We start from the raw sequence: 72089 nt of genomic DNA on the forward strand, positions 1-72089 counted from the left end.
CCTTTGCTGTATCCCTCCCTCTTTTTCACTTGCTCCTCTGCAAGGATAAGTATGCCCTCTCTTTAACAAGCTTTGCTGCCACCTTTGCTATAGACTTTCTCATAAAATGAGAAAATTCATCTAATCAATCCCTTTTAGTATGTGATCTGTTTCGCCTGACAACTTAAGTCCCTATTGATTAACCATTACTTTGTTGGATAATCTCTTGTCAAGGGGACATTATAAAAATTAGGCCATTTTCAGACCACACATACCTTAGCTAGGGGGATCGATTATTTCTATTTATTTTTTTTATTGTAAGGGATTGGCTTGACTAATCAGATTAGTTTAATATATCATACACACATTCTGGGTATAATATCTCACCCGTGTGTACACTTGGTGTCTGTGTGTGTGTGTGTGTATGTAGACCTGCGGAGGCAAATGAGAACAGAGGCACAAATCATCTCTGCATGGGAATGCCCTCACAGCACAATATGTATGCAAATGGCTGTGTGTGTCTTTGTATGTGGTTGTGTTTTGGTGTGTGTGTGTGTGTGTGTGTGTGTGTGTGTGTGTGTGTGTGTGTGTGTGTGTGTGCATGTTTGTGTAGACTGTATTAATTTGTTGGGCATGTGCTTTATGTACTGGGTCTGTGACTGTATGTGGATATGCATTTGTGAAAATGTGTGTACATGCAGGTATCCATGATCTTGTTGTTTATGTGTGTGTGTGTGTGTATGGTTATATGTCCATGCATCTATGTAAAGAACAGTGTGTGCAGTTGCTTATGACCGTGTCTCTCTACGCATTGCACCTGCACTCGTGACCACTACCCTGACGACAGCCCGCATCTCGCACCGCAACCATCCTGAGGGAAAGTTCCGCTCCCTCAGGCCAGGGATGGAGGCGTCCCCCTTCATCAATCCCCCTCGTTCAAAGAGGTGGGCTGAGGTACTTAATGCACACACACTACCAATCGGCAGCTCTGTAATTGCATTGTTAGGGGCCAGAAAACAAGGGCTGCTCCTCCGAACAGACATCTGGCAAGCAGGCTGAGGAGGAGAGGATGCTCGTGTTGTTAGGAGAGGGAGAGCGAGGCAAGACAAATAAAATTACTGCTTGGCTAGTGGGATCGGTGGGAGCCCGGCCCGCCTAATCTTACCGATGGGAGACCGTGCGGGCTCTTGTAATCCAATTACGGGAGCATAAGCAATTTGTTAGACACTTCGCATAATGTAACAATTTCCCAATAAACTCTGACTGGTAATAAGTAGGGGGGGCGGCCGGGTGGATCCGGGGGAGCTGAGGAGCTATATAAGAGGGGCATGGGGTGGGGGAGGGGTGAAGGGGGGCTGTCTGAGTTTGAGCAGCATCAGCACTTTAGCTCACTTTTAACTGCACACACACCTCTCCTCTTCTAGTCTTCCCCCTCTCTTCTTATCTCTTTTTTTCTCCTGTCTGCTGTGCACCTCCCTTTTTAAGTTCTCCTAGCCCTTGCCCAGGGATGTAGTGGAGGCTAAACGCAAGTAAACGCAGTTTATCCACTAAAATTTCAGAAATAGAGTTTATCTACCTCTTATTAGAGTTTATCCACCTGTCAAAAGAGTTTATTCACTAATTGCAACGTTTAACATTCAAAAATTACACTGTATCCACATTCACAATATGTACACTGAGTGAAAGTGGAATTGAACAGTATGTCCAATATTCCAATATGTGGTTTAATGTTCTGCATTTCTCATTAGTGGGTTACTTTGATAAGTATGATTCTATGTAATGACTGTATGATATCTGTACTGTCCTGTGTATATCTGTGTGTGACTATGTATTTAGATAAGCGGGAATATTATGACTTTGCAGTGTTTCACTGTTCTGCATGGCTGCGTCAGTAGCTATCTGCTCCGGATTGCTAGGTTGCCACTAATCAGAGTCTGATTCAGTGTAGTCCACGTGAGATGGGATGACCAATGCCATCTCCCGTCAGCCTGGAAGGATACTTAAACCCTAACTATTTCCATGTCTAGTTAGAGCAGCTGTTGGATCTTTAGGTCAAGTCATGCTGTCTCTCCCTTGATGTGCATCATTGTAAATAAAACTCTGTTTCTGATTTTTCATACTATTGGTCTGACTGTGTCTCTATTTCATCTGTGGTATCAAAATTACCATCAACACTCAATCAACACTCTATGAACCATTTAATACCATTGGTATTGTTATAGACATTGGACAATAACCTCCACCATCATCAAACATGTTCTGAATGCCTTTTTAAAAAATCTGTTACCTCATGGCGCAGTCCACCTCACCGTGATCACAGAATTCATAGTTTACCCACCTCTTATTTTACCACTACATCCCTGCCATTGCCTGACCTTTTCACTCTTTCCTGTATTCACCTTCTCCTCTTCCCTCATCTTTTCTGTATTCACCCTCTTTTCTTTTCTCGTCTTTTCTCCAATCTCATTCTCTCTTTTCTTCCTCGCCTTTCTCCGCTCCTCTCCCCACCTCCTCCTTTCTTTCCTTTCTTCCTTTCTCTCTACTCCCTGCTCTTCTCTCCAGCTCTTTTTCCTTTCGCTGTCGTGTCCTATCTCCAGCTGTTTTTCTCCTGGTTGATCCAGACAGCTACCACAACATCTCAGGAGAGATGGTAGAAAACAGCCCCGTTACAAATGGGTGGAACATCTCTGGGGTGCGGCAGTGGTGATATGAGATGTGTGCTTCACAAGGAGTTTATGCTGCGCTGCTAATGACACTTGCAGATTATACTGCAACTGTCTTGTTCTTCTGTTTAGTTTTGGGGTGAAATGCATAATTTAACATGTTTAATATTTTAGTATCCAACACGCATGTGTTTGTTTGGACTGTGGACTCGTACAAAATTGCTTTCCCAGAGAAATCCCTGGATGAAACTTTTTAAAATATATGTCCTGAGGCTTACAACACAAGACGCTGTGTTCCGCACAGGCATGAGCTCATGCATTAGCATCTTGACTAAAACGCTGGTGACACATATGTGTAAGGTAATATACACAGCCTGGGCACAAAGACCTTTCTCCCAGACAAGCAGAGTGTGGCCACAGTTTGGGTGGATGACATATGTACTGGCATCCACTCAAATCCCACTGCCAGAGAGAGAGAGAGAGAGAGAGAGAGAGAGAGGGAGAGAGAGAGAGAGAGAGAGAGAGAGAGAGAGAGGAAGAGAGAGGGGAGACAGAAAGGAAAAAAGAATGGACAGGCAGACATAGAGAGAGAGACATAAAAAGATGGAGAGAGAATTAGAGATGGGAGACAAAAAAGGAGCAAAGAGAGAGTGAGACTAGATAGAGAGAAAGAGGGGGAAAGAGTAAAGAGAGAGAAAAGAGAGAGACTAAATAGAAAGAGAAAGAGGGGGAAAGAGTAAAGAGAGAGAAAAGAGAGAGACTAAATAGAAAGAGAAAGAGGGGGAACGAGAGAAGAGAGAGAGCGGGTGAGCTCATTCCCCTGTGAGTGAAGGGAAGCAGTCAAGGTCGGCGGCGGGCAGGATGGGGCTGATGAAACGCTAGCAGCGGGAGCGTGGAGGGGAACTCCGCTGGTAATTTACTAACCCCCCTCCCCCGTAGGGCTGAAGGTTACACCAGGGCCTGCTGGGGAAAGCGCCGTGCAAAGCATGATGGGACGGATCCACTGCTCCGTACTTGGCAGCCCAGGGCCATCCAACACGCACTCTCTGTATTTCTCTCTCTCTGTCCCTCTCTCTCTCTCTCTCACTCTCTCTCTCTCTGTCCCTCTCTCATCCTCTCCGTCTCTGTGTCTCTCTGCTGCCTCCCCTCTCTCTCTCTCTCTCTCTCTCTCTCAAACAAACAAACAAACAAAAAACAAAAACAAACGCTGTATATGCACACAGCATAAAAAATTAGAGGGAGGTAAAATGGAGGAAGGTTATAGTCATTATATTACACTCTTTTCAGCACACAAAAAAACTGTTACAGTTTTCAGCACCCACAAAAAATACTTTTTAATCACACTCAGCACATCTTAAGATTGTATTGGGCCAGATTCAAGGGAAAGCGCAGCATGCCATTCAACATTAACATATTAATTATTACAATACGTCCAACCGCCACTGACGGTGAACACTTTTTGTTAATTCTTGGCATCAATAGTGAAACACTGCCTAACACCCACATTTTAAATGTGCTCTAATATACGCTACCACATGCTGCCTTGTGTTGAGTTTTGACTAGAAGACCTCTCTCTGGAGGGCAGTGCATCTCACATCCTGCCCAGGGCCTGAGCGCGCCCTGCATCTTAACACGGCAGGACGGAGAGGCAAGCAGACGGCGTGGGCTAAGTGATAGCCACAATTAGCTCTCTTTAAATTACTATCCTCATCCCTCGCACTCCTCTCAACTCAGTCGCTGCTGATATGGCTAAAATACAACCCCCACCAAGCAACTGCACCCCCACCCCCACCCACACACACACACACACACACACACACACACACCTCCCCGGCTCAACCCCCCTCACCAGCCTGACGGGGCCATCGTAAAAACAGATCCAAGGCATAATCTCCCACTGATTTGCTCCCACCCCCCTCCCCCAGGACTGACTCATAAAGACGGTACGCCATGGAGGACGACTGTAGGCTGCAGGCGGATGGCCGGCCGGTCGGGTCATTACGGATGCTGTGCTGCGGGCTGGGCGGCGCACGGGTCGTTTGCATGCGCTAAAGGCCCATAACAAGCGGTCAGGAGCGAACCCCTGAGAGCAGGAGAGTGCAAGATAAGCAGGAACAGTCAAGCTGTTGGGCCACATGGGGAGGGCGGGGTTAATTCTGAGACAGGGATGTTATGATGTACACTGAAAATGCTGGTGTGTGTGTTCCACTGGGGTGTGTGTAGGGTACGGTGTGTGTGTGTGTGTGTGTGTGTGTGTGTGTGTGTGTGTGTGTGTGTGTAGGACAAAGGTTTGGATGCCTGTATCTAATGTGTGAGTGTACAGATTTCTGTGTGTATGCTGAGTAAATATACGGTGTGTGTGTGTGTGTGTGTGTGTGTGTGTGTGTGTGTGTGTGTGTGTGTGTGTGTGCGTGTGTGTGTATGTGTTGGGGTGGATTTTAGGGCTAGAATGTGTGTGTGTGTGTGTGCAGAAGGGCGTGTGAGAGCGTTTGTGTAAATTATGTGCGTGGGATGGTGCTGGGGGTCCCATATCACGCATTGTGAAGTATTGACCACTTGTTCTTTTCACACCATAATCTGTGATGAGCACCACTCAGAGAACAAGGGGAGCTCTGTTTGATTTGGGAGCAGCTTTTATGGGGGCTAAAATGGCAAATTAGAAATGGGAGAGGGTAAAAAAAGACATTAAATTAACAGCAAGTATGGCCAAGAATGCTGAGCATAGCTGGATCTGTTATTGTGAGGCATCAGAAATTTCACCAAGTATTACCCAGAACATTTTTACTTGATTGTAATAAAGTAGTTACTTTATAAACTTGTCTGAGCATTAATATTTTAAAGTTTATTTTGCTGCCATTCGAATCAGCATTCGCCCCCTCTGTTCTTTCCTGTGAGAAAGTTCAGCACATTAGTCACAAAGTAAAAACGCGACAGTGACATTAAAATATAAATGGATGTGTACACACTCTCTTCCTCTGTCTCATTCTCTCTCTCTCTTTTTCTCCCTCGCTCTTTCTCTCTCCGTCTCTCTTCCTCGACTCTTTGAAGTGGAGATAATTAGATGCTATATCACCGTGATCGAGGGAGGAAAATCTGATTAAGACGTGTTTGCGTCCAACGTTTCAACTCACTGCAAAACTCATAAAACGCATTTGCTGTCTCCCCCATAACTAATGGCTGCTTTTCATGCCTTTGACAGCCAGCCATGTGTGTTATTTTGTCCGGGTATTATAATAATAATGAGAGCAAATTAGAACAATCAATTTCCATGGGTGGTTCTTGATTGGGGATGATGGGCAATATGGCAGAGGGTAATCCATCTTCCAGGCCCTGTCTCATTAATGGCTGCGTCGCCGCGGCAGCAGCCAATGGTGCGGCGGCGCCACGGAACACATGGGGGCACCATTCCGTGAGTCTCTGTTCAATTAGCAGCAGTGGCGATAAACAGAGTGATGTATGCCGTCTCGCAGATGCGGCAGCCGCCATTTGCACACACACATGCACACACACACACACACAGGCAGAGGCACACGCACACGCACACGCAAACACACACACACACACACACACACACACAAATGTATGCACACGCGCACACACACACACACACACACACACACACACATACATACACACACACACACACACACACATACACACACAGGCTTTTCCCAAGCATCCGTATGTGTTATGCTTGGTTAGGGACAGTCACACTAGATCCTGCCAAAATCTCTCTCTCATCAGCCAAACGCTACCTCCATGAAGCCATAATGCACAAACGTACGAACAAAATTAGGGAAAAATAAGTCTGAAAAAAACCCGTCTGGAAAAAAAATGACGTCTATCAAGCCATTAATGCTCATTAAATGTGGAGTGTACAACAAATCCCCATGGCTTTGTTCTGCTGACTGGAGGTCAGTGGAACAGCCACAAGAGGGCCTCCACGCTCTGGGAACATCACTACATCCCAGACATCATCAGGGCTGTCAGCTCCGACATGCTGTGGCACTGATCCCACTTTTAGCTGGATGCACGGTCTGGAAGAATAGCATTCACCCACTCAGTATTCAGTGCCACTGTTTGCCCAACTCTACGCTGCTTTGTCCATTATTTTCACACACACACACACACACACACACACACACACACACACACACACACAAAATACTGGCACATATTGCAAATAATACAGTTTGAATTAATTGAATGCCTAATACAGTAAAAACATATTTAATGCATGCTTGCCTCTGGCCCCCTGTAAGTGAAGCATCTCATTGTGTGGTTACACAGACACAGACAGTCCCACAGTTCTGACCCACAAAGGAGGACAACACAAGGGGGATCGGCCTCCACCGGCATCCCAGCATTAGGTGTCAGCATCCCTGATTGCATTCACCTGGAAGTCAGCCAGCCGTGGAGTGATGGGCTCCCGAGAGCCGCCATCAATCTCAGTCGCTCCTAACATGATCAGGTCTGCAACGCGCTCCTAACCGACACGCTGGTAATCAACTACACGAGCCACTCAATCTACAGAACACCCTAGAGTCTAGTGCAAAGAGGGAAGGGGGGTAGAGAGAGGATGTGAAATAGAGAAAGACATGTAGTGGGAAACTGAGAGAAAGACGGAATGAAAGAAGAGTGGAGAGATAGAGAGAGTCAAAGGAGGTAAGAAACAACTAGAGAGGGAGGTGCTGTGGCGCAGTAGGCTACAGCGCCTGTACCATATACGGGTCTGGGTGCCCATGGGGACCCAGGTTCGAATCTGACATTTCCCGATCCCACCCCATCTCTCTCTCTCCCACTTGCTTCCTGTCTGTCTTCACTGTCCTGTGCAAAAAAGCCAAAAAAATTTACTTAAAAAAAAAAGAAACAACTAGAGAACAGGAGGGGAATCAGAATGAGGCAAAGAGGAAAGCAAATGATTAAAAGAGCAGATATCAACAACAGAGAGAAAGGGAGGCACTTGACCAGCAACACTCAGTTCAATTAGAGCAACAACTCCACAGGAAAAATGATCCAACATGAGTTCCATTTGCCAATATGATACTGTGCCTTGAAAGATTACAATACAAGGTTGTAAGGTTACGTACAAGGGTATAGCTCAATGTTCATGAAATCTCTCTATCAGTCTCTCAACCAACTGTGTGAGTTCTTTCTCTCCTTTTCTGTCGCTGTAAACACGTGCATGACACTGATCGTGCTTAGGAATGCGCCTGAGAGCGTGTGCCTTATTTAATGTATGCACTGTAGATTTCATAGTGGCTCACAATCCTCCATGTCATATTTCTGATAATCCAATTTGAACCACACCAATGCCTTCAATTACAGAGCGACGATTGGCAGCCAGTGTGGAAGCACAGCACAAGAGATCTCTCAGGTCACATAATGAGCGTCGGGTCCTGTCTGATTTCATTTGTGGTGCATCGTAGTCGCACAGGCGAACGTTGGCTGAGGGCACGATGAGGTCAGAAATGACCGGGTCAGTCACCTCAGCCAAGATATGTCCAAAAACGTTCCCTTTTCCTCTTGTTCCCACAATCAGCTAATTAAAGAGAAGGAGTATGAGGTGAGAAGGTTATCGACTGATGTCTGGTAACGATAACACTTCACTAGAAGGCCCTCAGAGTCTTAACAGATCATCTGTTAACATTCAAGTTCAGTATGTAAAATTGTTTGTGAACAATTACTGAACATCACCATAACCAAATTTAATCCGTAACCTTAACCTTAACCATATATTGTAGTTAACATAGTGTCAACAGATCGTTTTTAGAGCATCTGTAGATAGTCTGAGGGCAGACTATCAAAGTAAAGCGTGACCAGTGATGATATGTTCTAAGTTTATCTCTGTTCAAGGGCCACCTCCTGCAAGCCATAAAAAGACAATTGTCTCCTCAGATTAGATTCCGTCTCACATGGGACCTGCTGGCTGTGTTAGCCCACACCCTGCAAGCATCTGAGGAATATCTACACTTGGACAAAAGGGTCAGTGTCTCTGACGGCTCGATGCGGAGGGCAGGGCGTGTTAGCAGCATGCAGGTAGGAGTCTGCCATCACTGTTTTCAGCTAAAACTCTCGCTTGGAAAGGGAAGAGAAGCTCAGTTGTACTGTACATCTTTGGTTCATCATGGTATGCTAATTATTGCTAGCCTGGCTAGCGCCACCACTTCTCAATGAGACGTGGTCTGGGAACCAAACGTTCATTTTCTCGTATTTGAAAAAAATGCCCAGATCCGTTTATTGGGTGCCACGGATGTCTATCAAATGCGTCTGTGCATAGCTCATCATCGTCTTGCTTTCCCCCCTGTTCTGTGATTGGTTCCCTATCTCAGGCGAAAATTTGCTCCATGGTCTCCAGGCTGCCTTAGCAGCGTGAATCAAATCGCGCGCAAGGCAGCATGGGAACACCCAGGCTAAATTATTGCTAGATGTCATGATAATTGTTTTATGGATTGTTAGTAGATCTGATCATAATTGTTTTATGGACAGATTCATTTCTGAAGAATAATTTGTTAGGATTTCATCAACACTGATGACCATCTTTATGGCTTTGTTTCTATTCATTATATGTACCTCTTCATGACAATTTAAATGTGTGTATTCTGGGGATATGGCAAAAGACTAGCATACTTTTGCCTTGCCATTTGACAAGCATAGATTTTATAGTATAAATTCATAGTACCTTCTATACAGTCATGTCCACAGTCAGGCCTCACAAAGAAATAACCCTCATATCAGTCAAGCACCTGAACAGTAGCTTAGCAATGAAAAGCTATTTAATTCTAGCTCGCAATACTAATATTCTTCCCTCCTCAACCAACTATAGTGTCTTCACAATTTTTATGGAACTGCATGAGTAACGCAGGACTAGAGTTACAACTGTGCCTTACTCAATCTTTTTGCACGTGCACTGAGGTCAGCATCAAAGAGAGTGAGCGACTGGACTCAAGCCACTGAGCTCATTTTCCCAACCGAGGTGCCTGGCTCAAGCTCGAGTCTGAAATAGTCCCAGAACCATTTTCAGCTGTCAATCTCCCAGACCTCATAAATGCCTCAGAGTTAAGGAGAAAAGTCTGACGGGCGCTGCCCCAAGGAAGACAAATGGTAGAGCTCTTTACTGAAAGGATAGATGGATGAAGACTGAGATGAAGAGGTGGATGGAAAGATAAATAAACAGAAGAAAAAACAACAGAGGTGGTTGGATGGTTTAACCTCCCCACCTCCCAAATGCAGAAAAGAGAGTGCTAACAATGTAGATGTCAACATGGTCTCCTCAAGCCCTATATGACGAATAACCAGTGAATCCACTTACCAAAATAAGCAAAGACTGCTTCATCACTGAATGTTTGACTCGGAAGGGACTCACTTCTTGACCTTCCAAGATTCTGGACTTCAGAATCATCACAATCACAACTGCAGCTTTGAATTACAATCCTCAGGTTTACACAAATATCATAAGATATCTATTAATAGTAAACGGACTGCTAAATGGAGTACCCCTCCAAGCACTCAAAGTGCTTTACAGAGTACACTATTCACCCATTCACACACACACACACACACCAATGGCGGATGCTCCCATGCAGGGCACCAATCAGCACATTGGAGGCAGTTTGGGGTTCAGTGTCTTGCTCAAGGACACTTCCGACACTGAACGACTCCTCTACCTCCTGAGCCACCACCGCATCTGTAATATTTTATAGCTTTATTGTGGTCAAATAGGCCCAGACAGATCAGGCTGATATATTACGGGGCAGCCGTGGCCTACTGGTTAGCGCTTCGGACTTGTAACCGGAGGGTTGCCGGTTCGAACCCCGACCAGTAGGCACGGCTTAAGTGCCCTTGAGCAAGGCACCTAACCCCTCACTGCTCCCCGAGCGCCGCTGTTGTTGTAGGCAGCTCACTGCGCCGGGATTAGTGTGTGTTTCACCTCACTGTGTGCTGAGTTTTGTTCACGGATTGGGATAAATGCAGAGACCGAATTCCCCTCACAGGATCAAAAGAGTATATATACTTATACTTATATATATATATACTTATACTTACTTTGTTTTAGACTTAGACCTTTACAGTGTTGTGGTGGCCATAGCAGTGTTGTGTTGTTCACTATGTAGAACCTCCTTTCTTGTCCCCTAAGGAGACAGAGGGTATGACTGCATGCTGGGCTAATGTATGATTAGATTCTCCCCATTCCCTTTGATTGGCTCCATGACTTCATATTAGTAAAAGGGTTATTGCGTATCAAATCATCACATTTTTGGACCGCATTGCCACAGATTTGAATGAAACTTGGAATGCTGATTCGGACATATAAGAAAGCCATGAAACTGAAATCAGTTGGCTCAATATTAAGGGAGATTTGGCCTAATGAAGTTTGAATTATTTAGAAGGGGGACTATGACTTTGACTTACCATATCTCCCTCAATTTCAGAGAAATGGCTTTCATATCGTTTTAAAGCTCTTTTCCAGCTCCTTATTTAATGTAAATACTATGTTTACTGAAATTGAATAACCATGTTAATGATAATGATTATCACGATAATCTGACACAGAATGACCCAAAAGTCAAATCAAGCGTACAAAGGAAAAAACACAGCCCATATCCAAGCAGGAGATGAAGTGGTCAGCTAAACAGGAGCAAGATTAATATACTCGCATTCCAAGTTTTACGTCATTACCACTGATTTCCTCTTTTCAAATTGCTGGCATGTCAACCATTAGGCACACTTGTTCACTTAGTCGGCCGATTAGTTCATCCAGCATGGCAGGGTGGGGTGTGGAGTTAGGGTCTGGTTGATCTCTCGCTTATGCGAAATACTAATTGATTAGTAGCCCACAAGGCAGCATCATACCCAGGAAGGGAATCATATGATGACAGCAGCTGACCTCAGGCTTTCAGTGGGGAGCACGTGGAGTTGACGCTCATGGTCACCTTCGCTTATTATGTACATAATTGAGAGACAACACCCATAATTTGCATTAGTTGAGTGCCTCATGGTTCAGATTACCATGTCAATATTACAGATCTAGATCCAAGCTCCACAAAAAGGAGAAAAAGGTTAAATCATTATTTAAAGTTAATCTATTCTCATACTGAAAATTACTTTGGATAAAAGTGTCTGCTAAATACCATACCCTTCAATGAATGTGACAAATATGTGTAACCAATACATATAATTTAATAACAAATGTCTTTCAATGTAGGGACATCATGCTATCAGTAGAAAACTGGTTTAAATATATTTATACACAGTGCTTATAACACATGTAAGTCTACTTGCATAGTATGCTTTAAATTTTTCCTCAAACTACACTCAATTGAGGCATGGCCCGTCTAACCTACAAGTTAGATCATTTGAAAGTTGTAAGTAAGTGCATTTCCATGGAAAGAAATTAGGCTATGGCCCCTGATCTCAGCACATCATTGCAGAGATAATCGAATGGATTTCATCATGGGGGCCCCTACAGTAGTACCCTATAGGATGGGCCTACTATCTAAACCTGGACCCAAATACATGGACCCAAATACATCCCCAATTTCAGATTATGATTAAACTCATTCAATTGGCAGACTAAGGCGTGCAATGTTTTGATCCAACACGCGTTCGCGTTCAGACTATAAACAGATATCAGCGTTAAGAAATGTAGCCGTGTCGTTATACTGTAGGTAACTCAACTCACAGAGTTTCCATTGGCTCCCGTCGCAGGAACCGCGGTCTTTGTAAATTCACTTAGCTAATTGATTTCAGCAGCCTTTCTCTCAGAATCACGTTGCTCTCCATCACATGATTCTGCTCATTACGCGGGCCACAAGGCCACTGCTACCGAGGAAGAAGACGGGGCAGGATAGACATTGCCATGCTTGGGATGTCAGGACCGACCATCGCTCACTAAATCCTTAATGGGTCCTCCGCCGGCAAATCGAACATGACCACGCCTGCCCTTCCAAAATGAACTTATCTAGTTGTAATGCCGGTAGTCTCAACTGAAAGTAGTCGTAAAGTCAACTTTTTAGGTCAAGTTCTTCTTCGTTTAAGTCTGGGATTTTGCCTTCGTAGATTCAACAGTGTATAAATGGCTGAGGAAGTTTTAATAACGCCACCTGGGAGGATCACATCGGTAAGCATTTTTAATTAAGCAACGTAAACTAGACTGTTAACCAATGTGTTTAACACGTACGTTTAATCAGCTTTTTGTTGATGCTCGCTAATTGGTATTTGGAATATAGACTACTAGGCTATATTCTGCATTCTGATGAGGAGTCTTTAAGCCTGCATCATCTCCCAAATGTAGACCAACTGAGTATAACTGTAGCCTACTTACAGCGTAACCCTAGCCAAATTGATGTTGTGGGCATTGTTAAAATATATGTTGAATTGAATTTTGAACAATTTTGAAAATTAATCTATAGTCACATATCAGAAACGTCAGTTTTGTTTTCGGTCTGATATGACTTGTGTCGTGCATTGAAATCATATAGTGTTCTATTTCTGCGTCAGGCAAGATTAATAATATTGATTAATTTGATACTCAGCTCCATTAATCAAACAACCAGTGAGCACCAGTCATCTTTGTTCTGCGCATCAGATAAGTGGGACATACCGCTGATTAAATGTCACAAGACATTGTCTTAGCATCGGCTCTCACGTGTGTTGTATGCATAAGTAGCCGCATCTGACCACTTACAGCTCCAAATTAAGTTTTCCGCCCATGATCAGAGCTATCCAGCTCCATCTCAGTCAAGTTCCTGTGCGTGATAGCGTCTCTCTCTCCCTCTCTCTCCCTCTCTTTCATCCTCATCTCCCTACAACTGACAACCAGTAGTGTTGGAGTCATGTAATAACAGATTGTGCGAACACAAAGATATTAGGCCTATGATAATAGCCTACACTACATTCTACCAAAGTTCACAGATTGCAAAAAGTTCTTGTGAATATGGGTTACTACAGTGACTGTGTGTGCAGTGTAACAACAACCACAGTGTACAGTGTAACAACTGCCAGTGTGGTACAGAAGCAGGCCAGCTAAGCTGCTCAACAATTTCCAAGCTTTTTTCTCACAGCTTGAGATTCATGCTTTCCCTAATAGGCTTACTTTGTGTCTATTACACCACACTATACTCTTGTAGTAATGCTTACTGGTTAACATTCATTATTGGTATAACCCCTTGTAACCAGGTGAGAGAAAGTGGAATAGAGCATTATGTCCAATATTCTAATATGTGGGTTAATGTTCTGCATTGGGTCCAATATTCCAATATATGGTTTAATGTTCTGCATTTCTCACTAGTGGGTCACTTTGACACTAAAAGTATGATTCTACGTCTGCATCATACACCCTGTATGATATCTGTACTGTTCTTCTAAACATGGATAATGCAAGGTGCCAGGGTTGATAACACTTCTTGATGTCTATTTTGCGTCAATAGCCATAGAGTTTAATATGGAACGAATTATATTGCAGTATTAACTCAGCCCAGGAACACAATGTGACCTCTATATCTCAGAGGTCATAACGGTTGGTCTTATCAGTCTGTCAGTCCTCCTATCTATTTATCTGTTTATTTATTTGTTACTCAGTTATTTTTTTTTCCCCTTTTATGCAGCATCTTACTGGCTCGTTATTGGCGGTTGCATTTCTCACCTCCTTTGGTAGTTCCATGCTCTATGGCTATAACTTGGCTGTGGTCAACTCTCCATCAAAGGTAAGAGTATAAACCTTTTTACATTTTATTTTATTTGATATTTTAAATGTTAATCCATGTGACTTAGAGGGCAGTATAACTGGTGTTTTAGCTTAATTTTTAGTTAAATTTAGTCTCTCAAGTTGAACATTATTGTTACAGTAAATGGCCTCTTATATAGAAGATTATTGTTGTTTAGGACACAATGACTATATACACAGTCATTGGTTGGAATCATACAAATGATGGAGAGTGAACTGAGGCCCTTCCCCATGTAGATCTGGACTATTCTAATAGGCCTATTTGGAAGTGATGACACTCTGGAGCGCCCTGGAACGCATGCCTACGCTTCTCCAAAATGGAGTAGTGTAGAACTATTGTTTACAAACAAACTTCTAAATCTGATTATGTTGCTTACATGTGGGTTGGAAAAGAAATATAAATGTCTCTTTTATTAATACAGTTTCTCTGATAAAGCCCCAGTTAACAGTCGTGTGGACATTTGTACATACTTCAGCATAACAGGTCCAACTTTCTTACATACAAGTGGCATTTTGAAGAAAACGGTATCACCTCCAAATCTTCCCTGGTTAACAGAGAAGCTTTTCAGGCTTTATTTGGTGGGCCACATGTGTCATCAGATCAGGAATGCGGATGGGATGGTCCCAGGATGAGTCTGGCCTCTGTAACCTCAGCGTTGGCTAGGCCGAGGGAATGTGCCTCACACAGATTCCATAGGATTCTTCAGCCCTTTCCTTTGCTGGAGCAAGCCATCGTCAGTGATTACTGTATTCCGGAATCGCAGCACACTGGTGTGCCTGTGACACACAGAACTAGAATGCCGGCCACTGGGCACATTCACAGCTGATACGTGGATTTCCAGTCAATTGTGAACTACACCTTTTGTGAAGCACCTTAAAAAGCGCCCTGATGGACCCAACTATGGACCAGTCTTTGCAGATTGGTACATATTCGATATGGATGTCTATCCCTGTACTCGGTTCCCTCTGGAATGCTCCATGCATAGATAGGAACAACACTGTTGAGAAATGGTGTGCCTTTAACTTTCCATTATTAAGAATACATTTGTTGACACGAGAGTGTATCAAACAGAAGTTCAGAATTCCATTACAGTTAGTTATGCAACACTTAATGAAAGCGTGCTGGTCCTGTGATACACTTATTGAGTTTAAATTGTCTCATGCCCTCTTGGTATGGTTCACAATTATAGTGTCCATCTCTGTCCATCAGCCAGGGACTTGACCCACATTGAACTGCAGTCATATGGTTATTTCAGGATACATAGATATGTTTTCTGACCCTAAAGGCCTTGAAAGCATAACTAGGAAAAGTGTGACTCTGAGACGCTAACACATATAGAGATTGTACAGTAAGTAAATTCTTGCCTCTTGAATGAACAGCAATTTGCGTGAGGAGAATGAGTCTCTGTCAAGTTGCAGGGGAAGAAAAAAGACAATGTGGGAGTCCTGTGGAATTTGATTAGCTGGTCACCTGAAAAGGCAGAGGGCCAGAAGAGACGAGGATGGATAGAGTGCTCGAAAAAAGAAGCGGACGTCACATGAGAGTGTCCACTTGGTCTGGCTCTGTTCCTGCCTCGCTAATTGGACCGCTGGGAAGGAGGATGCCGGCCAAGTGGACGCGCTCTCATTTCAAAGGTCTTTTGGACTGGTCAAGCTGAGGAAAGGCCTTTGTTGATCAGACGTTTGTTTAGCTTTTTTTTTTTTGTTGCTGTTGTTGCTGTTATTGGTTGTGTTGCTCACGGTATAAAATCATTGTGCTCTTATTATGATGCATGCATCATATGCATAGTAGTTAGAAACAGGCACAGGATCTCTTTTACATCTGTTCATCTTTTTTTCTTTCTGTCCATACCACTCACCTTTTCTCTTTCTCTCTCTCTCCTTATTACTGTATGTGTTCAATAATCATGTGAGATGGACAATTGTCTATTAGAGAAGTGTTAAGCCTCTCTCTCTCTCTGTCAGTATATTAAGGACTTCTACAACCGGACGGTGATGAGCCGGAATGGCTCCGGGCTAGACAGGGAAGCGCTGACCCTTATGTACTCTCTCACCGTGTCCGTATTTGCCATCGGGGGGCTCATCGGATCCTTGATGGTGGGCATCCTGGTCACCAAATTTGGAAGGTATGCCACACACACACACACACACACACACACACACACACACACACAAGGGCACCCGCAGTGCTCCATAACATCAGGCCCGTGCCAGCCTCTGTTTAAACCACCAGAGTGTCTCTAGGCTTTGGCCATTACCGTGTGTAGTGATTACCCCAACCCATTCAAATGACCTTGAGTTTTAGTAGCAATGGCATCCTGCGTTCATTAGAACCAAGAGACCAGTTTACTGTGCCTACAGATAACAAACTTCTTTCAGTATAAAGAGTTTATAGCTTCCCGCCTGAGAAGTTAATAGGAAAACAGCAATAAGTGATGAGTTTTTTCGTGGGATTGGTGTTTTTTTTTATTCGTTGTTGGCTTATGAACGCCTGGAATTAGAGTAAAATAGGTATAAAAGTAAGTAATTGCTGTGAATTACTTCATCATTTATGCTCTATGGCAGTTTACATCCACGGTGATGCTGGCTGTTTGGCAGTGCACAGTCAGGCATTAAACCCCCCCAGACAGCCATCTCTTCCCTCCCTTTCAAAGGCGCGGTACGTTCGCTCTGCAGTGAAGTGGACATTTAAATGCAAATGGAAGACAATGATTCACGAGCCTATTTATTGTCCTAATCAATTTCATCGCAGCACAATGGTTTATTGGCATTGTGCATGTGTGTATGTGTATTTATTTGTGTGTGTGTGTGTGTGTGTGTGTGTGTGTGTGTATGGGTATCGGTATGGGGGGTCCTGAATCGCCAAACACGGTGGGGCCCAAACAATAAATCAGGGAGGAAGTTTACCACCTGATAGAACTAATCAAGGAACTGCATTAGCCCGCATAGTTTTACACTCCTCTCTGTGGTCGCGGTCGAGGACCATCAATTGTGTGGTTTGGATAGTTAAACTCCTCTGAGGATGAATATGGGAGATTAGTGTCCTGAGGTAATGGTCAGTAGCTGGTAGGTACACAGGCGTGGGACAGACCACTACATGTTCTTAGCATCATGGGCAGTCTGCTGTGGACCAGTGTGGATTGAGGGGACTCAGAGTTATTTATATATATATATATATTATACAATTTGAATTAATTCATGATTCGGTAACACTTTTTATAACATCATTATATTTTTGTATTAGTATTAATAATAATATATTAATTGATGTGTAATTAATGTGTTAATTATCAATTAATTTATATACCGGTAGATACAAAATATTAATTTGTTGTTACACCAAGCTATGAATTATTACAGCTGTTGTCAGTCACTCTCAGGTCACTTGCGCTTCAGCCTGGTTGAGGCTAACGTTTCGACGCCCATGCCTAACTCTGAAGAAGACGCATTGGCGTCGAAACGTTCAGGTCGAAACGTTAGTCAGTTTGCACTAATAAAAATCACTTTAAGCATTGAGTGCTCGGGTCCTGCTCCTTGGCTCCTTGGATCTCCCTTTTTAAGTTCTGTAGTGGCTTGTGCACATCATAACAGCAATCATCATTTCGGTGGCATGCCTGTGGGTTAAAGCAGTTTTGCATTTCACCCATCTGTGGTTAGTGAACACATACCTACACCAGGAACAGTGAGTAGTGAGCACACGCAAACACCTGCGGGGAGCAGTTTGGGGTTAGGTGCCTTGCTTAAGAGTGGACATGGGAGAGTGCCATTCAATCACTCCCCGACCCACATTTTTCCTACCTCCCAAAATGAAATGCCCGTAATAATTATGATTTGATCATATTTCATGCCATTCAAGACTGTCAAATTGTTTCTCAACATGCTGTGTTTGTTGTTATAACCTATTGTCTGATTGTCTGTCTCAATCACTGTATTACGTGGAGGCATGTTGAATGGAAATTCTCATTTTAACTAGAAAAAGAAAACTAGAAAATAATATCTGGTAGATGGAGACGTGCAAAAATCTGTTACAGCTGTTGATACATTACTGTGAGTGGAAGAGATACAGTGAAAAGCATATTTGGAGATAAATACAGTAGCCTACTCATCCAGGATATCATTTTATATTAATATGGTTGTCTTGGTAACATATTGGTGGTACTGGCATTTTTATTATCATAATGTTTCACTTTTGAGACATAAACTAGACATTATGAGCGAGTTATGGGCAGGTAATCAATTGTGTGGTGCTTGTCTCTCTTCCTCTAACCCTTTTTTCTCTCTCTCTCTCTCTCTCTCTCTCTCTCTCTCTCTCTCTCAGGAAAGGGACTATTGTCAACTCCACCATTCTGGTGTTCATCGCCGGCTCTCTCATGGGCTTCAGCCGAATCTGTGGCTCACCAGAGATGGTCATGTTCGGTCGACTCGTCACCGGGATCCACTCAGGTATTGACCGTTTCAAGAGAGTTCCATTATCAGCATCATAGTTGTTCCCACAAGGCTTCTGTTTTACACATTCCATATGTTATCTTAATAAAGCATTGTTTTGTTTTCTTGTTGAAAGGGTCTATAACATTTAGAGAACTGACCTGTAAAAACTTTACCCTCACGGAAGTAGATTGGGAACAAATATTTATAATATTTGTTATATATATATAATATATATTATATATATATAATATTTATTTTTCAATAGCCAATAATTCATTAAAATGTGTTTGTCAATCATACTTTGGAGCAGGGTTTGCTGTTCCCACATATACTGTTCCACATATTTGCCTGTAATCACTACAGTGTGCACTCTGGTGAATGAAGCTCCTGTTAGTTATGTGTTTCCAGACTGCACTTCTAGTACCAACTCAGTTGAGGTGGAGTCTGGCAGTGCCCATATCAGCACGAGTAATGAGGGTGATGCTGTCTCCACAGGAATCTCTTTGAGTGTGGTGCCCATGTATCTGGGGGAAATCGCTCCCAAAAACCTCAGGGGCTTCCTGGGCCTCATGCCTAGCATCTTCATCTGTGCCGGGGTCTTCACCGCTCAGATCTTGGGCCTCCACGAACTCCTGGGAAAGGTAGAACACTGAACCGCCCCACATATAGTACACAGACACTTTGGACAAAAGCGTCCACTAAGAACAACAAACTGAAACAGGAAATGACTACATATCACAGTGTCTGTTTTGGACTGGGTGGCTTGTTATTTTCCTTTTCCTTCCTTTGTTCTTCACCTGTCTTTCTTTACGTGTGCCCTTACAACCAAGAGAAGAGAGAAACATTGATAAATTGGTAACCATGGTGATGTGCTATGTACTTGATTGACAGGAAGAGCACTGGCCCCTGTTCCTCTCCCTGGTCGTGGTGCCCACTTTTGTCCAGTTAATGATGTTGCCATGGTTTCCAGAGAGTCCTCGTTACCTGCTCATTGAGAAGCACAATGTCCATGCCACCATTACAGGTAAGAATAGCAATATACTAGTGAGGATAGCAGCAATAGTAGCATACTAGCATACTAGCATCCGTGGCACTAGCCTTATCCAATATCAATATTCACCATGACACTCACTCTCTTGAGCACCTTACCATGCACACATAACTAAAGGACTACTGTTGGACTACTTTTTGCACCTTCACCATGACACTCACTCTCTTGAGCACCTCACCATGCACACAGAACTACAGGCCCTGTCACTACAAGCGTCTCATGCTTGATCACCCTCAAGCACACTGGATTTTTTACATTTAATTTATATAGTATATTTAGTATTTAGTTTTGTTAGTTTTTCTTATCTCCTACTGTCTTTATTGTACAGTGGAGTTTGGTTATATGTTTATACTTATATTTACCATTTCTGTCAGTGTGCATGTTGTGTCAAGTGCATGTTGTGTGTGATGTATGCTACTGAGACCCCCTGAATTTCCCCTTGGGGATCAATAAAGTATCTATCTATCTATCTATCTATCTATCTATCTATCTATCTATCTATATATATCTATCTATTTCTATCTATCTATCTATCTATCTATCTATCTATCAGTTAACGCTGCCATCCTCTGCCATGTTATCATGTACTGCCATAGATCTCCAAAGACAGTGGAAGGTCTACTGTTGTTTTATCCCGCGCCATATCCTGTTGCTAGGCTAAAATAAATGGCAGATTATGTGTGTGGATTGCTAAACCATCCCAGTCTGAGGTGAGTGCACGTCTCTGTGTGCATGTCTCCTCAGCTCTGAAGTGGTACAGGGCCAGGTGTAACATCCAGGCGGAGATCGAGGAGATGCAGGAGGAGCAGCGCTCCCTGTCCTCAGTGGACACCGTGTCGGTGTGGGCGCTCCTGTTCGACCGCTCCGTCCGCTGGCAGGTCCTCTCCGTGGTCGTCATCAACATCGGCATGCAGCTGTCCGGCATCGACGCTGTGAGTGACTGCTGACTGACTCCATTGACATCCGTACTTACTTAGACGCTGATTGAGGTGTTAGAAGCAATATAGTCTCACACACAGGCAGATATTTACTAACATGAGTATGTGTGTCTAGCGCCGAGTCATATCTGGTCCCACAAGTGAATAAGAGATTTGACCTTGAGGAGATTTGACCTTGAGGTATGTTCATGTCACACTGTCTATGAAAAGGTAAAGGTAAAATCCTACATAGCATTGCTTTAAATAACAGACCTGATGGAAGCATTCTATACACACAGAGTGTAAGTAGTACATTTACATTTAGCAGACGCTTTTATCCATGCCGACTTACATATGTTAATTATATTACAAGGGCCGTTGAGCAACTCGGGGTTAAGTGCCTTGCTCAAGGGCGCAGCGGTGGAATCTGGGAATTGAACCCACAACTTACCAGGTTACTGCATGCTAGCCCAACTTCTTATCCACTACACTACCACCGCCTTTAGTAAGCTGTTTGCTGCTGTTTTACATGGTCAGTGAGGCTCAGTCCATCTTGTTAGAATTCAAGTGGACATGTATGTATGTTCATGAAACTTTGAGACGAGAAGCCATCTTCAGTCAACCGAGTGTTTTTAAAAACAGTTTGTCCATATTTACCCAGGAGGTGGCATCTCTCTTAAACTCATTAATGACCTAAAACGAATACTGTTGTTTGTCTGTTTTATCGGAGATAAATCGACGATGATTAGCACTAATGAACCAGTGTCAGAGTGCTAAATACGGTGAAATATCACTATATTGCGGTAGACCTATAAACAGGAATAGCTGCACAAAGACCAGTTTTAGCGCAAAAAGCCAGACATGGAGAGTACCAGGGGGTATTGCTGTTATCAGACTGGGCAGAAGTGGGCAAGTCTAGCCCCTGAAGAATGCCGTGTGTGCGTGTGGACGATCCATCAAGGCACTAAACCGCTTCAGACAAAGTCATTAACTCCCTTCGTAGAGAGGAACTAAATCAGGATGGAGTTATTTACCAGTAGCTCGCTCCTGAAAAAAGAGGTGGTGGGGGTGGGTGGGTTGGTGGTGGTTGTGTGGAGGTGGGGGTTGGGGTTAGGGTGGTGGTGCTTGGCAAGCCTCATTTTCAACTAAGAGGAAAACGGGCACTAAAGGGAGAGTTAGTCTCCCCAGGCGTCCTCTCTGGGATGCAAGGATAAACAAAAGCCCTATTTTTATTAAGGTACCCCACCCCTCTCTCTCTCTCTCTCTCACTCTCTCATTCTGTCTACTCATGCACTCTTTTCATCCTTCTTTTTTCACTCTATCGGCCTACTCTCTCTTCCTCTCTCTCTTTTTCCCTCCTTTTCTCTTTCTCCCTCTCAGTCTCTCTCTTTCTCTCTCTCTCCAAATGAGATTATATTAGGTGTATATCCTCCCTGAATTATCCTATTCAGAGTGTGTGTTAATTATTCAAATGATTAACTGGACAGTTGTGCCAAAAAGCACATACTTTACCCAACAGAGCTGAACTAATTAGAATTTCCTTTTCTTCCTTGTGTTTATGGCATCTCATTTGCTCTGCCCAGCCACGGTTATAAATAAGGGCCATTATTCAAGCAAATTAAACACACACACACACACACACACACACACACACACACACACACACACACACACACACACACACAGAGAGAGAGAGAATCCGTGACAGCGGTCACAGCCACAGTTATGTTGATGATTATGACAGTAATGAAGGTGATAATTAGGAAGGTAATGAGGATGATGAAGACTAAGAGGATGATGAAGGGCTTGGCGCTGGTGGCAGTGCATACAGGGGAGATGGGCAAGATGATGAGTGAAGAAATGGACCAGCAGAGGGGAAGAGGGCTAAGAGACAGCTGACCTGCTGGCTTGGTCAGGGCCTTAGGCCTTCAGTCCTTGTCTCTTCTCCGTTCTCCTTTCTCTCTCTCGCTCTCTCTCCCTCTCTCTTTCTCTCCTCCTTCATACTTTTTTGCTTTCACACACACATTTCTGTCTCTGCTTGTGTTTCTGTCTCTGCTTGTGTCTCTCCTGTTCTCATTCCTTCTCCTCTGTTCTCTCACCCTCTCTTTCTCTCTCTTATGACCAGAGGATGAGGTGACAGGTGGCCAGCCTTGGCTCAGTGTGCCTGTAGCAGCCAGAGTGGCTCTGTGTGTGTGTGTGTGTGTGTGTGTGTGTGTGTGTGTGTGTGTGTTGTGTGTGTGTGTGTGTTGTGTGTTGTGTGCTTGTGTGTGAGTGTGTGCGTGTGCAGACTTGTGTGTTTGTGTGTGTTAGAGAAAGAGAGTGTGTGTCAGTAGGAAAGTGTGTGTGTGTGTGTGTTTTAGAGGGGCTGTCCGCTGAGTGCCCGCCGCGTCCCCATCAGCACTAAAGCCGTCTGTGTTCCGTCTGATCGCCCCCCAGCCCGTCCTTAAACCCTCCCCTCCAAACCCAAATTGAATCTGATGTGTTGTACCCCGGCAGCAGCGCGTTCGCCTTGTGCTCTGCCACCTGCGCACAGCCAACAGCAATCAACAAGCTCCCTCCTTCTCTATCTCCCTCTCTCTCTCTCTGCTGCACCCCTTCTGTCTCTTTCCTCTCTTTTCATCTCTTTCTTCTTGCCTCCCCCTCTCTCTCTCTCTCTTCTGTCTCTCTCTCTTTATCTGTCTCCCTGTCTGTCTCTTTGTGTCTCCCCCACTGTCTCTCTCTCTGTGAGGTGCTGTCTGTGTGCGTGTCTTGCTCTCTTTTTCCACTGGGTCATTCTCTTTGTCTTTGTTCCCCCAGATCTGGTTCTACACCAATGACATCTTTCGGAATGCCGACATCCCTGTTGCAGAGATCCAGTATACCACGGTGGGGACGGGCGCCATAGAGATCGTCGCAGGGCTTATTGGGGTAAGCAGACTGCCCTCTCTCTCTCCCTTTCTACTATCTCTCTCTCTCTCTCTCTCTCTCTGTCTCTCTCTCTATCTCTCTCTCTCTCTCTCACCCTCAGGTTTATATTTCCAATTAGGGACATGGCCACCCAGTGAGTGGTAATTATAGGTTGTAATTTAAATGAATAAAAAGCACATTCAGTATTTGGGAGTTGTGCATCACCTCTGCCGTGTGTGAAAGAGAATAGGACAATGTGGTGTCCTTCCCCGTGCAGAAGGCCACATCAAGGGGTAGGATTATTACCTTAGTTTAGCTAATGACTAAATTGACTAAATTATTAGTTGTTGATCATGGGCAATGAAAGTATTATACTTTCATGTAAAAACTCTTTGATTTCATTGTTTTGTTTTGTTTAGTCACCCCAGTCACCACCAGGCCCCAGAATGTCTGCATAAGTGCATACGTGTGCATGTGTGTGTGTGTGTGTGTGTGTGTGTGTGTGTGTGTGTGTGCACCCGTGTGTGTAACTTCTCTCGAGTGGTGTGGTGACTCTCCACTCTTTCATCCACGGCCATCACATCCGTTTTTCTCCTCTCTCCATCTTCAGTGGTGCGGGCCCCGTATTTTTCCACTCTGACACTTGTATAAAACACTGTATTAGAGGAGGACGGGGGGAAGGCATTAGAGAGAGTGATGAGTGTTGTTTTCCGCCAGCTCCCTCCTTGGGTCACATCTCAGAAACATAATCGAAAGCCGGGGCAGCACACACACTCTCTCTCTCTCTCTCTCTCTCTCTCTCTCTCTCTCCCTCTCCCTCGCTCTCTCTGTCTTTCTCTCTCCTCCCTCCCTCCCTCTCTGTCTTTCTCCTTCTCTCCCTCCCTCCCTCTCTCTGTCTTTCTCTCTCTCTCCCTTCCTCCCTCACTCTGTCTGTCTCTCTTTCTCTCTCTCTCTGTCTCTCTCTGTCATGCATTTGCTTTCATACTCTCTCCCCTCACTCCTTTTCTCTCTTTCTCACTATAATTCTTGTTCTCTCTCTTTCTCACTTTCCATTCCCTCTATACTATCTCTCTCTCCCTCTTTTTACCCCCCCCCTTGCTACATTCCTCCCCATCTCCCTTGTTTCTCTCTACCATTCTTTTTTCATCCCTCCTTCTTTTTCATTGCTTTCTCTCTTAACCACTAGTACTCTCCCTCCCTGCATCCCCCCCTTCTCTCTCTCTCTCCCTCCATCAACCTGCTCTCTCTCCCTTGCTCTTTCACTCTCCCAGTCGCATCTCTTAGGCAGGATTTAGTGATGCACCAGGAGCGACTGGCTGTTCCAGAGCCTGCTGTTAGTCACAGGAACTCATTGCTGTCAGTGTCAATTGGCCCTAGCTGGGGAGGCGAATGGCACGCGGGAGGCAGCCCTGAGATTGGTTATAAAATTACAGCGATCCGTTCTGCTGTCAGTCACTCTGCTCCCCTTTAAGTCATGCTGTTGTTTTATTTTTCATTTTTAATGTCATCCTGAAATATCATATTACTCTGCCTGTGTTGTATTTGTGTGTGTGTGTCCCTGCTTATGTGAGTTTGTATTTTTTTGTGTGTGTGTATTTGTGTGTGTGTGTGTGTGTGTGTGTGTGTGTGTGTGTGTGTGTGTGTGTGTGTGTACACATACGTGCAGTACAGTTAAGGTTATGAAGTGCAATGATGTGTCACTAAATTCATCAAATAAAAGGCTCTTTGTGCGAAATGGATGTTGGTGGACAGTAATCATATTTTATTAAAGCACGTTATCATGAGTCATTCTTTCCAGCTAGGCGTTGTTTCATTCTACCCGTGATTCCATGCACGTTTGCAGCAGGGATGACATCACCTGGAGACACTTACACCAAATAAAAACAAACTTGTCCCTCAGAAATGTCACCCTCTTGTGTCTTCCAGTGCTTCACCATCGAGAGGCTGGGGAGAAGGCCCCTGATCATCGGCGGCTTTGCTGTGATGGGAATTTGCTGCGGGGGGATCACGCTCTCTCTCTTCCTGCAGGTACATACACTAGTTTCCCCCCCCCCCCCCCACACACACACACCCACACACACACACACACACACACACACACAGTGTTTCATCTTAGGGTCTGAATCCCAAAGATCTTTACAGCCTGGCATGTGTCCCTATGATCTAACTAAACCCCCCAACACACACACACAAACCCCCCACCCCCCTGCCCCGCTGTGCCTCTACCTTCTCCAATCTGTACGAACTCTTTGCCCCCCACCTTCAAGTTAGAGGGTCAGGGGCATCAATCAAATGTAATGGAGTACTGTAATTTCATTTTACTCTGAGTATTTGGGATGTCTCCAGAGCTCCTACCAGTTCATCTGTTTAACCTGTTTGGGTTTTAATCTCATTTGTCATGTACAGTCATATCTGTCCATTATGAAGTATGTGAGCGTTGGCTGTGTGGTTGGGATCATCGCTGGATTCTGTATCGGGCCAGGTAAGATCTACCCTTAACTCTGTGCTCATCACCAAAATGTAACCGTCTTTCCCTTTAACTTTCCTATCACCAACCATGGTCGGTTGAACTGTCAGTAGCTGACTTTTTGTTTGACATGGGTTTGGGCAATGAAAAATTGGATTGGAGTTATACATTTAATGAGTATAATACATTAGACAGCTTTAAGTGGTGTCTTCGATATTACTTTCCGCACTTGTGAATTCCCTTATGACATTTCATATAGGGAAATGGCGACCTCTGGGGGTCAAAAACTGCAAAAAAACAAAAAATGGAAAATTGCCCATTTACAAAAATGGCTTTTACTAGTATATGTCACTTACCCGCTGCAGACACAACAAAAACTTCTCAGAATATTTTGAAGGCATGTTGATTTGTAGTGATGAGAGCTGAGCAGGGTTTCAGTAGATTTCCAAGCCTTTTTGCACTGGGTCTTCTGCATCTCCTCTGTGGCCTCTCTTCACAAACAACAAAATAAATCTCAAGTAAACAGAGGAGCATGGTTAATATCTGACACTTAGCACTTTTTAAATTAGAGCTCTGTCATCATATTTGTTTTAGCAGCACGGCCCTCTGCAGTTCAGGCCTTATGTTACTCTCTGACAGCTGGACCAGAGGTCGTCTCATAAACATTATAGCATTTCCCGTGTCCAGGGGCGGCCTGTGTGCTTTGGTATTCCTGCGCTCGCCCTCTCTGGACGTCTCTGGTGGCTCTTTATGTCGAATCAGAATATGAACGGCTTCGCCAGGCTGAGGCCCTCTCCCTTTTGTGTGCTGTGTCACGCCCCGCTGGCACTGAAAACCCTTCCGCCACCAAAGGGACAGTGGGTTATAAATGAAGGAGTCCATGTACCAGCGATGATGTCTACCAGCTGCCCCCAGTTTGTCGACTTCACTTCGGGGTCTAAATGGATTTAGCAGCCTTGCAAAATATTTCACGGCAAAATCTTAGGAAACGACACTAAAGTATGTGCTCCCCCATCACGGCAGCACTGCATTGTGCTCTCTCTACATCTCTATTGGGTTGTGTGTGTCCCTAATGAGCGGAAAGTTTATGTGGAGATCCGGAGCAGTGTGGAATATGATGAACGTGAAGCCTGGTGCTTTTACGGAGTTGATGCATGATCCGAGCCTCCAACAAAATCTATAATTCATTCTCCGTCTGCAGTCTCTATCGCTGTAATTGCGTCTTTAATTAGTATTTTTTTTATGGCTCATTGTTCATAAACAATGATGAATATGGCTTTTTAAGACAAAAAAACCTGCTTGAACAATGAATTACCAGCCAAGCTTCCTTAGCAATTTAGTAGCGGCGTAGTCTCACCCTCCTGCCGCAATTATCATGCTCAAATAATGAAGCAGCCGCTTGGCTTGCTCCTGAATTCATTAGATTTGAAATAACACCTTGCGCCTGCTTATTTTTCACTTGTAACCAAAAGGGATTAGAAGTTAAGCACTGGAACAGGTCCTACTTCTTGCATATTGAGATAACGAGCTGCTCGTAAAGCTGTTTTTATTGCCTTCTTCCCTCTGTGAACTGTTGCATTATGAAGGAGCCGCCGTCCATACACACATATTATGCATGCATGCATACATGTTTTCACAATGGCCGCTGTCTATTTCTGCCAGAAACATGCTTATTTTCTGTGTAAAGGAGTCATATGTTTAGCCAGTGAAAAAAGCAGTGGACTGGAGTCATAAAACAACATTTGACAGAAACTAATATTTCTGTTTAATATTTCCTGGCTCTTGAGCTTGTTGTTGTTCTGGTTGTGTTGTAGCTGGCGTTCCTTTCCTCATAACAGCGGAGTTGTTTAAGCAGTCTCATCGGCCGGCTGCTTACACCGTTGGAGGCTCTCTCAACTGGATGGCCAACTTCACCATCGGATTCATCTTCCCCTTCCTGCAGGTGAACCTGAGAGAGAGAGAGAGAGAGAGAGAGAGACCTTTGAGAACTTTAATGAGACAGAACCATACCCGGTGTTTCAGGACAGGAACTACACTCTTGTGTCTTCAGCTCTTTAGTTTTTTTCTCTGGCTGGGATAGATGATTGATGCTTAAACAATTGATGCTTAAAAACAATTGACTTTTTCCCGCTCTGTAAATGTCAATATTAAAGTAACGATGTCTGCAACTCTTTTTCTTAACGTTTCTGCATGAATAGATGTGTTAGAGTAATACAGTGTTACTGTTCCAACACATGACAACCTTTGGTCTGTGGTGTCCTCCCTGCAGGAGTCTGCCGGCTCCTACTGCTACCTGGTGTTCAGCGCCGTGTGTCTGACCGTCGCCACCTACGTCTTCTTCGTCATCCCCGAGACCAAGAACAAAACGTTCGTGGAGATCAGCCAGATGTTCGCCACCAAGGAGGGCATCCTGGAGAGTGACCAGATGAAGTTGAAGAAGATGAACGGCTACGGCGCGCTGGAGAACGGCTCGCTGGACTTTGACAGCTCCTCGTCCACCCCGTAGGCCGCGCGCGGATTCTTACCAGCAGCCAGGGAGCCCTGCACTGCACGTTTCAGGTGTCCCCACTGCCCCCTCGAGTCAGATAAACTCATGATTTTAGTTGACCAGTGATGCTTACACAAAACTCAACCAGGTAAAGAATGTTCTGGAAGGACCTGAATCATTCAGAGCCCACGGCCTCCCTCATGGTTGTCATAGTTTAGTTAGTGACGACCCAAGGAAGCGGCACATCCACACTTTGTGAATTTATCGGGCCAACTGAGCCAGACCAACATCTGCACAGTACTTGTTTTACAGTAAAACCACCTCAGCAAGTCTGTTTACATGTTGAAGCAAACTGTATGTCTTTTTTAAAGTTCTGTTCATTTTCAGTTTATTCCAGTGGTTTTCATACAAGGGAACACTTGCTTTCGCCTGTTCCCACGGCAATCCTATAGACGGATACACATTCTCAAAACTGCTCAAGTGTGAGATGGTACCAAAGCCCTTTAATGACCAGCAGCCCTATGTCTGCTACCAGCAAGCCCTAAAATCTTTGGGGTCATGTAAAAAGAGAGAGTGTTCCCTGTTGCCATTTTTCTCTGCCCTGTGGAGTACTTATACAGACTAACCCACAGAGATGCCCTTTTAAGAACCTTTAGGAATTTTGAGTGAGTGCCTGAGTGTGTCTTTGAGACAGAGACAGATTGAAAGAAAAAAAAGAGAGAGAGAGATGTACCAGCCTTTTCCGCTTTTATTTACTGCTCTGATCTAATGAGCAACACTCTTATGAGAGTGTTGTCTTTACATACATGTTATTCTAAAATAATTTATCAAGTAACTTGTTTTTATGCTCAACAATTGACATGCAAGCACTGTGATCTGATGCTGTCGTGCTGAGAATCAGATCATTACTTTGCATTGAAGCATTACCTGTAAGTCAGGTGTGGATACCCTAGACCATGTAACTAATGGCTGAATCATAGTAGCGGACATATTGATGAATATGGACTGCTGTCAGGAGCAATGCAACTTATGGGTCCAGTTGATCCTGTTTTATTATTGTGTCCTTGGTTGTTTCTTCATTACCAGTATAGTGTTATCTTATTGCAGCCTTTTGAGAGGACTGCTGCAGTCATCACCAAGGCTGCCTGATATGTACAGAGTGACACAGAAATCCATGTGTCTTTTCTTGTATGTTTTATACATATGTTTGTATGTTTTATATGAACAATGTCGTTTCAACAGAAAAAAAGCCAGAGGTCTATTTTCTAATGTATTTCAAAAGTGTCAGACTTTAATAGGTATTCATGCATTTATTCAAATACTTTATTAGACTATTGAAAGCTTTATAACATTATGTGAAATAAATACGATTTTGAACATGAACTGTGTGGTCTCCCTTTGAATTTTTGATTATGTGGAGATGGACCTGTGAATAATGGCTGGAGCGCATAGGAGTCTGATTTAAGACTTCATTAAGAGCAAAATGAGCAGTTTGCTGACGTCCTTTTATGCTGATCACATTTCTAAACACCACAGGTAGAATGAGTCTAGCCTTCCCTGGTTGCTCCTTTGGAGATCGACTTTCATTATTTCTGCAACAAGTGGGGGCGAGTCTGTCTTCATTTTCTTGCAACATATGCAAGTCTCTAAAATGACTGAATTAAGCCATGTCTTACAGAAGGAGTGTCAGTTGAGGAACACATCTCACTGTTCAGCCTTTTATCATAAGACAGATATGATGGTTTTAAAGGAGATGCAAATTTTGCGAAGTCGCATCATGCACGGGGAGACGTTGGGTGTGTATGATTAGCAGCAGGTGTCTTTGCATGACCACATTGAGGTTCTCCGTGAGGTCCTCCGTGAAGGTGCTGAAGCTCTGTGGCTCCTCACCTGCGTGTTCTGTTCACTGTAGGTTCTGTAGTCACTAATTGAATTCAGGAATCCATCTGTGTGTGTGTGTGTGTGTGTGTGCATGCAAATGTATAAGTCTCTCTGTGTGTGTGTGTGTGTGTGTGTGCATGTGTTTGTGTGCATGTGTTTGTGTGTGTGTGTGTGTGCATGCAAGTGTATTGTCTCTGTATGCGTGTGTGTGTGTTTTCAGACATATGTGTGTGTGGTAGCAGGTGGCAGCACTGCCACTGTCTCAGGTGTTAAGGTGCAGAGCGGTGAGATAGTGGCGCGGCGCGGGCGACCACCCTGATCCACTCAGTCCTGTCTGGCCCCCTGGGCACTCATGTCCATCTGTACCCCTCAGCCAGTGGCCCCTGAAGGGCCTCCTATGCCCACCTGCCCGCCCAGACAAATGGCATCAAACGCCTGCCTCTTCCTACGCAAGGAGAAAGAGGGATAGAGAGCAAAATCGTTTGTGGCTCACTTTTTCTCCTCTCTTGCTCTCTCACTCCACTTAGTGAAAACAGGAACGGAGAGCCAAGGTCACCAAGATCACCAGTTCAGCCTCAATGGGCCGCTGTAGCTACACTGCTGTTTTCTGGAGAACTTTAAGAAAGACAGACTAGACTAGTGTACTATGCATAAGAAATACAGCTGTTTCCACAATGAAGGTAGGTCTTCTATTAGATAGTAAAATCAAGATTTCAACTTAAAGGCAAATCCACATAATTATTTTCATATTAATTTTCTTATATTAGGCCAATGAAAAGTATTGTATTAATATATCAGAATATGTGTCCCTTTGACTTATATATGAACCTTTATCTTTTTTACATGGTGTCGCTTTCCCATCTTTCCTCTTGGACCACAGGGGATTTTTGACATCTACCACTGTCCAACCCAGAGGTTCTCACAACAACATGGAGGGTGTCCCACACCTATGAGCACAGGCTTGTCAATGCCCCCTTGTGGTCGAAAGGAGGAAGGTCTGGGCTCAGCCCACATGGGACCTGAGAATGAGCAGGTGGTCTGTAGACTCATTTTATAAGATTTGTTTATTTACCATGCTTTTCCCCCAGTCAGTTTATTGAATTTTCTGGAATTACACCTCAAACACAATATTCATGGTTTTATTGCCTCAAAAACACTGCCATACTGGGCACAATGTGAATACAATCTCTCTCTCTCTCTCTCTCTCTCTCTCTCTCTCTCTCTCTCTCTCTCTCTCTCTCTCTCTCTCTCTTTCACTCACACACCCACCCACACACACACACACCCACACACCCATTCACTCTCTCACACACACATACATATGCACACACACAATCATACATGAAAAAACACAAATGCACACATAAAAGCACATAATACTCTTCATTCTAGTACAACAGAGAAACAAAATTACACACTGACAATTATTCTGTTTTCCCTTCTCTTCTCTTTCTCCTTCTGTCTCTATCTCCCTCCCTCCTCTCCCTCCTCTCTCTCTCTCTCTCTCTCGCTCTCTCTCTCTCTCTCTCTCTCTCTCTCTCTCTCTTTCCCTCTTTCTCTCTCTGTACTCTCTCTCAGCTATCTGCTCTCTCATTTTAATTAATGACAACAGATTTTCCCCTCATAAGTGTAGTAATGTGGCTTATAGCTGTAGCGGTCCCCTTGGCCGTGGAAATATTATGTTGACGGATGTGCTGTGTCCCTGGCGCTCCCCGGATGCAGGCAGCTGTCAGGCAGGCGATGATAGCATTAAGGCGGGGGGAAAGTGATGACAAATGCCTGTTATCAGCGAACGAGGCCGGTGACAAATCGAATCGCGGCTCCCAAGAACCCCCATTACACCGTAATAAAAAAAGATTGATGGCCCTGGCTGGCAGGACCTCTGTTAATGCGATTTCGACTGGTCTCTCCGGCTTCCAATTAAGACAGGGAAGAGAGGGAGGGAGATGGGGGAGAGAGAGAGGGAAAGAGAGGGAAGAGAAAGAGACAACAAGGGAGAAAAAGAGACAGTGTGGGTGGTGGCAGGCAGAGAGAGAGAGAGAGAGAAGGAGAGAGAGATGGAGGGAGTGAGAGAGGGGAAGAAGGGAGGGAGCAAGGAGAGTGAGGGAAATGGCAACAGCACTGGCCGGACTAATTGGATCTGTGAAGCCAAAGGCACAATTCTCTCTCTCCCTCTCTCCCTCCTTCTTTCTCTCTCTCTCTGTCTCTACCCCTCCCTCTTTAACTCACACTCTCTCCTTCCCTCTCTTCATCCATCCACCCCTCCCTCATTCTGGCACAGTCAGAAGTGCATTATTCTACATTCCATTATTCCACGATTGATGGCGCTGGGGTGGCGGAGTGGCCTGTGTGTTGGCAGTGGCGGCTGGCGCTAGCCGGCCCATCTCTCTGCCAGGCACAGAGCTAAAGAGAGAGTGACAGAGAGAGAGACAGAAAGAGAGAGAGAGAGAAAGACAGAGAGAGAGAGAGAGAGAGAGAGAGAGAGAGACAGACTCAGGCAGGCCTCGGAGACATAAACCCTGCCACTGATGAAGCGCCCTGACACCCGGAAGGACAGACACGACGACTAATGTCTTCTGCCTAAAACACGTTGCCACGCAATTAAGTAAATAAGGATTGACTGCGCTGTCTGCTCTGTGAAGTAGGCACGCGTTGAGCGATCCTTCACGGCTCCCATCTGGCTCTGGCGCGGACTAGCTGAAGCTGGTGTGCCGTGTGCACACTTTCTGCGTTCAAGAATGGATTAATGCGTTGGAAGCTCGGAGCAAGTATGAGCTGTGGAATGTGCTGGTGTCATCATCGTAAGCGATGCATCTGGTCTTAGGCCCTGGATGTCTAGCAGTGAAATGAGAATTACATCCGCTGGCTGGACCGTGCCAGGTGCGTAAACTTTGACCTATTTCAGACTCCCTCACCATGCCCCATGTAGTAACACATTTGTTTTTATGCTTATGGTCCTCCAGTCGGCTCGCCTGCTAAACTTGTTTTCAGTTACCATAACATTCCGCTTTATGGTCCAATAAATTATGACATTTCGATATGACTTGATTTTGCATGTCCATGGCAGTTCTTTGGACAGAGCGAATGGTTGATGTGTGTGTAATATGGCTGGGCCTATCTTCTGGATCGCTGTGCTTTAGCCCCATAAAACCACAAAGTGGCGGAGCAACAAAGCAGCCTCTCTCTCTCTATCTCTCTCTCTCTCTCTCTCTCCCGCGGGCACAACGCACTGACCTCCAGAGGAGACTCTGGTGATGAGGTCATCTTCCCGAGACGGCAGGGCCCTCAGGGGCCCGCGGCACACTTAAAGGATCAGCGTTTGGATGATATGAGAGATTTTTATTGTGCCAGAGATGTTGTTGCTGTCTGAGTCGTCTCCCCGAGGGGAGCCTGTTTTGTCATTGTGACAGAGTTTTCAAATATCTCTGTCATAAAAACGAAAGAGCGGACGCCGGGGCCTATATATCCTCCGCCTTTTTACTGTGTCCACGCTGGCAGGGACGCGGACATTTTTTTGGCTCTGGAAATGGATGGGCCCTCGGTCGTCTCTCCTCTGGCAGTTTCACCGACATTACCGCCGCCGAGCGTTCAACAACGCTCGAACATCAACAACTGGCTAGAGAGGAAATGAGGCAGAAAGGAGGTGCTCTGTGCGTCAGCTGCACCAACACGTTGACAGCGCCAGATTTGAAGCAATCACTTATCATCAGGAATTATAGTGTCATCAAGTCTATGCGTTATTACAGGGAAGCTACCCCGCACAAGAGCTGTTCAATTTACATGGACCCATCTGGGATTTCTGGGTTGTAGAACATGAACGAATTCTGAGTGGTAAATGTGGATAAAGCACACTCTTCTCTCTTGGACAGCTGATGTTTGACTGAAAATGTAGAGATCAAAAGATAATCTGCAGGAGTCAATATACATTACAATTCATTTTTATTGATTCTGTCCTATATCTATAGATATCTACGTATCTATCTATAATGTTGTTTTGTACGATGTATGTAAAAAGTGTGCCTGGATGTTCTAAATGATGTATGTTTTGTATGATGTTATAAAGTGTGCCTGGATATATCGCCTAGCTGTATTTTCTTTACATATGTGTACATTCACACGTACAGCACACATACATGCTGCACTGCATCCTCAGCCCTGTGGGAGTGAGGCGATGCCCTGCTGTAATTTGTCCCTGCTCATGCACTTTATTTATTTCTTTTACACCTGTTTGATTAATCTAGCCTGCTGGCCTTATGAAGATCAAATAAGCTCATTGTGCGGCTCGCTAGGCCTTTCATTCGCGGCCAGCCCAGCGGCAGGGCCCAGTCGCGATGCTGGGGCCGGCGACTGGCGGGTTAGGGAGGTGTATGATGGATGAACCGCGCCTGGCCCCCATCTCTCTCCGTCCAAGGCTGGGGGTTCAGCTCTGGCTCCAGACTCCGGGGCCAAGTGTGGTGGTGGTGTGTGTGTGTGTGGGGGGAGTGTAGTGGCTTTGGGCTCAGCGAGGAAGATCGATTCTTTGAGCACAGGGGGGGAGAAATTAGGCATGAAATTAAAGTTAGCTGTCGGTGACCGCCGCCTGATCCCGGTGCGTATTTATTCCTTCTTACGCTGCCACCCTCCGTTATGATATCCCATCATCCCTGCACGCAGGCCAGCGATGATGATGATGATGACGATGATGATGATATCCATGTGGAGGGGTGCGGGTGGGCAGCGACACAGGGGAGAAAGGCGGGGGATTGGACAAACGGAATGGGGTGTGTCGTTGTTGGGTGGGTGGGGGGATTACTGTGCGCTGCCCCTGCCCAAGATGGCTGAGGGTTTGGATGCTGATGACCTGCCATTACTTATACTGCTTGAGACCAAGTGCAAGGTCAGTCTAATCTGGCCCCACTATAAATCAATGCACTAGTGGAGAAGCCAAGGTTACAGGCACTGACAGGCATCACTGAGGAGAGGGTATTTATAGAGGAGCAGGGAACTGTGTGTGTGTGTGTGTGTGTGTGTGTGTGTGTGTGTGTGTGTGTGTGTGTGTGTTCATTAGTGTGAAAAAGAGAGTGATAAGGATGTTGTTGGTTGTGTTTCTGTGTGTCAGTGAGTGCAAGTGAGGGAGACAGAGAGTGAGACAGTATGAAAATGTATATTTGTATGTGTCTGTGTCTGTGTCTGTGTTTGATTGTGTTTTTTGCATGTCTGCATGTTAGTCTGATTGTGTGGCTATGACTATGGAAACAAGTAAATATCTGTAAATATATAAGATATCCTCACTGGTGAAATGTATGACCATACAGTACATGAAAGCATTATAAGACAAACATTAGGTGTTCTTTCGTTAATCCTTACATACTGACTTGAATAGGGTTCCGAATACTTAATTACCATTAACCAACTCACCCAGAATTCACCATGTTACTGTAATTTAATCCAATTACATGTAGGTCTACTGGAAACTGAGGAAGTACACTTGCTAACATGCTAACAGTTCCTTTAGTCATGACCATTGTGTTTGTTGCATTTCCAGTGATGTTGATGAAACAATCCTATATTGTTTGATTATGCATTTCAGGGTGCAGATAAATATGGTCATTCATTGCCATGGTTTTTGAGTTAAGAATGGTTCACTTTCATGTTTACATACTGATACAGGAAATAGGCTTCTCTTTTATACTCAATGCACACCACAGAGCTCATTAAAGCTTCATTAAAGCTATTTTCTCAGGGAAGTGTTGCTCGTACATCTCATTAAATATATCAATTCCAGAACATGCAATCAACATCATACAATCTTATTTTGTGAGCGTATAACTATTAAACTCATTTCACCTAATGACACATACCTAATGTGTGTATCTAAATCTTAATCAGGTAGCTTTTGTGTCACAATGTAGTCAAGATGTGCTTGAGATTAGGATTAGGGTTTGCTTTTTGATTTATTGTTAGTAAAAAGAATAAAATGCATTTAAATGGGATGTACATTAATCTTTTTACACCTTTTTACACCATCTAAAGTGGAATCGAATTATGTTACTGATTTATCATATCCATGTGTTTCATCAATCAAAGAGACTATAATGATTGAACATATGTGATTTGAATTTAAATGTATATTGACAATTTTACAATAATTGAGCCTATGAATCTATAGTATTCGACTATAAATAATGATGCACAATCATTCAGTGCTCTACCATGTAGGTCACTTGTTTTTTATTTATATCGTATCAGTGGATAGCTTGTTATTAGGACAAACGTAGGCCTATGCCTCCAGTATCAGGGGACATGTGGGAATACATTATAGAATCATGGCCCAGTTGTTTGTGAGCTTTGGCCTCCAAACAAACAGGAAGTGAGTCATTTTTCAAGCAAATCTAAACTAATTACTTTCAATCCCACATGCATGTTAAATCTTCCATATACAATAAGACTGTGGTCCAGCACAATATATGACTTCCGTGTGGGGCCTTAATACAGAGCCAAGCCATAGAACAGTCACACAGCATGGCATTTTCATGGTCAAATGTGACACTGAGAGATTGGATCCATGAAATCACACACCATGCCGTTATGTCAACACCTCACACACTCACAAACGTGTGAACATGTCTGACTGATGCCACCTAGAGTCTGATGGTCACGTCAGCAGCATTAGCAGATTGTATAGGCTACTGAGTGTGAGTCTGTTGCTCCACTTGTGAACGTTGGGATGTATTTGCGTAGGCCTTGTGCTCACACGCTCACAGTGAACACAGTGCTCACATGCTCACAGTAACCGTGGAGCTTACAGACTGTATCATCCAAACCTTGGACTTGAAGCCAGTCAGCAGTTGAAATGAGAGCCCACGTAAGGCAACTGTGGGGACTTATAACGTTCAGGTGCACTGGTAAAACCAGCAGCTGGGTAATACTACCAGGGGCAGAACTCGTTTACTAGAGGCCCCGGAGTCCTTTCTTCCCCCCAAAGTGGACCAATTTATGCCATACTGAATATGCATGAAACACTAAGAATTCGCGGCTCTTTTTCAGACCTTTTTTTCTCACAAGGGATAGACCCCAGGCCTCAAGTTGAACCTATTCGCAGTGCATTGGAAATATCAGGGGTAAACATGCATGCATCTGGGTGACAGAACAACATGAGAGAGAGAGATAGAGCGAGAGAGAGAGAAAGAGGGATCACAGTGTCATGCAGACAAGGGCTGTGCCTCCGTCGTTGAGGCGCTCTTTGTGAAACTGATCTGTGGCCATCTCATTTGTTTACAGACTATCAGCTAGCTGCCAAATGTGGCACGCTCGTGCTACTTGGTCGTTGAGTATGTTAAACGACCTGATGGGCTCTTCCCTCTCGCTTCCCAGGCCTGTGTGAAGAGGGGACTGCCTTTAAGCTCCTCCGTTTGTACATGAGAAAGAAACAATTGGAGAGAAAGAGAGAGAGAGAGAGAGAGAGAGAGAGAGATTGTAGCTACAATTTTATCTTGTTATTTTCAATGATATTTCAAGACTCCAAAAAAAATACTACACAGAGTGCAGCATATTAAAAATAAACACTGTGTACAAACCTACTAGTGCTATGCAACCTTGTTTTCTTTTTATCTTGATCTTTTTCTTACTTGAAAAAATGTATGACCAGGATTTACCTGAGTGCCCATTGTGTGTATACAGGAGCACTTGTACAGCTATGATTAATAGACTTGCTTGTTCCTTGCTTGTTGCGTGCTTGTTCCTAACACATGGAAGAGACAGCCTTCACGCCTTCAGTAAACATGTGTGAAAGACCGGGACAACTCGGGCAGTTAAGAGATATGACTAATTGTTCTAATTTGCACTGTATATAAGATAGCTAAGAAACACACTGGCCACTTGAATATACATGCAGTTATCAACAGTTTAGCTCACTGTGTTGTTTTTGGTGTCCCATTTGTGCAACACAAAGGCCAGACTGTCTATTAGACATTCAGAGTGTGCTTAATGAATATGTAGACTCAAAACACTCACTGCACAGGGCAATGAGACACTCAGGACAATACAGTAATGTTGTGTAGTCAACACTAGAGTCATTAGCTTAATTAAGATTTCACGTCTTGTCTTTCAAGTCTTGTCAGGCAGTTTTTAGACTATTTTCAATTTGATTTAAATGTTCATTTTGATTGTTGTGGTCATGAGTTGTCAAGAAAAGATTACTTCATTTGTGTCAATGAGCATTTTCTGGATGGTTGCTGTTGTTTCTGAGTTTTGCTTTAAGTATTTATTCATGATGACAGCAAATGCACAGAACTGACATTGTTCAAATGCTATAATACTGCAACTTGTAGTGACAAGACATACAATATTTTCCAGATTTCAGGAACATTTGTCTTGTGCTCACTAGAGGGCGCTGTGGGCACATTCACCCAGCATATGGGAAAGTTATTGGTGGAGATTTATCCACAGATCTGGCAAGGTGATTTACAGAGAAAGAAATACACCGTAAAATAACAAAAACACATTTTAAAGTTTTAACATCTTCCAGATCTTGGAATGTAAATCAGGTGTAAGGAGTAGAGTGAAACCATGCCATTTCTCAGGGTCAGTTATGTCCACCAACTGAACCTGACCAGTAGACCTGGCCATATCCGCAGGGACTTAAGACCTGACCAAAGAGTACTGACATACTGACTTTGGACCTGAGTCATTTGTCTTTATGTCCAATTCAGTTTGCATAAATAACACATTTGTTCCAAAAATCGTTGAAGTCATGCATCCCATTTGTAGAGACAGTGTCTGCATCTCTCTGCCCCATAGCCCCTGAGGAATGCCATGCTATAGGCCTAGGTGGACATTGTGTGATTGTAGATGGTTGTCTCCTGGCGTCTCTGTGGCCTGATGCATGACCTGACCCCAGCCTAGTTTTGCGGATTACCACGAGGATCGAGCGAGAGCAGAGGGGACCTGAAACCCCGGCTGGGCAGCCCTTGGCCTGCAGGGGCCAAATGGGAACCCTCGGGTTTATGGCAAAACCAGCAGTCATTCTGTGGGGTCAAACCAAACCCAAGGCAGCATTCCTTCATTCATTCACAAATGCTAAGAGACATTTTATAGTCTTCATTTACAATCGAAAAACAATAAGCCAATACACAGGCAGAATACACAAGGTGTACATGTCTGAGGCTAGTCTTGGCCTTTCTTCCTGACTAAAGGGAGTTTACCTAGAAACCTATTTGAAGTCATTGTGTCCCCCATTCTTTTTGTGTACTGGGCCTAAATTTCAACAAGTGGTGATAGTTCACAACTACCTGTAATGGCGGAGTCCAGCCAGCAAGAAGGACCACTTCAATGTCTGCCCTCTTGCGAATAACAATAAGACCAATTTCCCAGTTTGCATCGTGGGGTCTGCGACCGGTGGGCCCAACCAGGGCCTCCCTTTCTAACAGTGAGGAGCTGCATTCAGCCCCTTCAGGTGGCACTTTACAGCTCTTTAAAGTCGAGACAATTGAAAGCTCGTAACAGCGCGGGATTTATTAAGTGCGCCGTTTGAGGATGCCGTTTTAACCTCTTAATGATGCCAGGTCAACAGAGGTCGCTGAAGCGACTTTATAATCACATCGCAAAACATACAGTGGTGGCTATACCACCTAAGTGCCGCTGCACTGGATCCCACATGCCCATCCGGTGTGAGGAAATCATACCTCTGTGCCACCTATGGAGGAGATAGTGATGGCGGCAGATTCTTTATGCTTCATACATGGGTGTTGTGATAAATGTGATAAATCAAAACACGGGAACTTGCTATAAAAACCTTGATTGAGAATTTTTATGTTTATCTTAGTTACAGGGCTAACTTGTTAAACTACAGCAACACAGACTACAGGAGCACACTGATTTCTTACTCTGAGATACTGTAATATGCCTGATCCCTGAAAGATGTATATTTTTAAAATGTTACACACACACACACACACGTTTGCATAAGCTGTGGCTGAACATGCAGTTCTATGGCTGTCCATGGAGTGTAGCCCTTCTGCTGTGTGAGGGCTCACAGTCCTACTGAACTACTACTGTCTCAATGGCAGGTGCTGGAAAAATGTTCTGATTGTCTGCCGATGAATGGTTTGTGTTAAGAAAGAGTGCCTCAGATTCAGAGAGAAAAAGAAAAGAATACAGAAAGAGGTGGAGAAAGAGAGGGGGAGAGGGGGGGAGAGAGACAGGGGAGAGAGAGAGAGAGAGAGAATCCTAAAAATCCATGTATGCTACAAGCATCCCAGCATGCTGTGTGTTGTTGCATGCTTGTGTGTGGGTGTCCATGTCCCTTACACATACTTTTGTGGCACATGGTGGTGTCTGCCCTGCTTGGAACTAGGGAGAGAGAAGAGACAGCTAAATAGGATGGGGTCTACCCTAGTGTAAGAGTTGATTTAATCAAGGAATTTGAAGCTTTGAAGCTGAAATAGCTTTGAAGGTATTTTAGTGACTGGCATTTTGTATTAGTAATAATATAGTATTAGTTTACTGCGCCTACTACAATTATCTATTCAGAAGACAATGACTGTCGCTTGTGTGTGAGTTTAGACTAAGACTAAGACTGAGAATATAACTTTAAGTATAGGCGAGGATGTTGTGTTACTTTGCCGGTAAATACTTTGGTATCTTCTGGAGACAGAGAGAATGCGTAATTCTAGTCACCTATCGTCGGCGTGTTTGTTGTCCAACAATCTGGTTTTCCCAACAGATGTTTATCATTCCCCAAATGTCAGAGGAGAACAGAGAGAACAATTTGTCATCATCTTCCCTTTTGGACGTCAGCGTCCTGCTCACAACAGCACTGACGGCCAGCCATCGGAGCACGGTAATAGCCACTGCCGCCCGGGCTGGGACACTAAAGAGAGTGCTAACCTGAAATAAGACAGGCCACAGAATTACAGAGTTATTCCTGCTCTTCCACCTCCTCTAAATCACTGTGGATTATTTTGGTTGTGGAGGAAGTGCTGTTGACTTGATGTCTCTGCTCGTCTCTCTTGCTGTGGCTGAGATGTGTCTCTGATTTGAAAAAAAGAAAGAGGATTTCGGAGAGGATTTCTTTTCTTTTCTTTTTTTTAGCCCAGTGCAAAAGCATGCAAACTATTTCAAGCTTGCGAAACTGCCCAATTTGCACTCTCGTTTTGCCTGTTTGTTCCCTGCTTTTGTGTGGTGTGTTTAGACAAAAATAAAACTATTTCCCTCAAATAATCACTTTTTCCTCCTGTCTTAGTTTTAATGATCTGTTCCTTTTGTGAGTAGGGCAGCTCTTCCCCTGTGAAGAGCCAGTCACATTGTTATACTCCCAGCTGACTTTCTCCAACGGAGGCTAATAAGGTGTTTTTTAGTCCCGGCTGGAGTCTTTTCATGTTGTATTTATGAGGTAGCAGCGCTTTACATATCCATTCTGCCACCACCAAACCTCCCCACCCCTCTCTCTCTCTCACACACACACACACACACACACACACACACACACCCTCCCCCATCTTCTTCTTTTTTCTTCGCAGAAGCCATCTAGCCTCAGTGCAGGGCCACAGCTGTGGTGCTGGAGGTTCACATCATTCAAACAGTGGGTGACAAATTCTCCGCTCTGTTTCATCAAGTCGCTGTCACTAACACACACACACACACACATAGGCGGACAGACACACACACACACACACACACACACATAGGCAGACAGACACACACACACACACACACAAATACACATACTCACTCATACACACACATACGCACCCTGCATCCAGGCTCCGTACAACAAACATCATGGTTTCTCGAGTCCCAGCCGTCTTTCTTTCTAAGGGGATCACTGGACCCACGGCACACAGCTGAAGAGCATGTGTGGTTCAAACTGGCCCATGATTGAAGCAGCATGCAGACCTGACTGCTCTTCTTGCTCCTCACAGAGAGAGGAGACGGGGAAGGAGAGCCAATGGCCCTCCTCCATGTTTTTTGTTGTTGTTTGGAGAGTGATAAGTGGGTAGTTTCAGATGCCCTTTCCTTCTGTCTCTTCTCTCTCTCTCTCTCTCTCTCTCTCTCTCTCTCTCTCTCTCTCTCTCTCTCTCTCTCTCTCTCTCTCTCTCTCTCTCTCTCTCTCTCTCTCTCTCTCTGCCTTGCTCTCTCTACTGTCACATCTCGATTGTAGAGCTCCAGTGTAACTAAAGTGCTGGGAAGCTACAGTCTTCTGGCGTGTGTGTGAGGGTTTATGTGTGACGTATACATGTACATCTGTTTGTATGGCTATAGACAACATATTTGTGATCAAATTTGTTTGCCTGTGTGTGTGGAAGTGTGTGTGTGTGTGTGTGTGTGTGTGTGTGTCTGTGTGTGTCTGCATGAGGGCTCTCTCTGGAGACCCTACAGGGTCCCTGTTCTACACAAACACAGCATCCCCTGGGCCCCGAGAGCCAGTCGGGGGAGATAGATAGAGGAGCCAGTGATTGATCAGTCACCCCTGCTAGCGCACTGACAGCTCTTGTCAAGTATCCAGCAGGTCCCGTATCAAATGTATCAACTGCTCGCCAAAACAGCTCTTCTTTCGGGACCCTCCTCCTGCTCTGCTCCCATCACACACAGCCCATCAAACCGCATTCAAACCAGTTACTGGCCAGCCTGGGATGGGAACTGTTCACGGGGTTAGAGTCTATCATCTGATTGTTTTATTCCTCTGGCTCCACCTGTTTGAGACTTTGAGGGGCTCGTGTAAAATCTTCCCAGACTGATCTGACAAATTTGATTCCTCTAGTAAATCAAACGGAAAACAAATTTGATTCTTCTAATGAATCAAATTTTGACTTGATGAATTGTCAGAATCAATCAGGCAGTTTTATTACATATTGCATAGCTTCACAGTGTCTGCGCCGAAGGCATCTTCTTCAGAATGTTCCTCTTGTAAGGTATCGGGGTAAGAGAGGGTGAGTGGTGACAAAGATTCTCAATGACCAGGGTGGGTGGGTGGCTATTTGTGTAGGACTTGATAAAGTGGTGATTCTGGAGTGTGTATAGAATGAGGTTAATGGTGTGTGTGTGTGTGTGTGTGTGTGTGTGTGTGTGTGTGTGTGTGTGTGTGTGTGTGTGTGTGTGTGTGTGTGTGTGTGGAGACAGAGAATAGAGTATGTATGTATCTCCCTGTGTAAGTGTGTAATCCAGGATGGTCCAAGAACAACAAAATGAAAGAGAAAGCAAGAGAGAGAGAGAGAGAGAGAGAGAGAGAGAGAGAGAGAGAGAGAGAGAGAGAGAGAGAGAGAGAGAGAGAGAGAGAGAGAGAGAGAGAGAGAAAGCAAGAGAGAGAGAGAGAGAGAGAGAGAGAGAGAGAGAGAGAGAGAGAGAGAGAGAGAGAGAGAGAGAGAGAGAGAGCTGGGCAATGAGGTCCTGCGAGAGGTTATCAGGACGCCCCAATATCTGGGTGCCTCTGTCAGCGGAGAGGGGTGATTAGCACATCGACGGCCACAAACGGGATGGCGGGCCAGCACAGGGGTGAGAGTGGACAGATAACAAGACTGATTGACGCTTGAAGGGTGAAAGAAAGAGGGAATGCCTGTGGAATGCTCTCTCTCTCTCTCTCTCTCTCTCTCCCTCTTCATTCTCTCTCTCTCTCTGTCTGTCCCCTCTGTTTCTATCTCTTTCTCTCTTCCTTCTTCTCATCTCGTGTTCTCTCTCTCTCTCTCTCTCGCTCTCTCTGTCGCTCTGTCTAACTAAACATTCCTCTGAAGGCATTCCAGGAGGTTAAGCTTCTGTTGTCTTAAATAGAGCTTGCTTGCCTAATTTGGTATGCATCCACTGTGATGTTAGATTTTATTGTTAGGAAACAAATTTGAATGTTTATATATGTAAATACCGATAATTGAATACAGATTAAGGAGGATAAAAGCTTAAGATTTTGGGTTCACATCATTTAAATTTTCAAACAATGCCATACTTATTCTCTCTGTGTCAGCATAGCACTGACTTCACTCCATTTATTGTCAAATTGTATTCAGAATTCAGCTGTTACCATCACATGTCTGTACTAGGCCTCAGTGACCGTCAGTGACCTACAAATGAGGGACACATGACCATGAGAATGAGACCAGTGCTCTGAGGGGCCACAAGCGCACTTCAAACGGCAAAAGGCAAACGCTGTCACATTTAACAAGGCCCCGTCCTTTCAGGTTTTAACAAGGCAATGACCTCATCCCCGTCCAGCCTTTTCGCTCACCCTGCCCTAACCCTGCCCGTTCCTCCGCCCTCGTTCCCCGTCCCTCGTTTTCCCTCGTCCTGCTCCGGCGTGGCCTTGGAGAGTGGGAGCCCGTTAGCCCGTCCCTTCATCTGTCCCTGGTACAACGCGCCCCATATCCCACTTAATTAGCCCGGCACCTCGGCGCAGATAAGGGCTCCTCTGCCTCCGCAGGCCTTTCACAGGCTGTTATCTGCAGGGGAGAGGAGGGGGGCGGACTGACCCGCTGGGCGCTTAATGGGGCAGAAATGCGGGGCTACACCAGCAAAGGCCACCGACTACTGCAGCCTCTCTCTGGGGGTATGGAGAGGTAAGATGCAGGACCAAGAGTTTGGAATCAAGCAGACGACAACCTTTATTCCTCTTTTTGCGGCTAAGAGTGTGTTCAATTAAATGTCAACTAAACATAGTGTTACAAAGCCACTGAAGTGTTGCATCACGTTTGTGCACTGAGGCAGAGGCAGATAGTAGTCTTATCTGGCCTAGATCTGGCCCAGAACTGGCCCACACTCTTCTAGCTCTCAGACCTCCAGGGCTACCAAAGGTCACTGAGAAATGGTCAGACTGCAGATTAATGACTGATTTGTATTTATTGATGGTGTATGGCACTGAAGAACATATAACATTGTGAGTGACACTGACAAATAAAAACAATCAGTCAATGTTAGTATAAACCTCTGTGATTGCGATAGCTGAAAAAAACTCTATGATGAGTGTAACATATGCTTTAATTATGTATTTTCAACTTTTTTTAAAGGGGAAATTAAGATGAAAATAAAAACACATTTGATAAAACATTACTTTAAACCCCTGTAACAGCTTTGTTTGCAGGAAACGTGTCAAGAACCCTGTGTGTGTGAGAGAGAGTGTGTGTGAGTGTGTGTGTGAGTGTGTGTGTGTGTGTGTGTGTGTGTGCGTGTGTGTGCTTCATGTGACGTGCTGATGTGTGTCGTCCTTCAACTCCGTGCCAATGGCCCACCGTCTCCCTGACCCCCCCTTCGTGCCCCTCACTGGGGACGGGCTGGAGGGGTGGGATATTCAACAGCAGCCAACGCCGACGCTGTGCAGAAAGGACATGGTCCGTTCACACCATTTCTCGTCCTGTCCTCTTTTCTCCGTGCACTCGTGTCTTATAGGTTCAAATGTGATCTCTTCAACGTTCCTGCCAAGAGTTTTACAAGATCTGTCCTGACTGTGTTCATGTTGCCGAGCAGCACATGTGTGGCCTTTACCCAGTCCTCCTGGACATCGCATAACCCTGGAAATACAGGCAATATGTAGCCTAATGATATTTAGCCAGTGATGTATTTTGTGGGTTTATGTTTAGTTTAATTGTGAATTCTTATGTTTATATTTAGTTATTTATCTTTATATTTATTTATTCATTTATTTTTTGAGGGGGGGCTAACACGAGTGAATGTACAGAGTTGGCTGTCAATGCTGTTGCAGGTCTGTATGGAAAATGAGTTAAAGGTTCCTTTGAAGGGGACTACATAAACACAACAGCTCTTGACACGCTGTTTTTCTCTTTTCAACTTTCCCTTCAGATTCCACAAAGACCTGCGCCCTCTCTGCTTTTTCAATTTGGTCCTCCCTCTCCCTCACTTCGCTCATTCTTGGTACTTATCTCTCCCTCTCTCTCTCTCTCACTCTTTCACTCTCTCTCTTTCTTTCCTCCTCTCTGTCTCACTCCTCCTCTCTCTTCCATTATTTTATTTTATTTATCTCTGGTCCTTTAGTGCTGTTTCCATATTTCTTACTCCCTCTCTCCTTCAAGCTGTTGTTGTGTCAGTCCTTTCACTACTCTGTGTCTTTCTTCTCTTTGACTGTCTCCCCAAGTCTGTCTTGTCAGGAGTTTATGACTGCACTGATAGGTGAGTCATAGGTCACTGGGTGTTTTTTAAGTAAGGGCTTTCTTTTTCAAGGAAAGCAAAACTTTCCATGTGGCAATCTTGATTTATTTTTAGACAAATATCTGTTTGCCTTCAAAGACATAACCCCCCCAACCAACACACACACACACACACACACACACACACACACACACACACACACACACACACACACACACACACACACACACACACACACACACACACACACACACACACACACACACACACACACATCGGTCTCCTATGTACATATAGTCACTATGTTTAAGCCATTACTTTGCATTGCCATCACAACAAACCATTTCACCATGATCTATCAATTTTTTACCAAAGCAGCAAAGCTATACCTCACAATGGCAGCATCTTACTTCCTCTTCCCCTTCTTCTTCTTCTACTACTTCTTCATCTTCTGCTCCTTCGTAATGCACCACTCATCCTTATCCATATAGTGCTCTCTCTCTCTCTCTCTCTCTCTCTCTCTCTCTCTCTCTCTTCCATCATGACATGTTCTCACCGAGTTCTCACTCCATCCATGTGCAAGTGTCTCCATGGCACTGAGTTCTCACTTCCAGAGAGCTTCACGTGAGGTGGGAGACTAATAAACATGTGAGGGTGTAAGTGAACACCATGGCACCTTCTCGCTCCTCCAGCTATGAAAGGGAAGACAGGCTCCACTTCAGTGGGAAATAGCAGGCTGGCGAGAAGGTGCTTCACTATAGAGATCCGCAGGGTAATGAGAGCACAGGCTCAGACACCCAGGACGAGCATCAGAGGACCTGACGCCAGGGTTGGGAGATCTGCAGGCCCCTTTATGGACACACATGTAGACCCTCAGAGCGACATAGATGTCCTGCTGGAACAAAAAAGCATATGGATGTGTAGCACCAGCTGAAGACTGTGTGTGTGTGTGTGTGTGTGTGTGTGTGTGTGTGTGTGTACCTGTCTGTCTGTCTGTCTGTCTGTCTGTCTGTTAGTATGTATGTATATGTGTGTGGGGGTTTGTGGGTGGATGTATGCGTATGTATGTGTGACCTCACTGAAATGTGATCTTGGAAAGTGAAGATCCCCCCCCCCCTCTCGTTCCCTCTCATCTTCAGCCAGTGCAGACAGACAGCAGTATCAGAGTCCCTGTGGGCCAGTGAAGGATCTCTAGTGTATTTTCTCTTTTCTCCCTCTCCCTCCTTCTCTCTCTCTCTCTCTTCTTTTCTCTCTGTTTCTTTTTTTCTCCTCTCCACACAGCTGTCCATGCACCGGCGGCAGCTCACCACACCGCATGACAGGGAGGTAGAGATCAAAAGGTCAACACGTTTATTAGCGCAAGAGTAAAAGCTGTAAAAAAAAACACTCTGACTAAGATTTGAAGAATGTTAATGTCGAACAACTGTAGCATATAAAGAATCATTGTACATGTTATTTTCATGTTATTTTATGTGTGTGTGTGGGGGGGGGGTACATGGTGGGTGAAATCAGTTCCTGCTATTCTATTATATGTATAATTGTTTCCAAAGTAGCAAATATTCGAAAACTTGGTTGTGCAACATCTGCATGTGCTGCATCTGCACTTGGCCCTTTGCTCCCCATTTATAAACCATCATACTTGCCAATGAAAAGTATATGACCACCAATCACATGCCTGCATGCCTCTTCTGCAAGCAATGGAAGAGGCATGCAGAGACATTGATGTGGGGTCAGGTCATGGGTGGATATGAAACTTGAGGTGATATTGTCCCCATTTCTTAGCCCGCGAGGATATTGTTTGATGTAGGTGAGTTTAATGTATGTCGCCAGATCCCAATTGAAGGCAGGATCTATAGACCTAGAACACATATATATGTGTGTGTATCGTTTTGTTGCAAGAATTACATTTTTAGAAAGGATTGGGTTTTTTTATTGCAGTGTTTGATTTTGGCATAGATGTGAGTTGTTTATCTCCAAGTGTTTGTGTGTAGAGTTTTGACATAATGAGCCAAATTCTGCAAAAAGTGTGTAAGCAATAGGCAAATTGTAGCATACCATTTTCCAGTTTGTAAGTTATTATTTTGGACAACAGGGAGTGATACTACCGTGGCATAACATTTTTAAAATTGGTATTGGAGGGAACATTTTGAGCATTTCTGAATACTTGGGGGGTTCAAAGTACATTAGGATTACAGCCTTGCTTCTTACACCAATTGAGCTGTGGCTAAGGCTTCAGACCAACAGCTCTCAGAGACAAATGGTTGCAATGTGACGTCATCAAAGAGCAAACAAAGTCAAGAGGTGAGAGGGCACAGGGTTGACCGAGGACACCAAGTGCAGCCCACCCCGACTCCACCCCCCCCCCCATCCCACCCAGGCCCAACGTCAGCTCCTCTGACGCCCTCGTCTAATTCAATTTCAAACTCCGGCCGTCGTTCGCCTGTGCAGATTGTATTACCAATCTGCTTGCTCTCAAAAATATTAATTCTAATTCAATTAGATCGGCAATGGCATCTTGAAAAAGTGCATTCTTTTTGGGAACTGCTTAATTGATTGCTTTTGCAGATGTGCCGCTTTATGCGCGGGGATCGATTTCTAATCTGCGCGTGGAATAAAAAACGGCCCGGGCTTGGGTGCAAAAAACATCCCAGCCTCCCGGGCGACCGCTCCACTGACATCCTGTCCGCACATGGGATCCAGACTGCTGCAACGGTACGCGTAATAATACGCTCCTCCAAAAACCGCCAGGCTCGACGGCCTGTCCACTCCTGTCAGAGAGGGATTGATTTTAATTACACCGTGCACAGGAGGTGAGAAGCCACAGAGCCAGAAAGAGAGGAAGAGGAGGTGAAGGAGGAGGAAGAAGAAGAAGAAGAAGAAGAATCTGCAGCAGAGAGAGGATTGGGAGAGATAGCACAGACAGGAGGGAAGTGTGGAAGGGAGTTATGGTGGATCTGAGGAAGATCTCTCCCTGTGCTGGCCCAGCAGCCATCTCTATCATCTATGGATCTGAGAGCAGCTCAGACTTGAAAGCCCTCTGCAATGAGTACACACTGAGCTGTGGAACTCCCCCTCAGACACTTCTAAGCCACTCTCTTAAAATATGCCCAAATGGGAGCTTTCGAAGAATTCCCTCACCTCCAGATCTGTCTCGTCCACTCCTACAGAGTGTCTAGCTCTCTCTCTCTCTGTCTCTGTCTCTGTCTCTGTCTTTGTCTCTCTCTCTCTTTCTCTCTCTCTAAGTCTTGTGTACAGACAGCGCTGGCCCCAGCCTGTATGCCCTGCTGTGCTGTTTAGTTTTGTTCTGTTGTGTTGTGCTGTGTTCTGTTCTGGTGGGCCCGCTGCAGTCTGGTCCACCACGGAAGCCGCGTGGGCCCGCAGCCGAGGCTGAGTGGGCGTGCCGGAGCGGGAGCCGTCGGCCACATTTGGGATTTCCATCACCGAGATGCCTGCGACACCACATCACTCCACAGCGCCTGCCTGAGTCCCGGGTCCCAGCGCTGGGGCAGTGGCTGAGAGAGCTAGAGCGGTGGTGGTGGTGGTGTGTGTGTGTGTGTGTGTGTGTGTGTGTGTGTGTGTGTGTGTGTGTGTGTGTGTAGGGGAGTGGGGTGGGGTGGGGTCGTAGAGTGGTATAACACGTCCACGTTGGGATCAGCGCCGAAAGCTTCTGTCGCTTTTGTGGCTGAAAAACCAAAAAACCTACGCAGGTCTGCACCGCACCGTGTGCCAACTGGTGGGAACTGTTTCCCACGCTTTTTTTTTAACTCCTACACTCTGTCACTCCACCCCCACTCCAGCTACACACACACACACACACACACACACACACACACACACACACACACACACACACACACACACACACACACACACACACACACACACACCTCCACTAATGCCATTCCTCCCCAACTACATTAAGGCTGGTACTCAGCTCTGTTCATTCACTCGTCCTCGCCTTCTCTCTCTCTCTCTCTCTCTCTCTCTCTCTGATGGCAACGTGGGTATTTTTATGTCTCCCTTCAGCCCCGGGAGTAATACTGCTGTAAATTGAGTCTGTTCTTAGTCGTTTCAGACATTCAGTCACTCTAATGCTAACCAGCAGTGACCGGCCAAAGGTTTTACAACCCGCTTTCTCTGCCTCCTGCTCAAACACTGCATGCTACACTTTCTCTCTCTCTCTCTTTGCTCTGGACTTTCCTCACCCACCACCCACCCACCAAAACGCCAGCTCACCTCCTGATACGGTGTATTGTAATAGCAGAGCAGAGAAAGAACTGTGAAAAATAGAGAGGGAATGAGACAGAGAGAGAGAGAGAGAGAGAGAGAGAGAGAGAGAGATGGAGAAGGCAGATGGAGAAAGAGAAATGGCATATGAACAAACAGGAACATGGGGGCAACATTTGGAAGGACTCCAGCGTGCCTTGTGAGTGGAGTGCCCACACTCAAATGGATCTCAGTGTCCTGTCGTGGAAAAACTTAATGAAACAGCTACAGAGGGCAGGAGCCCTGAGGTGGGCCAGACTTGCCCCAGATCTGGCCCAGGTGAGGCTGGCTGTGGCTGCACCCTGGAGCAGGGGGCCTGGGTATGAGAATGGGGCTACAAGTGGTGACGCGGGGCCGGGAATACGGGCCTGGATGGGTTGGGGATTGCGGGGCGGGGGGGGTTAACCACCTCATCATCACCACCCCCTCTCTTCCTCTCTCCAGTTTCTCCTGCACTCTGTCACACACGTGCCCACGCACAAGACAAGATGTGACAAGATAGGACTGTGGGTAACAGTTTAACATGCTAACGTGTGTGTGTGTGTGTGTGTGTGTGTGCATTTGTACATGTGCATGTGTGCATGCATGAATGTGTGTAGTGCATATGTGTTTTTTTCTGAACGTGTGTGTGTGTGGGTGTGTGTGTCTGTGTGTGTATGTGTGCATCCTGGTATTATAAACTGACCAGAAAAAAAAACGGCTAGTGGCATTGGACAGTTGTCTTCTGATGGCAAATGCAGTAGGGAGCCGTTCTACCGTTTGATGTTGGCCTCCGTATATCACACAGTGACACCCAGCATCACACCAGAGCGCATTCCTGGTGCCTCCGCAGTGCTGGGCAGTAAAACCTGGCGGAGGGGAAGAAAGCAGACTCACAGTGACGCGTGGAGTATCCCCCAGTGGACAGGCCCAGTGTCGAGTGCTGATCACAGTAGCAGGAGCCGCGGGCCTGCCTGGACGACCCTTTGGCCAGCACTGGAGAGTTGCAGAGGACCTGCAAAGCCCTCAGAGAGTACGGGGGTCAAAGGTCATGCTTAAGGGTGCAGAGGACCTCCAGGAGGTGGGTCTGGGTGTGTAATTGAGTGTGTGTGTGTGTGTGTGTGTGTGTGCGTAGGTGTGTGTGTATGTGTGTCTGTGCATTTCAATCTCAAATGATATATACATGTGACATCTATAATATTTCTTTGTTTGTTATGTGTGTGTGTGAGTGCATGAAACGAGTGACAGTGGTACTGTATATGTATAAGTGCATACAAGTGGTTTCCATGTTTATGTGTGTGTGTGTGTGTGCCAACAGTAAGACTGTGAGGAGATGAGTGTGCACGTGCCTGAGTGTGTGTGTGTGTGTGTGTGTGTGTGTCGTCCCTGACCTGGTCACTGGGTAGCTGTTGGCCTTCACCCCCGCCCTGCTCTCTTTAACAGGCCATGAAGGGCCTCTTCAGCATGCCACCCAGGAGTCAGTGCTAAAGGCAGCGAGGGCCTGCCTGGAATATCCTTAACCACCACCCCCAACACACACACACACACACACACACACACACACACACACACACACACACAAACGTAGGAACATGTATACACATTTATACCCCCTACCATACCCCATACAAACACATAGACACAGAAACATACATATATACACACGCTCATACACACTTCTCCCAGCCTGTCACACACACACATGCATGCATTCATACACACACACACACACACAAACACATACCACACACAGTGTGAAGTGTAGAGCCTCCCGTGCCACTGTCTAATCTCCTGCTGCCAGTCACTCTCAGCTCTCAGGGTCCGAATCACTTACACCAACACACGCACACACACACACACACACACACACACACACACACACACACACACACACACACACACACACACACACACACACACACACACACACACACACACACACACAACACACGCACACGCACACGCACACGCACACGCACACTTTGTCATTTTTACCATATAGACATGAAATGGAATTGAAGGTGTTGACAGGAAAAAAAGGATTTTTCATTTTCATAAATGTATGAAATATTGTGTTGTGTCCACAAAAAAATACTGACAAACATTTCAAATCTGTTGTAAATATCTCCTTACCGGACCTTCTCAAAATGAATGCAGAAAGGGTTCCTCTCTGGACGTCTCGAATAGTTTGCAAACGGCTGGACAAACATCCATCCAGCAGAAGGCAAGACAAACTTCCAACAATGGCAACATGGTAGATGCTAAAACCATATTGTGTTACATGTTCATATGGAATACGTATTACTGACATGTGTTCAATTAAAAAAAATAGAAAAGAGAGGGAAAAAAAGAGAAGAAAAGCCACACACACATACATATCGGGGTGAGCCCTATGGGGAACGTGAAACAAGCGCTGGCTTTAAGTGTGGGAATAAGTTACAGTGTCTACGTCCAGGGCCTGGACTCATAAGCGCATGGCAGGGAAAGCAGGTCTCCTCCATATGGACAGCTGGTTTAGGAGGTCCTTAACAAGCTCGGTACCTGTGAAAGAGTTGCTCTCGGGCCCTCGCAGAACCGGCGCGAGAACAATGAAAGAGTGGAGACCTGTTAATAAGGTGCTTGAGTAAGCCCATAACTTTCTTTTTTACAGTAAAAAAAAACAAGAGAAGTCTATTTTTTTTGCCCTTTCTTTATCGCACGCCCACATGTTGGACACGGAGAAAAGGTTGAACAAGTGCCGAACTGATTTTTGTGTTTCCTGTTGTTCCTTATTTGTGCAGTTCTTGTTACATTTTAAAGACATTTTTCATAGGTAATAGCAATTAATTACATTATGAGGCGTGTAAAAAAGTTGTGCTTTTGCACACCTCCTTGGGACAGGTGTGTGACAGCGTCACCAATGTCAAAGAAAGTAGGAAGCTCCTGCACGCTGTCTTCATTTGCAATTGTACTAGTTTTTTATTGCAACGTTTCGGTCAGATGACCATCATCAGGCAATTGCAAATCAGGCATTATGAGACTCAGCCTCACCCTCAACTGTACCAATGACATGATATCAATCAAAATTACATTATCTCTGCTGCCTGACAGGGTTTGTTGCTGTGTTTGTGTGTTTGTATTCAAACTCAACATGAGATCCGTAAACAAAAGCAACGGCTGACACCGGAACCCAAACAAAAATATATGAGACACACCACATGAAACCCAAACAGCAACGGAACCGTTTCTTAATGATCCTTTAGGGCCATTCAGCCGCAGGCATTCTTCACATTCTGGATGGATCTGTTTCTCTACTGTCAGGCTCCTCACCATTAGTTTGTTTGTTTATCCATTTCCTTCCCTCCCTCCAATTAACATCTCACCCGCTCTCAGGGCACTGCTCTGTGTCTGTGTGTGTGTGTGATTGAGTGTGTGTGTGTGTGTGTGTTTGTGTGTGTGTGTGTGTGTGTGTGTGTGTGTGATTGAGTGTGTGTGTGTGTCGCTGTGACGCCTGTCCGTCACTCATGCCACCAGTGAAAAGGAGACTTTTAAGGAAAGGCCAGAACAATGCCAGGCCCCCCGGTCGGTCCAGTGCTGTGTGGTATTGGTACTCAAATGAGTTCGGTGTCCCTGGGGAGGGACAGCTTTTCTTGTGTGTGTGTGAGTGTGTGTGTGTGTGTGTGCCCCCCTCCTTACCCCACCCCGCACTTCTCCTCCCTGAGAGGCGAGTGATGCGTCAGACGCTGAGCAGCCTGTCGGAAAGAGCCGCCAGCCGTTTCCGTGGCGAGCCTCAGTCGGGGCTGGTGGGCTATCGCCACGCCGTCATTAGTGATGCAGGGGGGGATCCCCAAGGCGGATTGACAGGGATGGGATGGGCCAGGCCTAATGTTTGGAATGACGTCCCCCCAAACCCCTCCCCCCCCCCCACCCCTTCTGTCCTCCGCCTCCCCACCCCTCCTCTCTCGGCCTGGGCCCCTCTGGAAGATCCATCAGGCCTCACCAGCGAGCGGCAGGTAGTCCGCTCCCCGCCGCCTGGCACAGGGCCTGCTCTGCCCTCCTCTTAACCCTCAGAGCACCAGCATCCATCACAGGCTCTGCAGGGTCCCCCCCACACCTCCCCCTCCAGCCCTCAAAATCTCCCTCCCCATCCCCCTCCTCTCTCTCACTCTCTCCCTATCCAGTTCTCTCTATTCCTATTTTTCTCCTTCTCTCTGTTTCTCTCCCCCTTTTCTACTCTATCTGTCTCTCTTTAGGTCTCTCCACCTCCACTTCCCATCCCCTCTTTGGCCAGTCATGCAACCGCTTCTCTGTCTCCATTCATTTTTATTGCATTTTATTGCATTTCTCCTCCACTATTGTCATCTATCACCCTACATAACTCTTGTGGCCTTTCTTCACATTTTTTCCTTTCAGCATATTTGTCGGTCTTTCTCTCTTTGCCTTGCCTGTTTACCCCCCCCCCACCCCGCCCCGCCCCCATCACAATCTCCTCTTTGCTCCCTACAGATAAGTTCACTTATGGGTCCCTCCAGACCAGAAGCAAGTCATGGTTAAACACACAGCTTGACTGGGTTTGCTTTGCAAAGACAAACACCACCGCTATCCAGGTCCGGGACCTAAAAATAAATAAATAGATACACTTCCCTAACCAGTACTCAGCACAAAGACACAGGACAGTGATATATTTACACAACCAAGAAAAAAAAAATCAGCTCGATTTCAAGAGACACAGTTTCAAGACTAAAGCTATACGTAGCATAGATTTGAACAGTAACATTTTAACACACCTTGTAAAAGTCACCCTCAAAAAGACTCAGCATAGCGATTTACCCTTTATTTGGAGTTGTGTCTCCCATCGCCTGGCAACAGAGGCATGACTATTTTTCGCTCTGTCAGAAATCGCAGGCTGGCTAACACCTTGTCTTCATCAGACATGGTTGTCAACACGTCACAATAGTTATGTGGGTATCTGACATGTCGCCGGGTCAGGACAGCTCTTTCTCGGGTTTGCTGGCCACACCGACCCTCACCCAATCTCCCTAGGCCCCCTTGACTTGACCACTGACACCTTCAAGGGTAGAAGCTACACTGTGCAGTTCTGAACGAGACAGCTTAGATCTTACTACCCCAACTAGAGAGTAATTTACCCACTCAGACTGAATAGGAATTATTAACATGTTTATGTAGTAGAAAAAATGTCTCTTCTAACTGAAAGTCCTCAGAATCTTCTTGCCCTACTAGTATTCCATTGACGATTCCATTGATTCTTTGAGGATCCAGGTTTGATTTCTCCAAAGCAACCCATATGAAGAGAAAGACAAGAAAGATGAGGAAAACTGTAACTGTATTGAACTGTATTGTCTTGTGTGTTGGTATCTGTAGTCAAAAGTGTGTGTGTATGTACAGTATGTGTGTGAATGTGCCACTATATGGCAAAACACACATTTGCGTGTGTGCGTACATGTGTAAGTGTGTGCCTGTGTGCCTGTGTGTCCACATGTGAACATCTGACGTCAAACAGTACACACACACACACACACACACACACACACACACACACACACACACACATAAAGGTGAATGTGGAGAGTCACACATTCCAGTCAAGCGTCCAGGTATTTGCTGAGAGCAGCCATCTCCATCTCCATCCCAGCTCAGGTGTCCATGATGGTGTCCTAGTGTCCTCTGGACTGTCAGAGGCAGCTCCATTCCCCCAGTGGGCCGTGCAGGCACGGGTTAGCCAGGGAGCGGAGTGGAGCGGAGAGCTGGTAATGGCCAGGCCAGCCCTGCCCGAGGCTATGCAGAAGTGCTCAGCCGTGCACTGGGACTGTTGACTTTTCAATGGGCCATTAAAACACATCCTCCTCAATACAAAACATAACACATGGATCAAAAAAGAGAGAGGGAATAGAGAGAGAGAATAGAGAGAGAGAGAGAGAGTAATGGAGAGAGGACAGAAAGAGAGCCCCTTCCACCTCTTCTTTTAAAACACAGGAGGTGGAGGAAGAATGCTGGTGAGGTAGGGGAGATGCATGTGTGGGCTCTCTCCCTGCGCTGTGTTTGCTTTTGGGAGATGCTGTCAGACTTGAGCCCCCCTCACTCAAGAGAACCTGGGAGATGAAACAACGCGCCGTGTCTCCTGACCCTTCTACCTTCTCAGCTTGCTCACCCCACCCACGACGATGCTGTCCAGGTCTACTTCGAGCCCCCCCCCCACCACCACCACCACCACCACCACCATACCCCCACCATACCCCCACCATACACCCACCTTACACCCGACACTCACACCGTGACCACAGGGGCTAGGATCTTATGCATATGCGCTTCTGAACCAGCTGCTCATACTGCACATTCCCCCAAATCATTTGTCCATTTGTGCCCCGTTGGTATGCTATTGGAGTGTGATCTGCCAGCTGTATTACAGAAGAGAAGCATATGGATATACCGTGTCATGGCAGTGACAGTACACTCAATCATATTCCCCTCTCAGTTCGGTTCTCGAGCTCACTGGTGTCAAGGTGATTGGTCTGAAGAAACATGTCACTTTGAAGTGCTGACATGTTTAAAATGTACTCTCTGGGCAACTGATTAAATCTGTTTGAATCATCACTGAAGCTGCTTTTTTTCAGAACGTAAGAGCTTAATCATAGGTAGGCTTTCACCAGAGACTTTGAGGTTTCTCAAAGTTGTATTAATTTTCCTTTTCGTGTTCTGGACAATCCTTGGTTAGATCTTTGTGGCTCCCCCTTGTGGTAATTATTAGGTAATCATGGTTGTAACTGTCCGTGATAAAGCAGAGAAATAGGTGGTGTCTTGTAAGAGCACACACAGACTTTATTTATTTGATTATATAATACACAGCGTATGCTACTCTCCACCAAGTTTAGATAGGATAACCAGACTATCCAAAATGTCAGCTTTGCTATTAATCTTTATTCTTTGTCTATTGATACTGGAATATCAGATTTTATCTGTAAATTCCTTTAACAGCCAAAGTGATTGATCTGAAGGAAAAAGATTCAGGACTAACTGAAGTTCTTCTCTTGACTATGAAAGCCCAGCGCCGTGTGGTGATACCATGTCAGGTAGGCCTACATTTTAGCTCTGTCGACGGGCGTTGTCAACCGTGGATGTTAACCAATTGAATAGACTAGACTATCTGCAAAATGTCTGTATGCGCTATGACTATGACCTAATTAATGGTGGGCCATCAATAATGACCGAGGCCTTGATTAACGTTTTTGAACGGTTTCATAGAAGGTGTGGGTGGAGTGGCCTAAACGAGGACGAATCAAAGAGTTTATGCTTTGGAGTAAACAGACTGATTAATTTGTATACGTTCACATAAAAAAGCCCATTATGAGATGTGGAACCCAGTTTCAATTAATAGTACGTACACTGTTGTTTAGACTCGACTGGCATCATTTAGGCCATCATCTAAAGATAGCAAAGTGTGTTAAAACTAGTCTCTGCCAATCCCCTATCCTGAAACCAACACGCGTAATTGTCTGTTTTTTTGGCTAGTTAATGAACGTTGAGTGGCCGTAAGCGTAAGTTATCACTAAAGAGTAAAACATAGACTAAGTCGAGAAATGACTATAAGATGTGTCGTTCGTCTATGGGTTGATGGGAGGGGGCTGTTGTTTTTAAAACGCTAATCGTCTGTAATCCTTTTAATATGTCTCACACTTCTCCTTGGCAATACACAAGTCTTCAGAAAAGCCTGTTTTGAGGATTGCGACTAAGAAATTGCACCACTTTAGATGCGTATTTGAAATTCCCAAAGTTTTGCTAAAATGTTAATGTTATAAAGATAGTGGTGAAAATGTAAGCTTTTGTCCAATTTGAACCTCAGCGAGATCAAGACTGTCCCAGTTGATATGAAAAGCTTACCAAGAATAACTGTAAACCGACACAGAATTAGTGCGCATATCAGACATTCTAGGTGCGGTGGTTTTGCGCAGAAGTGTCATAGCGCCATGGGCTCCTCCTGCCTTCACTCAAGTGTTTCTCCTTCTCTCAGGTAAGGGTATATTTTAAAAGTAGGGGGAGGGGGGTTTTTGCTTTTGTTCTGTTGAAAAGGGGGTTTGTTCCTCCAGGATCGCCCTACCATCTTAACCAGGGGGTTGACACTGGCAATGGGTGTAGAGGAGGGGATAAGAGAGCGCAGTCAGTCCAGCACCAGCGTTTGCTAAGGACACACTACCACACCACCATCACCGCAAAGGGGATGCGCCAGTTCGCTTCCTCTGCTTGACTGTCAATCGGACATTCATCCCAGGACTCCAACCAAATTACTGAGTGGATAAGCCAGGGAAACGGCGTCAGAGAATCCACCTTGGAGATTTCTATACCGGCTTGCAAATATCGCTACTAATGTACAGTCTACCATCTCTGTGGACGACAGTGGACTTTATTTGTCTTTCCTTCAGACGCGCTTTTCTTTGACTTCCATATCAACACGAAAGCTCATTTACCAAAGCTCGACATGCACATTGCTTTGTCAATAAGTGCACTTAAACGTCCAGAGTGATGCAGCAACACTGACTGACTTGACTGACACTTGTTCAACAACAGTGTCCTAACTCGTGTTTGTATTTTTTCGGTGAGGACGTGGTCCTGGTCATGCCTCAGACAGCGTTTCTGCCATGAAATGTATTTGTTGCTCAAAGATATATCGATCGCGTCGGCGCAGGCTGTGAATTGGAGTTCACGGGAGAGTGTTTTAATAAAGGATATAAACAACAACTGCTGAGAGAGGGAAAAAAATCCTTCGAGGTCGTTTTGAATAAAATAAATACCCTCCGCTGATCGTCAGAATTTTATCAGCTAGGACAACCCCTTTTATCAACATGCGACTTATTCCTTCGCGACTGAGTTATCTGTGAGTACATATTTCCTGAAACCATCAAACGACTTCCCTTTGGAATAATTGTGTGCTATCTGTAGCCTAACTTGTGCTCGATCTCTTTTCCAGGTTCCTCCACCTTTTTGCGTTCTGCTACTACGCTCAGGTATGAAACTCTTCATTCTACAATACTTTTTTCTATACTGTAAAAATTCGCATGTTGGTAATCTTAATCAGGATTCATTATTAACTGGGTTTTGTATGCCACAAGTGTTATCGGTCTAATTACATTTCATTATCAGATGTAGGCTAATAGTTCAGTATTTGAGTGTGCTTATATTGGGCTCAAAAATATAGCCTCAGGCATGGACTTGTATCCTCTTGCTTAACATTCAAAATCATAAGTTAGACACAGCTATGGATAGAATTGTGAGGTCAAGGGGAGAAGAGGGGGCGAAAGGTGAGAGACTGCAGTGAATGTGTAGCACAGTTCACAGGGGTAAAGCTTCTCCACATGCGGAATACAGTAGCGGGGACAGCATACACATTAGTAGGCCTAATAACCCGCATACGTTTGTAGCAGACCGCTAGATTGTAGATTACAGAATGGCCTCAACATAGAAGGAAGTGGTGGTGCAATCCTTCTTTAAATTACCATGGGGGCTGGAGGATAAAGCTTAAAGTTACAATTATCTCTCGTATTCTGCATGTGGTGACAGAATGGACTGACTGTATTTGTTGACAACTATGGTTTGACCCGCCCCAAAACACGTTTGGAGGGTTGTATATTTAAAGTTTGAAATTCAACCAAGACTGCGGTAAGGGCAGACTAGTCGAATCAGTACAGGTAGCCGACACTATAGAGTCGCTGCGTTATCGTTGCTTCTTATTCTCCCAGATGTTGCGCAAGGAGATATCTTAGGTTGTAATTGTCACAGCTGTTTTCATGATCTCATAGAGGCTAGAAGATAATTTTACATTCTATTGTAAGTCTACACTTACTCGCCGTGGATAGTTTATAATTATGTTTACAATTAATTTAAAATAAAAGCATGAAATGAAGCGGATATAGAACAAAATTAATTCATAAATAATCCGGAAAATTTAAGAAATGTATGCAGGTATATTGACTGTGTTATATTTAATTTCTGACAGGTAACCATTCAGTCCCCGCCTAATTTTACACAGCATGTGAGTGAACAAAGTAAAGTGACGGACCGGGTAAGCAGGAGACTCATTCGGACCTACCAGCTTTACAGCCGAACCAGCGGCAAACATGTCCAGGTACTGGCGAACAGGAAAATCAACGCCATGGCGGATGATGGGGACGTTCATGGTAAGAATCAATGGCTTATACATTAGTTTTGCTGTAGAAATATGACGTATGATTTGCAGTTCCAACTACATTTTTAACTAAATCAAAACAACATAAAGGCCTACTGCTGTTGCATGCCAAAATTTCCAGTTCTGAGTAAAGAGTTGTGTTTTACATATTTATGACAGCTGGCCGATGCTATACAGAGCCTGATTTAAAGCTTTATTTTGATACGTGCGCATTAAACATTTGTGGCGTGTCTGATGGAAATAGTTTGGCAGTTGGTGTCAGCTGGTAAAGTTAAAAAGAAGCTGTGGAGTGCAAAAAATGTCAAATGGATTCTAGATTGTTCTGAAGGTGATTCTCAGGAGAGTCCCGTATGTCTGGAAGAACCATTAGAACTCATCTTACTTACCGGCTGAACATTTCCTGAAGAACGTTCCCTCCCTTTTTGAGCAGTTCTTGGATTTAAAAAAAACCTCGCCTGACCATATTGTAACATCCACTTTTTACATTTCGCACACATTTACATTTTTTTGTAAATTCCTGTCATAGACCTTATCCATCCTGTGTGAAGACGCGCGTTTTTACTATTTGCATTCTATGATGGAGCCTATAACTTTTAAAAATTTTGCCATGGGCATATTTATGTTTTGTATTGACAACAATTGACATTAAATTGTAACACTCACAATGTATAAAAAATATGATAGGAATAAAATATTTCACATGAATAGGTGATCTAATACTTCACAGGATGGAGAACATGCTGAAAAAATGAATGAAAAATTCATATCTCACATTAGCCTAAATGAATGTGGAAATATTAGGCTACAATTGGACTGGACATCTTTTGGCCTCAGCAGCAGTGTCTCAGTGGTTCACTGTGGTGAACAGCCTTCATATGGCAGCTCCCTATCCTATCGACCTCCCTGTCCTGGGCATTCGCTGTGTAGAGGCATTTCAGTGTGGTTGATCATGAACAAATTCCCCAGACCCCCTCCTACCCTCCACCTCTGCCCCCCATCACCACCCACTCTCTTTGGCAGGGAGGCTTGGGTGACATCCGTGTCACCTGAGCATGCTGCAGTGGGGCTGGAGAGTGTGTGGCTAGTGCCTGGGTGCTGATCTGGGCTTGTGGTGAGGCTGCTCACCAGCAGGCTATCTGACTCCCCTCCATTTGAACCGTAACTCTTTACGATCGCTAAGCGCAGGGGAGAAAAATCAAAAGATGGGGCGGCCTGTGTGAGCGGCACTTTGACTCCAGGCCAGGCAGAGTGGAAGCCTTGCTGGTGGTTAAATGAAAATTGCACATCCTTTTTTTTTTTTACACAGGACTCTTCATGTCAGGGCTATTTGATGGGGAGTGATGATAGTTTGGTTTAAACTGACACCCCTGCTGTCATCTCTGGATATGAAGTGGAAGTTTTAAGAGCATTTTTGCTTTTAGACATTTACATTTCACTCTGCAGTCCACAGTACACCACAATTGTAAACCCAAACTCTATTGGATATTGCTGAGGGGTTTTATATATGAATTCTTGCTTTGGTTGGTTGTTTGGGAACTGAGTTAGGTCATACGCATGTTTTTGATGAATGCTCCTCAAGGAATTGTAGGATTTTGTGGCATCAATGCCCCAAAAGCTAGAATTTTGGGCAGACATTGATACACAGCTGCACAGCTGAATGTACTGTGCTGTGTATGCGTGAAGTATACTCAGATTTATAAGAGAACTAATAGTCCTTCCAGGACATCTTCTTTCTTTCTGAAAGAATCAAGGTACACATGTTTTTATCATTTTGCCAGAATTTAAGCTTGCATAAATCCTCAGAAATAGTCCCAAAAGGTTTAGTGTATGTGCCCCTGCATTTGTGCACGTGTGTGCATGTGTGTGTGTGTGTGTGTGTGTGTGTGTGTGTGTGTTTATGTGTGTGCGTGTGTGCGCGCACACACACATGTATGCATGTATGTGCATTTGTGTCTGCAAGGGTTCATGCCTCAAGGAATCGTTGGCTTGCAGTGTAGGTGGGTCTCTAATGAGAGAAATAGCGGCCGCAAAATTACAGCTCCCTCCAAATATGCTGCCTTTGTCCAGCAGTTGACTGCATTACCTCCAGATCAATCCTCCAGGTAGTTAATAAAATGACCTTTTTGTTTCCAACAGCTAAACTCATTGTGGAGACAGACACATTTGGAAGTCGAGTTCGCATCAAAGGAGCAGAGACAGGCCTCTACATCTGCATGAACCGCAAGGGGAAGCTGATTGGCAAGGTAAAGGGAAAATGTCATATAGTTTTTGTTATCGCTGCAATTCAGTATTGGTTATTGCTCTGCGCTTGAGAATCCGCTGCTCTTTAGTTCAGATATCTGTTGCAGGCAGCAGGGAGTTTTGCAGCAAGCCTGGGCCAATATGCAATTTTTACAAAGACAATATGTGTCAGAATGAGCAACAATTAAGCAAAACTAACTAGCCATTTTGTCTATGACTAAACGATGAAGTATGGTTTCTATCTTCTGCAATCTGTAAAAAACAAACACTGGATCATAAATAAACAAAAACAAAATCATCAGGGTTCTCTCTGGCCATCCCCAAATGAAGCTTTAGGGTTTGTCATACTATCTACAGTAGCTTCTCTTAGCTCCTTTCCCTGTATGTGTGATGGAGTGTGAGGAATAGGATCTTTCCTCCTTTTTTAGCCGTCCGTTGTCGCTCCAAGGGTAGATTTGTGCCTCCTTCTCGCTGTGCGCGGTAATAAAGTGGGATCCGTGCTCTGCCCCCTCCTCCTAGCACCCTGCCATGTGGACCATCTGCTTGGCATCCTGATCTTATGCTATCCGACATATTGGCTGCCCAACGACAGCCTGCATGGAAGAGGGAGAGAGAGAGAGAGAGAGAGAGAGAGAGGGTTGGAAGGAGAAAGGTTTTTTTTTTGTTTGTGTTTGTTTTTTCCCCCCGCTGGTGGAGATGAGTGCAGTTTTTTTCATTCCAGGTCCCCTGGGTTTGAGTTTTATTTTTAAACAGGCCGTTTTGTTAAGAGGTTGCAGATAGGATTGCACTCTTGGTTTGGCCCCTTCAAACAGTGATGGGCTGCTGATTTGGCAGGTTGGAAGGAGTGAGAGGAGCTGGGTGTAGGATGTGGGATTTCAGTGGTGGTAAGAATCATAAAGAATCATTAGGTTATTTATTGGCGGAATGGAAAGAAGACCAGATGAATATTGACATTTTTACTTTCATCCATCCAATTCATCCAAATACAATCCCATCAAATTAGTAATAATTGTAGGTTGACCAATTAGAACATCCAGCGGAAGCTAAGAGTCTGAGTATAGGTACTGCTTAATTTCAATTGTATAAATCTCTCTGAGGCGAGACTAGATATTGGCTTGTAGTGTGATTTATATGTCTATGTGTAATCACTTGATCTTATGATGTATTGATATTCAAGTCATGCACCTCAAAAGAGCTGGTGGTGTATTCGACCATGAAAAGCGCACTGTCATAAATACATCCAGATTTTTTACGCATCGGCCATAAAGAATTAAAACTCAAGGCACCCACCAAAATATTTCCCCCTCCTATGCCAAGCCTTAAACTATTGACCCATGAGCGGCTAGTGCTGGAAGAAACGATTTATCTCGGAGGATGGATCCGCGTCTGTGTTTACTGAAGAGGGAAAGTCATTGGTTACTGCTGTCATTTCCTTCTGCCTTGATCTTGGAGTATAATGACTTAAGCATATGCCTTGTGCGTGTGGGGGGAGTCAGTGCGATTGTAAACTAGGACAGGCTCTGTATAGTTCTTCTTGATAGATTCGATTTTTCCCATCAATAAATTTAAATATTACCCCCTCCCCACAATACCGCCATTCACTTTTTTTTAAAATTTCCATTCTATTGTCACAATTCAAAATACCCTCTTAAGATGAGAAAAATGGAACAAATTGTAATGTCTTTGTCCTCTGTGGTTTACGTGTTTGTAGAGAAATGGACAGGGGAAGGACTGTATCTTCACCGAGATCGTCCTGGAGAATAACTACACGGCGCTGCAGAACGCCAAGTTTGACGGCTGGTACATGGCTTTCACGCGCAGGGGAAGGCCCAGGAAAGGCTCCAAGACCCGGCAGCACCAGCGCGAGGTCCACTTCATGAAGCGCCTGCCCAAGGGACACCACATCACGGAGCAGCGGCCGTTTGAGTTCATCAACTTCCCCTTCAATAAAAGGACTAAACGCACACGCTACTCACGAGAGCGCTGATGACCAAGGAAAGAGGAAGAAACGATAGCTGAGAACGATAGAGTGAGAGAGAGAGAGGGAGGGGGGAGTGAGAAAAAAAGACTGAATGGACAGAAGTTCTCCACCTCCTCTTCCTCCTCTTCCACTCATGGACTTCTAGAAACAGTTTTGTACTGAGCATTAATATACCTAACAATTAGTTTTTATAATTTTCCAGAAAGCAAAAAAATTAGAAAAAAAGTGGGATAAATGAAATCTATTTTTGTACTCCAGACTTTTAGTACTGACCTGTGTAAAATGTTTTAGAGAATGGTGCATAAGACTCATTGGACATGCAATGAGAGCTGGCGTTTTGGTAGTGCGGGACTTTATCTCTGTGTTTTGTTTTGTTTTGTTTTGTTTTTCGGACAGTTCAGAGTTTGTACTTTTCACAATGCTGCTTTTTGGGAGATTGGAAGAGCCTAAGAGAACGCACTGACAGTATGAGAGATGTGTCTTTTCAAACTCTCTTATACACAAACTCACGCATGTAAAAACACACACACACACACATACTGACACACTGACACGCACCTACATAGTAACACAGACTAATGCATTTCCTGCACACATGCAAGCACACCCCTACACATCCACATATACCATGGGCTCCTCTAAACCTCCCAGTGATTAGACACCCTACTCATCTCTGAATAACCTCCCGGCTTCTGGAACTTTCTTGAGACGGACACAGTAAAAGCAGACCGAGCTTTAAAGACACATTGTTATGGCAGCTAAAGGTTTATGATCACAGGTTTCCTGGGTTTAACTGTAAATTGGAGGTGTATAAATGTGTCATTTGAAATGTAGGAAACCCTTTGTTCTTCGTTGCATTTTGTTTGTATGTTTTTTATACATATATAAATATATTTTTATTTGAGGATGTGTAAAATAATTTTAATGATGGAAATATTTATTTAAAAAGGTGTAATAAATTTACATTAGAATACTGAAATGTTTTGGTCCTTTCACTAGTATTCTGGTTGTGCTGTTCTCCAGTGGATCTTTGAGAGGAGAAACATCTTTCCTGACCTTGTCTTCTACTATTCCATTGTTTAGTTTAATTTTGGGGTAAACATAAGCACATGTAAATAAACAAATATAAATATCTGACAATCTACAACTGGAAGCTGATATCGATGCAACCCCAAACCTAAACTCCTCTGATCTATAACTTGCCTTATTCAAACAAGCTTCTCATCCTTACCCTTGAATACAGTGCAATCCAAAACATTCACATGCACTTACATGTTCTAATTCCTTGAGTGAAAAAAAATTGGGGGTGTTTCTGTTCTGAGAGGGATACTGATCTTTGGCTCGGGATCTGTTTGTGATGGCAAGGGCCAGGCCCCAAGCCCACGGGGAGAGGCCCTGTGGGAGGACTGCAGTCAGCTGGCCAGACCTGCTTGGCCTCCGCTCTCTGCACTGGACAGGCTGCAGTGGCTCCATCTCAGTGTTTCCCTCTCAGCAGCAGACAGGTGGTTTTCTTAAAGCAGCACCATGCATGGAAGAATTTATATTTAATATGCAAAACAATTTAGTGCTAAGACGATACCCAGTTTGTCAAAAGCCGACTAAATAGGTCAAGATCCTACCCGATCAAGAACGCTACGTAGTGCAATATCAAGCATCCATGTACACATAATTGCCAATGTCAGAGACCTTCCATATAAGTCACTGTAGCATCAAAATGAGTTTGAAGGTATAGGTTTCTAAACTTTAGCATCTTGTAGCTTTCAATGGCTTCTGCCACTGGAATGTAATAGATATCCTCCTCCAGAGCAGAGCCAGGTAAGGGCCAGCTCTGGGCCAAAGGTGGACACCGCCTGGGGGCTTAATCTGATTGGAAAGCTGAGGGTCGCTCTAAAGAGGGTTGTATTTGCTCACAGGGCCCTCAGGAGTGGGAAGCCAAAGATTGAGTGTGTGTGTGTGTGTGTGTGTGTGTGCACGTGCTTCTGTTTGTGTTAGTGTTTAGAGAAGCTTTTTGGCAAAAAGACTATGTTTGACCTTTGTCTCTGAAGCATTGGGTTTGGTCCTCCTAAACAAACACATGCTTACCTATCCCCTTACAACCTTTATCCACCAAGATTACAAGTACAGGTCTAGAGGCCTGTGTTCTCAGCATCAAGTCTAAGCACAAAGCAATATCTCACACTTGACAACTCAAATTCACCATAATTGGTCTTAGTTCCTGGAAACCCAGCAATCTATTCTTCTTCTCTGCTCCCCTCTCTCTCTCTCTCCCTCTCTCTCTCTGTCAATGCAATCAGTGGTGTGTCAGGCCTTTTTCTGCTGGTTTATTATACATGTATTCTAAATACCTTTGCACTTCTGTTATTTTTGCAGCAGTCCGCCATGTGGTCAGCCCCATGTTGTGCTGGTAGCTGACCCCCAGGGTTTAGGGTCAGACTGTAGGAGAGGTAGGGGACCCAGCTGGGTTTTCTGGAGCAGGGTGGGGGTGGAGGGTGATGCTATTCTCCACTAATTTGTCCAATTCTGCCGAACAGAATACAGCCCAACAGAGCCCAGTTCAATCCAGTTCTGTCTGACCCAGTCTGCCAGGATATAGCGCTTCGTATGTTGGTCATGCAAAAAGTCCAACTAATTGAGTAAACTGTGTAGCATCCCTATACGTGTCAACATTATTGGGCATGTTGACGAAAAGAAATGTGAATAAGCACAAAAGTTAGAATATTTCTTTCTTTTTGAAGTAAATAAAATGTATGAAATTACTGACTTACTCTTTCCTTGACTTACATTCTTATCTGTACCTTTGGCTATCCATTCATTCATGTCATTGTTGAGAGTTTTTTTCTGGTTTTACTGGCCATGACTATAAAGTTGTAGAGGACCTGGAGAAGTGAGTAAAGTTGTGGGAAAAATCACACCTTTAGTGCAGCTTGCCATGCAAATGAGAAGCAATTGCAGAGAGAGAAAGAGAGAGATGGAGAGAGAGAGAGAGAGAGAGCACAACATTGCTTTCATCCATTTTATTGAACTGCAACCGTCATCCTTAACCCCTCATAGACAAACAGAGCTACCTTCTTAATTTGCTTTGGGAGCAATTTAGACTTGTGCAAGGCCCCCTGCTGAAGTCACAGAGTGGCAGGGGGCAAAGGAGTGGATGACCCTGGCTCTTAACTGGGTTGGCCTTACACTCTGACAAACTAGCACTGGTCATAAAATCACTCCTACAAACACAAAACTAACAGAAAGACTTGATGTGAAGGGATCCCCATACATTTTTGTTTGCTGCTTGAATCTAGATTTGGAATTTGTTCAGCATTCTCAGGAGTCCCAGGAATGTGTAGTGCTTGAACGAGAGCTAGTAGTTTAAATCATAATTGTGCAACTTCAGGGGGATTTAAAGGATTTATGATAACACTAAATACAACAGATATCGATTGCATTTGTCAAAACATTGTCATTGCATTTTACAGATGTTTATCCTTATTGCATGATTATGTCAGCCCACACACATAAGAAGAACATTATTTGTACAGTAGTATTATTTGTATAATTTGGATTTAGATATTTTTTGTTATTTCAATCATGCTAATATTTCCAAACAACTGTTCAAAGTACTACTGACTTTACAAATTAAAATGCTAAAATATTCAATTAATTACTTCCTAATGAAATGCTAAAAGGATGTATCTATGTTCCTTCAGACAAGGCCAGGGAGAGGAAGACCTAATGGCTTAACTCTGTGGCATAATTGAAATGCAAACAGGGGATCAGAGAGATGAATCTCGACAGTTTAATTGTTTATATATGGGACTCACGGGAGACCTGTTGACTTTTCCAATTGGGGCTGTAATCCTTTGTTTGTCCATGCATTTCTAAGACTGATTGTCAGAATGATCTGAACAATTACTGGGTAAATGTGTTTGCCAGCTCAGAGGGAGAGCCCCTGTGTACCATGGTCACCCTCTTTTAAAAAAAGGAAAAAGATCAAACGTGAAGACCCCCTTCATTTCCTTTTAGTCATGTCAATTCAACTGGAAAGCCAACCATAAATTATTTTTTAAAGAAATGCAGCATTCTAGGACCCAGGCACCTAGAGTAGCCAACTTTCAGAAGTTGCAACAAAAATGTTCATGTTTCTATTGTGTGCTGTGCACAGAAGATCAAAGCCTGTTTTGTTCTCAGAGTTGAGGCAGTGGGAAAAATGGGACCAAATACAACATTGGGTGTTTAAGGTTTTGTTCCAAGCATCGATTTGTCACACTTGATATTTTTACAGAAAGTACATTGTGCTAAATGGAAGAAAATGTACATGCTTTAGTTAAGTTACATTTTGGAACTAAAAAAGTTACACCACAAACTAGCCAAAAAACCTTTCCTTATGAAAATTCACACATTTTATTTAGCTTGGTGTTATTGCAGTAGAATGATGACCTGTTACACAATGGAACATCTTTCGCAGACATTTTCTTTTTCCCAAAATGTGTGGTAATACCTGCGACTGCTGTGCTGAAGGTTACTCAGGGTGGGCTCTGAAGAATACCCAGTGTGGTGAATGGCTTGGACAGAGGGAGGGGAGGTCAGACCACCACTTGGGTCCAAACAAAAGCAGCCACCAAGTAGTTGCATTTCTGACAATCACACACCATAACCTAGATCAAATGGGCCCATTGTGGCAGTAATATAAAAACATGTTATACAATGACAGCTCTGAATGCTTACATGAGATGGGGTCCACCGTCAATGACAAGGGGCTCACCATACAAAAAAAAAACGGAAAGAAAAGGGGGGGGGGAAAAACATCAAGGCATTTGAATCTGCCGTAGACTGAAGGGGTGGATGGGGAGAGTGATTGAAGGAGCGAGGGAATGAAGAAAAGAACAAAATTGCATTCCACAAGCAACTGAGCATGTCCTCTCAGAAATCTAGTCTAAAGAGGCCAAAAGACACGAGGGGGAAAAAACTCTTAATAAGAGGAACAATGACAAGCCTCAACTCAAAATGTTGAAATGGTGAAGGGCTGTTCACGCTGGCCTTGCCATGGAAACACATTTTTTGTTGACCCCATTACAATCAAGCCTTTTTTATGATTTCTGGCCAAAAAGAAATGAGAAACACAAACCGCCCTTTATTTTTTGTTTAGTGCTATTCAAATAAGCCCTTTAGACATTTTGAGACATCTTGTACCAGACATTTATTGTGATGGTAACCTCTGAACCTATCTACTATGCCATGTTGCGCTTCAACAGGAATTAAATCTGTGATGTAAATTTCAATGAAGTGGTTATAACTCAGTGTGTCCTTATACTACTTAGATTAAAATATAATATCAACAAACAAAATATCTAAAGTACTAAACTCCATATGTGGTGTGATGTTTTGACCTGTTTGTAGACCTCTCAGCAAAAATAGCCTACTGAAGTAGGCACAAGAACAGACATAGGCTACATAACAAACAGAGAGAGAGAGAGAGAACTCCGTTAACTTTCAAACTGCATTGCACCAAAAGAAACAAATTAGTGCACAAAGGAAGATGCCCCTAGACCCTAGGGTCTGGGCTGAGCCTGAAGGTTTCCAACTCATACTGCTCCAGGTTGAATGTTGTCTATTTCCTGCACTGCCACACACACGGTCTACCCCTTCTAGGCCTACACAGTGCTGTTGATTCTCATTTTCTGTTTTTAATCTAGCTACACTGTCAATATGTTTAGATGCATGGTTACACTACCTAGGACTGTGTGTCCACTTAAATATTTTGACAACATTTCGCCTACATGTGCCGCCCTAGTTACCATCCAAGTGCTCTGGAAAAAAGTTAATTAGGCTACTCTCAGGCTAACGTTTTCAGGGTAAAATGACGATTGGAAAAAAAAAAAGGGATTCCCAATCCCAAGTTCTCAAATTTTAAGAAATCATGTGTTGCCTGTAGATTATTATAATTATGTTTGGATTAAAACCAAATATAGGCATTATATAGATCATGTTCCAATCATACTTCCCTACTGTGCAACCCAGGAGCGCGTACGGCTACCAAAATGTTACGTTACGTCAATCACGTGATGCTCAGTCGTAATGTAATGGCTTCCTACACAAACTCTGTCAACACGCTGTGAAAAAAGATGGAATACTGTGTTTTTCTCTTTAACGTCGTTGATCGAGTCCATACTAAAGGCGTTAATAAACGTCTACGTTTAAAATATAGAGATATCTTTAGACTACTACTTGAAAGGACTTGAAATGAGTTTATTTCAGTTACCAGATGATGTCCTCTACCTTATCTTGTCGTATTTGGACTGCAAGTCGTTGTGTCGTCTCTCCCAAGTTTGCAGGAGACTTTTCCATTTCACACGTCGTGATGCGGTGTGGAGGAAGATAGCCAAAGATCTCATAAACACAGGAATAACACGGCAAGGAGGAGACTTGTAAGAAATGTTTTCTTTTTCGCCACATTTCTTATCAGGCCCAGGTTGTGTTACGCTATTTACGTAGTTCTGATAACCAATGGTTTGCCATTCCTATGGCACCTGCGTCATTTCTTTAGCGTAAAACGTGCGTATGGTTCTATTCTCCATGCGAAAGTAGCGATGTAAACAAACAGGTTGGTTGGTTTACTACAGGGATATTTGTCACTTTCTCTGACAGATCTCACTCGGTAGTTAGTCTATTTAACTAATATATTAGGCGGTTTTCGTCCGCCTGAAATAAAACAGTAGCCTAATTCGTTTTGTACGTTTCGTGTTATTTTTTACTTAACCATACAATTTACCACCTTTTAAGGAAACTGCCAGCTAGCATAAGCTATCAGTTTGTTAACCATATTCAAAGTAGCCTAATATGTTATTATTTCGTTTATGATATTCTTGTTGGCCGATATGATGTAATCAATGGATGTGTAGTAGGTTCGTATCCA

The 72089-nt window shown here is 44.4% G+C and overlaps 3 protein-coding genes across 3 annotated transcripts in view; all 3 read left to right on the top strand.

The window, feature by feature from the left end:
- The first annotated feature begins 5983 nt into the window (after window positions 1-5983).
- Window positions 5984-29888, top strand: slc2a15a (solute carrier family 2 member 15a). The gene is made up of 13 exons (XM_048269174.1): window positions 5984-6051; window positions 6933-7044; window positions 14249-14347; window positions 16333-16493; window positions 18686-18810; window positions 19291-19436; window positions 19687-19819; window positions 20591-20778; window positions 23560-23670; window positions 25576-25677; window positions 26056-26131; window positions 27931-28058; window positions 28386-29888. The coding sequence occupies exons 1-13, from the start codon at window positions 5984-5986 to the stop codon at window positions 28620-28622; spliced, it is 1686 nt and encodes a 561-aa protein (XP_048125131.1). The 3' UTR covers window positions 28623-29888.
- A 28754-nt stretch (window positions 29889-58642) lies between these two features.
- Window positions 58643-66114, top strand: fgf8a (fibroblast growth factor 8a). Its single transcript, XM_048269444.1, has 5 exons — window positions 58643-59658; window positions 59752-59788; window positions 60778-60958; window positions 63103-63209; window positions 64919-66114. Exons 1-5 carry the CDS (start codon window positions 59627-59629, stop codon window positions 65192-65194), a joined length of 633 nt encoding a protein of 210 aa, XP_048125401.1. The 5' UTR covers window positions 58643-59626; the 3' UTR covers window positions 65195-66114.
- A 5110-nt stretch (window positions 66115-71224) lies between these two features.
- The window catches only part of fbxw4 (F-box and WD repeat domain containing 4), a 36416-nt gene continuing 35551 nt past the window's right edge, over window positions 71225-72089 (top strand). Inside the window, exon 1 of the mRNA XM_048269445.1 lies at window positions 71225-71601. Within this exon, the coding sequence (XP_048125402.1) occupies window positions 71417-71601 (185 nt within the window). The 5' untranslated portion in view covers window positions 71225-71416. The remainder of the gene's footprint in view (window positions 71602-72089) is intronic.

Source organism: Alosa alosa, chromosome 18 (assembly GCF_017589495.1).
Source record: "Alosa alosa isolate M-15738 ecotype Scorff River chromosome 18, AALO_Geno_1.1, whole genome shotgun sequence".
In the NCBI taxonomy this organism is placed as follows: domain Eukaryota; kingdom Metazoa; phylum Chordata; class Actinopteri; order Clupeiformes; family Clupeidae; genus Alosa; species Alosa alosa.

Coding starts and splice junctions, on each gene's coding strand:
- slc2a15a (XM_048269174.1), top strand. CDS start 5,984: ATGGCTGCGTCGCCGCGGCAGCAGCCAATGGTGCGGCGGCGCCACGGA. Junction 6,052..6,932: donor ACACATGGGGGCACCATTCC/GTGAGTCTCTGT, acceptor GTGGTTACACAG/ACACAGACAGTCCCACAGTT. Junction 14,348..16,332: donor TGGTCAACTCTCCATCAAAG/GTAAGAGTATAA, acceptor TCTCTCTGTCAG/TATATTAAGGACTTCTACAA.
- fgf8a (XM_048269444.1), top strand. CDS start 59,627: ATGCGACTTATTCCTTCGCGACTGAGTTATCT. Junction 60,959..63,102: donor GGATGATGGGGACGTTCATG/GTAAGAATCAAT, acceptor TGTTTCCAACAG/CTAAACTCATTGTGGAGACA. Junction 63,210..64,918: donor AGGGGAAGCTGATTGGCAAG/GTAAAGGGAAAA, acceptor ACGTGTTTGTAG/AGAAATGGACAGGGGAAGGA.